General features: G+C 35.5%; 1 protein-coding gene and 1 pseudogene across 1 annotated transcript; one reads left to right on the top strand and one right to left on the bottom strand.

The window, feature by feature from the left end:
- The first annotated feature begins 11541 nt into the window (after positions 1–11541).
- LOC149203883 (GDSL esterase/lipase At2g42990-like) lies at positions 11542–13241 on the top strand. The gene is made up of 5 exons (XM_089402017.1): positions 11542–11809; positions 11891–12021; positions 12125–12439; positions 12679–12949; positions 13048–13241. The coding sequence occupies exons 1-5, from the start codon at positions 11542–11544 to the stop codon at positions 13239–13241; spliced, it is 1179 nt and encodes a 392-aa protein (XP_089258143.1).
- Positions 13242–36070: 22829 nt separating this feature from the next.
- On the bottom strand, positions 36071–42216 carry LOC149203882 (xylan glycosyltransferase MUCI21 pseudogene; annotated as a pseudogene).
- Between the last annotated feature and the right edge of the window lie 29873 nt (positions 42217–72089).

Below are 72089 nucleotides of genomic sequence, written 5' to 3'. Positions count from 1 at the left end.
ATTAAAACATCTTTAAGGTTTGGACATTCTATTGTTGTGATCATGGATGGTTATTATTTCTTTAGTTTTTGAAGAACTACCTAAATGTTTATGTGTGTGACTATTTAAGTGGTTTTTTATTTTGCGCTTGGGACAATTGTGCATGTAAATTCTCATACAATTAATGACTTAAATGTAAACTCAAATATGCAACAAGGATTAATAATGTTTCAAATGAAATAATGAGAAAATAACATGATAGAATGGAAAGAGATGAAAATAAAAAGTAACATAAAAGTAAAATAACACATACATCATTCGTATGAAACTATATTTATCATAAAAGGTGTAACGAAATCATTCAACACCATGTGTTGATATGTTTCACCCTACAACAAATTTGTTAAACACCATGACTTAAAACCTTTAGATAATGTATATCTTGAAAGAAAATAAATCAAGTAATACTTGAAAAAGCTTATCAGTGATTGTGTCAATGGTTAAATTATTCACATATACCAAGATATAAATTATCAAAACATAAACAGTGGAAGAAACATCATAAATCAAAATTTCATATAAATGAGCCACATAGTCATAGTGATTAGGCCAACACAACATGTGCTTTAGACCAACTTAAACATAAGTTTCCTTCCTTAAAAGCCGACCTCATCGAAATGAAATTGAGGACTTTATATACAAGTTTTTAAGCAATTGTCTAGATAATTTCCATTTAATGATAAATTACATTGCATAATCCTAGAAATAAAAACTAGTTGCACTTTTTTTTTTTGAAAACTATTTGGAAACTTTAGTTTTCCCCTTTGGTATGATATTAGTTGACGATCCCTCCATAATGTGAGTGTTTTTGTTTTTTGGTCTTGGGAAGATTGTGAAATTTTCTTCTTCTTCCTCTGATCCTGCAATTTATTTTATCACAAACTATAATGGTGGGACTACTTCAGTATCCTTTGTGGTCAGGGCAAGGATCATATTTCGAGAAAAATCCCCCTTTAACTTCATAAATTTTTCCCAATTGGCTGGAAGTAACCATTGTTGTCTCTTGATCTTCGAATAAGTCACTCTAAGTTCACAAATGAGGTTATAAGGAGTAGGAGGTAACTACTAAATCATTTTTCCTAGAGGAGCTAACACTTAAAAATCTCTAAAGAGACAATTCACCACCAACTCTCTAAGAAAAATTTCTTCACCATTAGAGAGAATGTATCCATGACCTTCTTGATTTTTCTTGAGGGCATCCTTAAATTGTTTGTCTACTACAAGGCAAACAAAATTTTCCTAGAAAGATGGAAGTTTGAATCTTTGAATGTAACCCCATTCTTCTTTCAATTCAATGATAACCTTCCTAGCTTTGTAGACTTCATTATTCATTTCTTCCCTACCTTTCTTCTTCTCTTCAACTCATGAAGCTAACAAAATAGACTTATATGTGCTGGGAAAATGGACGACTTTAATGATTTCTTCATCTAATGAATTTAGGCAAGCAATTATCTGATTTAATTCCTTCAACCTCCCATCCACTATAAGAGTTATGTTCTTCATATCAATATTATCATTAGACATAATAACTCCAACACATTAGAGAAGGATGTTGACATAAGGCCTTATCCTATGGATTATTTCATTAATTATTTGCCATACTTTGTTTTTGACCTCAATAAGAATAGATCTCCCCAGTGTTATGCTTTTTATATTCTTATGCAAGGACTGTAATTATCCTTTATTTTCTTTGAACAATGACTGAACTCCTTCAATGAATTCATCTTTATGTTTGATTGCTTCAACCCAATTTTGATCAAGTTATTTCCTCTCTTGTTTTTGACTTTCTATTTGTTCCTCAAGTTCAGTGATTTTAATCTAAAAAATTTTTAGCTTATCTAGATCAACATTTTCGGTTGTGTCCTCTTGAAGATCATTATCAACAGTGATTTTATATTCATCTATTTTACTGAGATACTTTTTCTCTTTCTCATAAAACTCTCTAGCTTATTTATCCACTTTCTCTTTTAGATCTTTCAACTGAGCTTCCTTCATAGTTAGTGTTCTTTGCAACTTTTGCAATCTCTTTCCTTCATTTTCTTTACACCGGAATGTTTCAACCAAGTTTGACACTTCATAGTCAAGAAATTTTAAAGTTGCCTTTAGGTATTTGATATCTTTGTCCTTTGATTCCAACAAATTTTTGGTGGCAATTCCATCTTTTGGAAAACCAAACATACTAATTATTCTATCTCCAAATCTCTGATTTTATTTTATTTACTTTTCATAGCCACTTTGGCATTGCTTAATTGAGCTTCAACTCTTGTCAAAATAGTTTGTAATTTATTATTACTAGCCGTGGAATCTATAAATCTCCTAGCCAAAACTTCTCTTGTTTGTGCCATTCCACCATATCCATATTTGACATGTGTCTCAAATGAAGTTTAATACCAGTTCTAGAATTGATAATATTTGTTCTAGCTTTGAGGTTTGGCCAAAGAGAAGGTGTTTTTACTAAAATTAATAGTGGATATGAGTATGGAACATGCACTAAAATCCATTGCTTCTTATATAACTTCTTCTGCAACCTTTTCTCCTTGTGGAACCATCATCATTTCCTTAACTTTAGTCTTTGCAAACTTTTTTGTGTTTACACTAGTGGCAATGACCATTGCTAGACCTACATAATATTTGTGTTGCATTTCCCTTAACAAACACTATACTTGTTCTAATAATTCTTCACTAACCTTTTAGATAGTAACATCTTCATCTTATTATTTTTTCAGTTAACCACGTGATCTGGTTCATCATGATCCATTGTGATCCCCTTTCTTTTTAATGAAGATTGTTGATAGCTGGTGTCAGCAGAGAATGTCACTTTTGCAATATATGGTATTCGTTGAATGGCTGATATGGGTTTCTCTACTACATGAGACGAGTTGTTTTCAACTAAATCAATCTCCATTTGTGATGCCTCAATTAAGATTTCTTTGCCCACCTAGACACTTTCTTGTTTTCATTATTTTTAGACCACACATTTGTTTTAGCCAATTTTTCAATCTCAAGATTTGATATATGCGCATAAGATGATAGGCCTACTTTTATCCTCAATTAAGATATTATATGATATAGATGTTGAGCATAATGCTTAAAATAAAGCTATGTAATTGCTGACAAATTAGCCAGCAAATTTTGCGTTCTGAGTTATCAGAATTAGGGCAACAAATTTATAGATGTAGTCAGTGATCATTGAGCAAATTATTAGGGACATTAGATTACTCAGATAATGGATAATGAAATTAGAAATATGTGGGCTATATAATAATGTATCCATTGCTCCTATGAAGATATGAGATTCCAATGAGAGTTTAGCTCATGGATTGAGAAACATAATTCTCTTATTTTTGTTCATTAGTTTTGTTTATGTTTTCATATGCATGCTGTTGCTAGATTTAACATGGTACCAGAGCTAGGTTAAGAGAGTTGATTTATATGTAAAGTGTGTGTTGTTGACAGGAGGTTCCAAAAGTTTGTGAAAGCCATTTGCAAGAGTTTTCATAATTTTGTGAAGCCTGTGCAGATTCAAGTTATTGGTTGGAGTGCTCAATAGTTAGCAACAATGGCCAACAATATGAATATTTCTCAACTGCAAATACTAATGTTTAAAGGTGAGAACTTTGGTTTTTGGAGCATTAAGATCAAAACATTGTTTCTCTCACAAGATTTGTGGGATTTCGTAGAGAATGGATATAGAGAACCAGATGCTCACACACTTGCCTGTTGGACTCAATACCAAAGAAACTAGCTAAAGGAAAATTGTAAGAAAGATTCAAAGGCTCTCTTCCTAATCCAGCAAGCAGTGCATGATTCTATTTTTCCTAGACTAGTTGGAGTAACGGAATCAAAGGAGGCATGGGATGCTTTGTAGCAAGCATATCAAGGAAGTGATAAGGTAAAAATTGTTAAGTTGCATTCATTAAGAAGAGAATTTGAAACCTTGTGCATGCAAAACTTTGAATTTATTCAAGATTTTCTCACTAGAGTTATGGGTATAGTGAATGAAATTAGGTCTTATGGAGAAGATTTAAAAGATAAAAAAACTGTTGAGAAGATTTTAAGAAGTTTGCCTATAAAATTTGATGGGGTTGTTGTTGCTATTGAGGAGTCTAAGGATCTAACTCAGTTTTCTGTGAATGAGCTATTGGGGTCTCTTCAATATCATGGGCAAAGTATCAATAGATCTTCTGAAAAATCTATTGAGCAAGCTTTTCAAGCAAGAGTAAATATTTTCAAAGACAAAAGTGGTTCCTCTCATGAGGAACGCCAAAACACTTTTGGAAGAGGAAGAGGAAGAGGACAAACATACAGAGGAGGCAGAGGTTGAGGAAGATATTTTTCTGCATACAACAAAGGAAGAGGTAATGATGACAGTGATGGAGGTAAAAGATTTAATAAATCCCAAGTTTAGTGTTTTTATTGTAAAAGATTTGGCCATTATGAAAGAAATTGTTGGAAAAAACAAACACAACAAGTTAATTTTTCTGAAGAAAAAGAAGAGGTTGGCACTTTATTCTTGGCTTCTAATTCAACTAATAATGTTTCCAAAGAGGTGTGGCTTATGGATAGTGGTTGCAGCAATCACATGACAAGAAACAAAGATGGCTTTGTGGAGATAGATGAATCTACAAAATCTGATGTACTATTGGGAGATGACAAGCTAGTTGAAGCTAAAGGTAAGGGAACAATTGTTGTGAAGACAAAACAAGGAAAACCAAAGCACATTAATGATGTTTTATATGTTCCTGGTCTAGCACATAATTTTTTGAGTGTGGGGAAACTCCTTGAAAAGGGATATTTAATTGTTTTCAAGGACAAGCAATGCATAATCTATGATAAAAATGATCACAGTAAAATTATTGCTAAGACTAATATGTTGCAAAACAGAAATTTTGCTTTCAATATCCCTTGTGAAGCAAGTACAACATTAAATGTTGCTTATGACAATAGTTCCTGGCTATGGCACATAAGGTATGGACATTTGAATATGAAAGGCTTTAAATTGTTATATAACAACCAAATGGTCAAAGGGTTACCACTTATTAGTTCTAGTGATAAAGTCTGTGAAGGGTGTATTCTTGGTGAGAAACATAGAGATTCATTTCCAGTAGGAAAATCATGGAGAGCAAGTAAACCATTGGAACTAGTGCATGCAGATATATGTGGTCCTATGCAAACCTTATCTCTCAACAAAAATAAGTATTTCATTATTTTTGTGGATGATTTTAGTAGAAGAACATGGGTATATCTCATTAAAGAGAAATATGATGCATTTGTCATATTTCAACAATTAAAGCTCTTATGGAAAAGCAAAGTGGTTATTGTCTAAAAACATTACGCACAGATAGAGGGGGAGAATTCACTTATAATAAGTTTGATTCTTATTGTAAAATGAATGGCATTCAAAGGAAATTGACAACGAGTTATACTCCACAATAGAATGGCATTGCAGAACGTAAGAATAGAACAATTGTTGAGATGGATAGGAGCATGATGAAAGGTAAAAACCTTCCAAACATTTTTTGGGCTAAAGCTGTAGCTACATCTGTCTATCTACTTAACAGATGCCCAACAAGAAGTGTGCAAAATATTACCCCTTATGAAGGATGGTGTGGAAGAAAACCCAATATTTCTCATTTAAGAGTCTTCGGTTGCATTGCTTATGCTCATGTTCTTGCTGAAAAGAGAAGAAAGCTTGATGATAAAAGTGTGAAATGCACTTTTATTGGATATTTTGAGGAAACCAAAGGTTTTAGATTGTACAATCTAGAAAGTGAAAAATTAATGATTAGCCGTGATGTGTTATTTGATGAGAAAGAAGAATGGCAGTGGAATCGTGATGTGCAACAACACACTCCAAGTATTGTTGTACAAGAAGATGAATCTTTTGTTTCTGCAAATCCATCCAGTAATCAAAATACTTCAGAGGCCACATCCACTCCATCATCTTCTGCTACTTCAAGTCCTGTTTCAAGTCCAAGTCCTCCTCCAAAAAGGATAAAATCTTTAAATGAAATTTATGGTTATACTAATTTTTCTTTGATGTCTCAGATTGAAGCAAAACCAAGATGTTTTGAAGATGTAGTAAAAGAGTTAGTTTGGTGCAAAGTAATGGATGAAGAGATGGAAACAATTAAAAAGAATGCAACACGGGAGCTTGTGGATCCTCCTACTAAAAAAGTAGTCATTGGGGTGAAATGGCTGTATAAAACCAAGTATGCAGCTGATGGATCAATACAAAGGCACAAAGCAAGGTTAGTAGCAAAGGGATATGCTCAACAACCAGGTATTGACTACAATGAAACATATGCTCCTGTTGCAAGATTTGATACAATCAGAACTATTTTGGCATTGGAAGCACAATATAAATGGTTAGTTTATCAATTTGATGTTAAATCAGCCTTTCTAAATGGTGAGTTGAAAGAAGATGTATATGTTCACCAGCCCCAAGGATATGAAGAAGCAGAAAATGAACACAAAGTCTACAAACTGAAAAAAGGCTCTTTATGGGCTTAAACAAGTTCCAAGAGCATGGTACAACAGAATTGACACTTATTTTTTGAAAAAGGGGTTTAATAGAAGTGAAAATGAACACACATTAGTCAAATGGTAATGATATAATAATTGTGTGCTTATATGTAGATGACTTGATATACACATCTTCAAGTGATTTGTTAGTGGAAGAGTTCAGGGAGGCTATGATGACTGAATTTGAAATCACTGATTTGGGTTTGCTCCATTATTTTCTTGGCATAGAAGTGACACAGATGAATGATGAAATTTTATTTCATAAGAAAAATATGTTTCAAATCTTCTTAAAAAATGGAAAATGGGAAATTGTAAACCCATGAGCACACCCATGAATACAAATGAAAAATTTTATGTAGAAGATGGAGCTGAAAAGGTAGATGCTCAATCCTATAGGAGTCTGGTAGGAAGTCTTTTGTATCTTACTACCACTAGGCCTGATATTAATCATGCAGTAGGCTTGATTTCTAGATTCATGCAAAGTCCAAGTAAGATTCATTTTGGAGCAGCAAAAAGAATTTTGAGGTATGTTTGTGGAACAAGAAATTATGGAATTTGGTATACTTCATCAAATAATTTTGGGTTGGTTAGTTATACAGATAGTGACTGGGCTAGATCTTTTGATGATAGAAAAATCACTTCAGGTTATGTATTCATCCTTGGATCAGGGGTAGTATTATGGTGTTCAAAAAAGAAACCAACTATTTCATTGTCTTCTACAGAGGTAGAGTATATTGCAGCAACAACAAAAACATGTGAAGCAATTTGGTTGAAGAAAGTATTTTTAGATCTAAAACAAGAACCAAAATATGCCACAACTATTTATTGTGATAACTTGTCTACCATTGCCAGAACTAAAAATCCAGTGTTTCATAATCACACCAAACACATTGATATCAAATATCATTTCATAAGAGACTGTGTGGCAAAAGGAGAAATTCAAATAAAGTTTTGTACAACAAATGAATAGCTTGCAAATATATTTACCAAAGCACTACCTAAAGGGAAGTTCGAATACTTAAGGGATATGCTTGGAATCACCTCATTAAGCATTAAGGTGGAGTGTTGAGGATAATGCTTAAAATAAAGCTATGTAATTGCTAACAAATTAGCCAAAAAATTTTGTGTTCTGAGTTATGAGAATTAGGGTAGCAAATTTATAGATGTAGTCAGTGATCATTCAACAAATTATTAGGGATAGTAGATTAGTCAGATAATGGATAATGAAACTAAAAATATGTGGGCTATATAATAATGCATTTATTGCTCCTATGAAGATATGAGATTCCAATGAGAGTTTAGCTCATGGATTGAGAATCAAACTTCTCTTATTTTTGTTCAGTAGTTTTGTTTATGTTTCCATATGCATGCTCTTGCTAGATTTAACAATAGATCATACTTCAATGAAGGATATTTTTTCTAGACCATATGTCATCAAATCATTTTCAATAATTTCCAGTGCAAATCTAATTTAAATCATTAAAAGTGTGATTTCAAATGGCATTACGGTGGTTGATTTTTAATTCCTGGAAAGGAAATGAACTTTCATCAACATGAAATCTTTTCCTAGCTACTTCTAAGAAAAAAAGATGATCAATGAATTTAGGAAGACAATAAGTTTGTCCCTCAAAACCATATATTTTGATAATAGTGTAATCTTCAAACACATACCAATCACAATATTGTTTTCCTTTATCAGATTTAGAATTTTCCTGGAATATTTTGGCATTCTTTCAGGAATTTTTATAGCAATTTTGTTTGAAGATAAAAAGAGAAACAATTTTCATATCTCATATAACTTCCTGATGTTTTCCCTGGATATAATACTCGAAACCGTCTGTCGATTTCCATTGCATTTCCATGTATATATTTTATTCATGTCATTAATCTTGTGCTAATAAAATAATTAGGATTACAGAACAAGGCCAAATGCTTGAGGTACATAAAATATATGAATAGGTCTAAGATTTGAATAGTACTTAGTTGTAAATGTAAGTTTGAGCCAAATATCTTGGGAAATTAATCCTTATTTCCTTATGGTTTGTCATTATCTCTCTCAAACACAGGAAAGTAAATTCATCCATCGTACAATCACCAAGGCGCCCAAATACGATAGCTAGTCATGAGATCATGACCTGGAATAATGGTTTGAGTAACCTAGTAGGTAGTGGATATTCAAACTTTGATATTTAACTCAGGTTTTCAACAAGTATTTGCAGAAAGGTTATTTTTTCTTCTTCAGCCTAGGTTATGAAATCCTCACTTAGTTCTTTGTCACTAATGTTCTTCCTTGATGTAGGTAACTTCAACATTTTAGCTATAGTTTCGTCGGAAATTTCTAAGAAAGTACAATTATACATAGGATGGACAATAATGCGGGAATATGAGTCGTAATGATTGGCTAGAATCAAAATTATGTCACGGTTGAAATTTACTAGCAGTAAAATTGTGCTATTAAAACAAATATTTAATAGGTAATTATCTAAGCTACTAAGTTCAACATTAGGTTTTAATTTGGTTCTAACAGGGAATATATCACCATTAGGTACTTGGGTATCACTAATTTTGGCCAAAAATGTTAATAAAAACTTCACTTTGTTGTTTTCTAGCCATTTTCACCTCTGCAACTTCAATATGCTGCTATAATATGCAACAAGGAAACTTGAGGACTTACCCATTCCCAAAGAGGTCAATGGGAGATTGTCTCCAATCGTCTTGCATTCGGATTGTCTCTTACTTCATGGAGATAGGCCCCTGGTTTCCCAGGTCTATCCTATGAAATGTCTTCTCGATCTGGAGGACAAGTTTCCCATCAGACTGTTTGATGAGGCATCTCCTGTGGGAGGATGCGACTATGGAGCACACATTCGGATCAACCATTCGGAGGCCTTCAGCTTTTGTTGGTGTGCAGGTGCCGACAAATTCCAGGGTTGAATTCCAAATAAATGAATTGCAAATTCCCCAAAGCTCATAAAAAAGCATACAAAATAGTTCTTACTCATAGTTGAGAAAAATGGACATTGATTAAAGACCCACCTTTGTATAAGAATATCAATAGTCAAAGGGCTAGATTGTTTATTATTTGTTCTTTTTGTGAGTTATGTAAGCATCCTTAACGCCCTATTTATATATTTAAAGGTTTAAATGATAAGACTAATGTTATATGAATGGTTACCAATGACTACATGCCACAAAAGTTCTTCATCTAAATCTTTGAAATATTCGTTAAATTTATGAAAATTTTATAGACATTGGGTTTTGTTGTTAATAAAGCTTTGATTGATTAGTAAAGTAGGTGTGTTGTTATTCTCTACCAATGCTTCAATCCTTTGAAAAACATGTTTTCCTCTCATAAACTTTTTCCACATGTTAAGAAAAGAGGAGTTATAAAAATAGAACGGAGGAAACTGTGAGTTGACCCAAAAAAAAAAGCATTACATGTTTTGGTGATGAACACTACGAAGGATGTTCACCATTTGTCAGTGTTTAATCATGGAAAGAAATTAAAGAGAAATCTAAATCAAAGAAAATCTAAATGTAAATTCAATCCAGGAATTGCTAAACCACGCAATTGAAATAAAAAAACCAATCATAGTAAATTAAAATTGAAGCCACCCACGAATCCAAATTTCATATGCATGCTTTGAGCGACAAATTTGATATACAGGTATTGGGTCGAGGCCTACCGATGAGAATTAAACTGTAAGTTAGTATTGAACCGAGGCCTACCAATGACAATTAAACTGTATAGGTTACTATTAGTTAGTATTGAACCGAGGCCTACCAATGACAATTAAACTGTATAGGTTACTATTGAACTCAGGTTACGCTCGTTGTGTATTTAGAATGACTCTTACTCAACAACGTAGTGGCAACCAATTGAGTGAGCCTAGCTTGCATGTAGTCCAACAACTTAATGAAAGTCCAGGTGTGCAGTTGTAGGGGCAATTGAGAAACAATGGAGAGAACAATTCAGAGGAGGAAGACAACAATAACAAACGGATAAAGTGAAATTGAAAAGACTTAGTAGAAGACAAACTGTGGTTAAAGAAGAGAAAATGAAACAAGAGCAATGGTGAGAGACAAATTTAATCTTAAAAAAAAAGTGAAAAATACACAACATGATGATTTAATATAAATCTCAACCATTGCTCAAAATATTTGGTAAATGTTAAATCCCACCTATACAACTAATTATTTTTACAATTTTATAATAAAACTACCCTATAGGAAGTAACAGAATAAACGTAATCTAAACCGAATAAGAAGGGTAGCCCTTCATTTAATATATATTTGGCAAAACTTTAAACATGACCGTTTACTTTCCGCCTACCACTCTCTAAAAGGAAAAGGAGACGTTTGTTGCAATTACCCTACAGGTATCGGTGGAACCAATGTGTTCTTTCGTCTATTCTCCAACGCGTATCTTAACCAAATATGGAAAGTGGACCCCTTCATTTAAGATAATTTGGTAAAATTTTAAGGGTAATGAAAGCGTGCCTACTTTTCATCTGCCCAAATCTAAGAAGCCTTCATTTCAAACTATGGCTACTTTCTGACCCTTTATTTCAATTATTCATGAGTCGTCGTGGAACCACCGTGTTCGTTCCTACCCTGCACGCACGCTGAACACAACGATTTCCATCTCAAGAAAGCCCACCATACATTTGGTGGACGCTCTGTCGGAAGTTGGTTCTATTCTTTTGGACTATTGGAGATCCCACAAATTTTGGCCTGTGCAAAATCTACATCACATTGAATTGGTCCCACTTTTTCGGACCATTCGAATTGATTAGGCATGGCAAGTCTGATTATCGAGCCTGGCAGACTGCAGCTTTCGTCAATGATGGAAAGGGATTTCTTGTTATCAATGTTTGCTGCGCCCTATAAATTGAATTTCATTGGCAATTGATATCCATTCCATTCCCCACTTCACTCTTAGTGGTTTGCTTGCCGGTGTCTACTAAACCCACAACAATGGCATTGGCGTTTCTTGTCAAGTCATTCGCGCTCTTCCCTTGCTTTCTCCTCGTCTGCTGCATTTCTTTCATTGAGTCAAATGAAACAACACGCTCACCAGTGTTCCCGGCTCTCTTTGTTTTCGGGGATTCAACCGTGGACGCGGGCAACAACGACTATCTCGTAACAATGACGAAGAGCAACTTTCCTCCTTATGGGAGGGATTTCATCAACCACAGGTCCACCGGAAGGTTTTCCAATGGAAGACTGACAACGGATTTTATGGGTAAGTTCATGAATACCCAAATGTATTACATATGAATAGTGGTTTTTTACAATAAATATATTTTTGCTGGTACATGTACAGCTGCAGCATTGGGACTGAAAGAGACATTGCCGCCATATTTAGACCCTACCCTAACTTCCCAAGACATGGTAACCGGTGTAAGCTTTGCTTCAGGAGGATCTGGTTATGACAATCTCACGGCCGAGATCGCTGTATGTTCTAATTATCACCGTTATAATTTCTTTTTTGCTTACATGAATTGCAATAAGTTGAGGTATTTGATACTGAACAATATAATTCACCGATGTTTTGCAGTCTGCGTTGCCTTTATGGAAGCAAATACAGCACTTCAAGAATTACCGGAGGAGATTGGCAGATGTGGTTGGAGAAAAAAATGCATCAGACATTATAAGAAATGCTCTGTTCATGTGTAGCATGGGAACTAACGACTTTGTAGTCACTTACTTTACGCTGCAAATTCGAAAGGCACAGATGAACGTTGAGCAGTATCAGGACTTTCTACTTAAAGAAGTCAACAATTTCATCGAGGTAGGTGCTATTTTTCATGTACTTTGTGTGTTCTTCCGTTCATGCAAATCGACTAAACTATGTTCCGTTTTGAGCTACAGAGTTCTGTGGATAGAGTAAGAGTAAGTCCTGTCCTATCCATGGAGTCATGTATGGTAAAATGAGAACTAACTACAATGGCCAATTTATCATGGTCATAAATAGTTTATACTTTCACTCATCGCATCACGTGACAGGAGACATAGAGGGAGGGTATCCGCAAATTATCGTTAGTAAGATTCTCTCCAACATGTTCCAAGAGAAGTGATTAAAATGATGAATTTTGATGGATTCTGTAACAGGAGATATACAAAGAGGGTGCTCGCAAACTATTGTTCGCTGGACTTCCTCCAATGGGTTGCTTGCCTCTAGTCAGAACTCTAAATCTAAAGCAATTCATAAACAGAAGAATCGGGAAATGCTTAGAAGAAGAGAACGAGGTGGCCGTTGGTTACAATGAAAAACTAAAATCAGTTTTGGCGAGTTTGATGCATCCTCTTCTTGGTCTCAAGATTGTTTATAGGGATCTCTACCAAGTGGTATCTGATATAGTATACAATCCTCGAAAATACGGTATGTTCTGTCAGATTTTGCCCTTTCGCCATTTGTTAGTAAGTGATATCTTATTCGCTGGATATTGATATTACATAAATATATTGTGATGGTTACAGGGTTTGAGGTATCCGGAACAGGATGCTGTGGAACGGGACTGGTAGAGATGGGTCCTCTCTGTAATAAGAATACTCCCGTCACTTGCTCTGATGCCTCAAAATATGTATTCTGGGATGCCATTCATCCAACAGAAAAGGTTTATGAGATCGTTGCTGAACTTGCAATCGATCGAGATCTCCCACGCTTATTTTAAAAAGCCGTGGAATGTTAAATAATTTGAGGACCACATTAATATATATTGATCTGAACCGCCCTAGTTGATTGGTGCGGATTTTAAACCAAGCATATCTGATCAAGCTTACCAATCGACGAGTGCATTTAAAAGTACAAACAAATAATCATATGGTTAATCAAATCGAGTGAGTGACTTATTAATTAGTAATTAAAAAAATGAGATATTTATTAATTTATAAATTAGGTTTATTTTGGAATACGACCTCTCTCTATTTTATTTGTTTTGGTGGCAAGTGCAGTTGCGGCCAAGCCAAGCGTTTATTTGAGTCACCTCGACCAAAGATACACGGATGAGACCTATTATTATTTGTTTTGGTGGCAAGTGCAGTTGCGGCCAAGCCAAGCGTTTATTTGAGTCACCTCGACCAAAGATACACGGATGAGACCTAATATAGAATAAAAACTTAATAATACCAGGCGCCATATACTCAGAAGAGAAAGAGAGAGGGAGAGGAGGGAAGAAAATTATAATACCATGGACTACTATCATGGTTTATCAATAACATGTGCCATCGAGACTTTGGATTATTATATTATGGATCTAGGCTTTTAATTGTTACAATACCATGGGCCAATAGCATGCCTTATCAATACCACATGCCCAAAAACAATAACTTATTTCAAAATAAAAATATTTTACAAATATTTTATTTTAATTTGATTTTATAACATTTTTTAATTAAATCTAACAGCAAAAAGGTTATAATTACTTTTGAGGTATATCTAGACCCCCCATCCTTAAGACTACTGAAAATATTTTCATAGAGATTAAATGGATGTTTTAATAAATTAAAACATAAGAATACTTTTATATATACATATGTGAAATTTATATAATATAAATAATATTATTAAGAACCAGGATAGATGCATATTAACCAAGGATCCAAGTGATGAGAAAGAAAAGTGATTAACAATGATAGAGGAAAGATAGTGCATGATTCTTTTAATTTTTTTTATTATTCTATTTTCTTTAACATGATTGATCCAAAATATATGTTTAATATTTTACAACCAATTATGTTTTTTATTAATTTAGATACTTTCTTAAATACAATATAATGGGATCACATTTAAGAAAGAGAGTGAGATGGAAGGGGGAATAGAGTGTGGGAGAGAGACATAGAGGTGAGAGACAGAGTGAGAGAGAAATGAAGAGAGAGGAGTGGGAGAAAGGGAGGGAGAGAGATGGATTTGTTGGGGGAAAGAGAGGGAGTGACAACGGAAAGACGGAGATGGAATGAGGGAGATAGGAGACGACGGAAGAGAGAGAAAAGGAGGCAATAAACATAGGGAAAGAAGGGGAGGAGAGAGACAATGAGACATAGATATGGAGGGGGGAGAGAGGAGGAGAGAGGGAGGGAGATAGTGACAGAGTTGGAGGGTGGATAGAGAGTTTTTGTATGATGGGGGGAGAGACAGAGGGAGGTGGGAGAGAAGGGGAGAGAGAGGAAGGAAAAAGAGAGAGGACTTGAGAGAAAGGAGAGAGAGAGATGGAGTTGGAAGGGGAAGAAAGACATAGAGAGAGAAAGGTGGAGAGGGAGTGACAAGGGAGTGATGGAGAGTCCCAGAGAGAGAGAGAGAGAAAGAGAGAGAGAGAAGGGATAGAGAGAGAGGGAGGGAGAGAGAGAGAGATAGATATGGAGAGAGAGAGAGTGTATGTTTTGGGGGTGAGAAGGAGAGAAAAGGGGAGATAGAGATATATATGGGGCAGGGGACGAGCTAGAAGAGAGAGGCAAAGAGAGGGAGGGAGGAAGAGGGATAGATGGGAGATAGAGATATATATGAAGGGGGTAGAGAGAGAGAGAAGGGGAAGACATAGAGAGGGAAAGGAAGAGGGAGAGATAGATATATAGATATGGGGAGATAGAGAGAGAACGTGACATATCTTTAGGGGGTTGATATAGAGAGAGAGTGTGACATATCTTTAGGGGGTTGAGATAGAGAGACAAATAAGGAGAGATATAGGGAGGTATAAATATAGATAGCAGGGAGGGAGGAAAGAAGAGAAAGATAGAGAAATTTAGGGAGAGGCAGATAGAGTGAGACATAGGAGAGAGGGAGGGGAAGAGAGAGAAGGAGGGGGAGGGAGATAGACACAAAATGGAAGGTGGAGAGAGAGGGAACAAGAAAGAGTCTCACAGAGACAAATACAGACATAAAAGTTAGATCTAGAAAGTCATGAATATTTTAGATTTTCAATGTGGTTGTTGATTTCTAATCCTATTTGATCACATGCACTATATGCATTGATTTCAGTGTTGATGTCGATTTATAATTCTATTTAATACCTTACACTAGATGCATTGATTTCAATGTCGATGTTGATTTCTACTCCTATATGATTGCTTGCACAGGATGCGTTGGTTTTAGTAGATATTGATTTCTAATCAAATTTGATCACTTGCACTAGATGCATTGATTTCAGTTTAGATGTTGATTTATAATCATATTTAATACCTTACACTAGATGCATTGATTTCAGCGTAGATGTTGATTTCTACTCATAATTGATTGCTTGCATTAGATGCATTGGTTTCAGCGTAGATATTGATTTCTAATCCTATTTGATTGCTTTCACTAGATACATTGACTTCAATATAGATGTTGATTTCTAATCATATTTGATTGTTTGCACTAGATGCATTGATTTTAGTGTAGACGCTGATTTCTGATTTGATGCAACAAGATGTATGATGTACATTAATCTCAAAGTAATTAGATTAATAGTGTGCATTGATTTTATGTAAGCACATCTCTACCTCCATCTATATCTCTATCTCCCATTGTCTCTCCTTCTTTATCTCTCTCTCTCTCAACCCTTAAAATCTCTCCATATCTATCTATCTCTCTCCCTGCATCCCTTTCCCCTCCCTCTCTCTCCTTTCCCCTTCTCTCTCTCTAACATTTCTCTATCCATATCTATATCTCTTCCTTCCTCCCTTTCTTTGCCTCTCTCTTCTTCCCTCTCCCCCCATCTATATCTCTATCTCCCCTTGTCTCTCCTTCTCACCCACAAAACATACAGTCTCTCTCTCAGTGTAAGCACATAAAAATTATTCAACCATAAATACAATACTTGAACTTTCATCATAAATAAAATGTTGGCTTACCCAAAATGTTTGCTTCTTGAAACCATAAACTATCTATAATTGGGTACATTCTTATTATTCCCATTTTCCATCATTCAAAATTGTTGATTACTTTCCATTCAAACACGGTAATAGAAAATAACTACCATTAAAATTATTTGGGGTTTAACACTCCATATGTCACAATGATTGAATTTCCAGAAGACTACTATTAATATTGGAGAGAAACAGAGCCAAGGTATGTTGTTTACTACAGTAGCTCGAGTTAAATATTTGAATGATCTATGATTCCAACTACTCTTTTCATATGATCAATATGAGAAAATGGAAAAACTAATAGGTGTAACATTAGGAATAGTAGAAGAAAATAGTTTTAGATTGATTGCAATGAAGACTGTTTGTAATTGACTATATTCTTAGTATTCACATTTTCTATGTATCAAAATTGTTACATTGACACTTTGCACTCAAAATTTGTATTTCATCATTTTTCATCATTCAAGTTACTAACAATCTCTCTCATCTCAACAAACAGAGGTAACTAAGAAGATTTTAAATTAAATTGACCAAATTAATCTTAGACATATGTAGCATATTTAAAATGATCAAAATAATTAGATGTTTAACAAATTTTGTATGACTGCACACGACTAAAACTAGCCTAGATCCATCTTAACACCGGATCTATCAAACGCCGAGAGGGATCAAATCTCTCAAGGTGCAAACCTTTCCTCAAGTTTTTCACTCAAAAAATAGGTTTGCACCTAGAGATATTTGATCCCTCTTAGCGCTTGATAGATTCGGTGTTAAGATGGATCTAGGTTGGTTTTAAACAAAGCATATCTGATCAAGCTTACCGATCAACGAGTGAATTTAAAAGTAAAAACAAATAATCATATGGTTAATCAAATCGAGTGAGTGACTTGTTAATTAGTAATTAAAAAAATGAGATATTTATTAATCTATAAATTATGTTTATTTTGGAATACAACCTCTCTCTATTTTGGAAAAGGGTTTAAAAGTAGACACAAATAATTATATAATTATATGGTTGATCAAATCGAGTGACTTATTAATTAGTAAATAAAAAAATGAGATATTTATTAATTTATAAATTATGTTTATTTTGGAATACAATTTTAATTATTCACTTGTTTTTAATAATTATTAGGTAAGGTTTTTAATAATTATTAAGTAAATATCAAGATTTAAATATTGTAGAATATTTTTAGTGGTAGTTAGAAATAGAAAATTGAGATTTATGTGAAAAGTGTATTTGTTTTTTTAATTAAATTGATTAGTTACAAAAATGTTATGAAAATATGTCTTATGAATTTGAGTTATGGTTTTTGAAACATTTAGTAAACTATGATATTGGTTCAAACTTATTTATAAATTAAAAATCTTTATCTTGATTCATAGTATTGGTAAAATTCTTTATATATATATATATAAATTTGTATAATATTTTTTATTATAATAATATAGTTTAATTAATTTTATATATTTGGAAAATTTTGAAAATATAAGATAAAACAAGTATGTGTATTCATATTTACTAAGCATTTAATTATTTTAATAGCTATTTATTAAATCATTTAAGCTCAATTTGAGGAAGCCTAAACAAATGAAGCGTAAACATTAAGAAAGATTTAATAGTTCATGAGAAATAGTAATGCCAATCACGTGAATTCATGATAGATTGTTCTGCCAATGATGTGGATTAGCGACCATAAGATGATAACTTATGTAGTTTGTTAATTGCCATAGGTTGGGACAAAAAAGAACAATTTTATAGTTCAAGAATAAAGGGAATAGGGGAGGGACGCCATTACCTATGTGCCCTCCCGTCCATCTAAGATGTCGATGTGGAGACACATGTGATGTCGTATGATAGATGTCGAGTAACTCCTGCCACGTGTTGCGGTGGGTGCATTTAAGAAAACAAGTAATATGTCCTTTAGGGTTTCATTCCGCATGTTTTGTGGCATGTCTTCATTGTCCTGTGTTATTTCATTTGGGTATGGTATGTGGGCGATGTGCTCCACTAACAATGGCTCCTCTCGGCTCTAGTACTAGTTCACCTTTTCCACCATTCTAGAGCTGCTCACCAGGCGAGGTTGCTTGGAGTGGTTCGTTTCTCATTTAGGGTTTATGGTGTGGTTGCTTTACCATGCCTGACATTGTTGTTTCTAATGGTTCATTTCTCGTTTAAGGTTTAGGGTGTCGTTTCTTTACCTGTTTCAAGTGGGGTTTAACACTGCCGATGTTGTTGTTCATTTTGCACCGTCAGGGGTTTACGAATACCTTGGTTGTTCTTTCATCCTCACGACATGTTGTTTGGGAAGGAGCCAGTGGGAGATTATAATCAGTTTGATGGTCGAGATGCAGGTTTCGAGGTCCATGAAGGTAAATATGCAAATTCATGTGTTTTATTTCGAATTTGACATAATTTTTTGTAGGTTTTTTCACAAATGCTAATTTTTTCATGTGTTTGCATGTTTTGGTTACATGTAATTTGTGTGGCTATCACAGAAGAGGTATGGAAAGGTTTGGGGGACGTTTGGACATGGTGGTGGCTTCTTTGGCGCTCCGGTAGGATTCTAAATCCTATCAACCACTGTGTCTTTCAACACTTAAAATTTTTGTTGGGATTTTTGTAATTTAGGTGTTGTTGCACTGTTGTGTTTTTCCAAACTTGAATTTTCTAGGAAATTAGCTCTTGTTGCATGGTTTCTTCATTTTCTTCCTCTGTTATGATTTATGCTTACTCTACTATGATTTATGCTTTCTCTGTTACGATTTTTCTTGCTCTGTTATAATTTTTGAGAAACCCCCACCCAATCTGGTGATTCTAAGAGAAAGGTAGTTAATAGAAGTACCTCCTAAGGGCTAAATATAGTAAGTGTTCTAGGGAAGACAAGTCTAGCTCTAAAGGTGAGAAGTTGTATAGTAGTTCATTAAATGTAAGACAAGGGTAAAGAATTCCTTCTTCTATAACACTTAGAGTTAAAACATGTAATTGCACATAATGTTTGGGTTGGAACGAATGTACAGTTAAAATATGTTTGGGTTGGAATGAATTTACTTGTATATTGTTGTTTCATTCCTTTGTGGCATCTGGTGTGTGGAGAAATCTGGAATTTATGTCATTTTGGAAATGGTTTTGGTTCTGGTCAGATTTAGTCTGTTGTCTTCTTGAGTTTATATCAGATGGATCTAAGTTGTCCTTTTGTATCTTGCCATCTTGAGGAGCTTCTTTATTGCTCTGTCTCCATATTTGTTGATGTATGGAATGCTAGGTTCTTTGTGAATATGAAACTAATAGCTAAATACAGTAAGTGTTCTAGGGCTGACATGTCTAGCTCTGAAGGTGAGAAGTTGTATAGTAGTTCAGTAAATGTAAGGCAAGGGTAACAAATTCCTTCTTGTATAACACTTACAGTTAAAAGATGTAATTACACTTAATGTTTGGGTTGGAACGAATGTACAAATAAATATGTTTGGGGTAGAATGAATGTACTTGTGTATTGTTGTTTCATTCCTTTATGGCATCTGGTTTGTGGAGAAATTTGGATTTTATGTCATTTTGGAAATGGTTTTGGTTGTGGTCAGATTTAGTCTGTTGTCTTCTTGAGTTTATATCATATGGATCCAAGTTGTCTTTTTGTAACTTGCCATCTTGAGGAGCTTCTTTATTGCTCTATATCCATATTTGTTGATGTATGGAATGCTAGGTTCTGTGTGAATATGAAACTAATAGCTATGTAACTTTTTTATATTAATTAATTTCAAGTGCTACAGTTTATAAAAGGAGAAAAATCCACAAGTTGGTATAACCATTTCTCCCATATTATAAAAATTATTCCTAAAATGTTCAATGCCTATTTTAATTACATTACGAGGTTTTTGAGCTTGTTGGAGCAGATTCCTCTTTGTCAATTTTTTCATTTTCTCCATGATCATTGTAGTCATTAACTCTAATGGATTTTAATTTGTCCCAAAATTTGGTAACATATGTAGTGGCTAGTAGAAGGACCGCAATTTGTGCATTTTTTGGAATAGAGTCTGTGATAATATGTAGATATTTCACATTTGAACTTCTTAGATAGATACTTTAAATGCAATGGCTGCATTAATTTGTGAAATTCATTTTCCAATTCCTTGTTCTATAACACTTATAGTTAAAATATGTAATTGCACTTAATGTTTGGGTTAGAAGGAATTTACAGTTAAAAGATGTTTAGGTTGGAACGAATGTACTTGTGTATTGTTTTTTCATTCCTTTGTGGCATCTGGTTTGTGGAGAAATATGGATTTTATGTCATTTTGGAAATGGTTTTGGTTCTGGTTAGGTTTAGTCTGTTGTCTTCTTGAGTTTATATCAGATGGATCTAAGTTTTCCTTTTGTATCTTGCCATCTTGAGGAGCTTCTTTATTGATCTCTCTCCATATTTGTTGATGAATGGAATGCTAGGTTCTTTGAGAATATGAAACTAATAGCTATGTAACTTTTCTATATTAATGAATGTCAAGTGTTACAGTTTATAAAAAGAGAAAAACCCACAAGTTGGTATAGTCATTTCTACCATATTATTGAACTTATTCCTAAAAATTTTGATGCTTCTTTTAATTACATTACAAGTTTTTTGAGCTAGCTTGAGTGGATTCCTCTTTGTCAATTTTTTATTTTTCTCCATGATCATTGTAAGCAATAACTCTAAGGGATTTTAATTTATCCCAAAATTTGGTAACATATGCAGTGGCCAGTAGAAGGACTGCAATTTATGTATTGTTTGGAATAGAGTTTGCTATAATATGCAGAGATTTCACATTCGAACTTCTTAGACAAATACTTTAAAAGTAGTGACTGCATTAGTCTGTGAAATTCATTTTCGATTCCTTCTTCTATGACACTTACAATTAAAAGATGTAATTGCACTTAATGTTTGGGTTGCAACGAATGTACAGTTAAAATATGTTTGGGTTGGAATGAATGTACTTGTGTATTGTTGTTTCATTCCTTTGTGGCATCTAGTTTGTGGAGAAATCTAGATTTTATGTCATTTTGGAAATGGTTTTGGTTATGGTTATATTTAGTCTATTGTCTTCTTGAGTTTATATTAGATGGATCTAAGTTGTCCTATTGTATCTTGCCATCTTGAGGAAATTCTTTATTGCTTTGTCTCCATATTTGTTGATGTATGGAATGTTAGGTTCTTTGTGAATATGAAACTAATAGGTATGTAACTTTTCTATATTAATCAATTTCAAGTTCTATATTTTATAAAAAGAGAAAAATACACAAGTTGGTATAACCATTTCTCCCATATTATTGAACTTATTCCTAAAATGTTCAATGCTTCATTTAATTACATTACAAGTTTTTTGAGCTTGTTGGAGCGGATTCTTTTTTGTCAAATCTTAATTTTCTCCATGATCATTGTAGTCATTAACTCTAAGGGATTTCAATTTTTCCCAAATTTTAGAGTTGAAAAAATTTATAATTATATTTTCCCTATATCTTTTCTAAGTGTCCTTGCAATTTAATTTTAGTCTTCTGAAATTCAATTATAATTCCAACTTTTTGCATTATTTTCTCTTTAAAAATATCTAACTTATCATTTTTAATAGTAATTATTCTCTTAAAATTATCAACCTCAATCTCTTGAGGCTCAAATCTAACAATATCTTAGCTAACTCTTTAGATGGGTCTATTAGTATTGAAGGTTGAGAAGATGAATATCTTTTGCATATATGTTCAATTTTCTCCTTCCTTAGAACCTCAATCTATTGCTCATATAATTCAATATGATTAATCATTTCAAGAATCTACTATAGGAGTTGAACATTTTGTTTTTATATTGCTTGCAATTTAGGAGCTTGAACATGGGAATTATTTGGTATTTTTAGATTTTCGTTTAATTTTAGGATTTGAATGTCTTTGGTTTTGACCAAATCTTGTAGTGACTTCACATATTTAGGGTTAGCACCTAGATTAATTATCCATTATTCCAGCTCATCAATTCTTATTTATTTTGTTCTAGTGGCTAATTTTTTCGGCTTTAGCTATTTTTCAATTTTATTTTCCATGGTTTGTATTTTACTCATGCTTGGAGAAGTCTGTTTGTCTTCTAAGTTAACTTACAATGGATGAGGTTTCATATGTGGTGTGAGGTTAGGTACTTTTACTATTCACTATTTTATGGAATTTTCATATTAAAATAAGTGACTTGTTTAAGATTTCATTATTCACTTGTTTGTCATCATATTTACAACTCAGTTATAAATGTGTTGTAAATCATTTGGTGTGTAGAGGAATAATAGAAAATCCCATTTGCATTCTTAGGTTTTATTTGGATTGTTGATGCTTCAATGCACATGCACTCTGTTTGTCTTTTAAGTTAACTTACAATGGATGAGGTTTCATATGGGGTTTGAGGTTAGGTACTTTTACTGTTCACTGTTTTATGGAAATTTCATATTAAAATGAGTGACTTGTTCAAGATTTCATTATTCACTCGTTTTTCATCATATTTACAACTTAGTTATAAATGTGTTGTAAATCATTTGGTGCGTAGAGGAATAACATAAAATCCCATTTTCATTCTCAGGTAAGATTTCTACATTATAATAGACAATAGATGTTCCTTCTAAAATGAATTTTGGTTACAATGCCACAAACAATATGAAATAAAACCTAGGTTGTAAGCCAAAATATTTTTGTGACAAGAAAAATAGACAATGCATCCAAAATCCATATCATAATGTGGTTACAACCAAAAACATATGACACCCCTATTCTTTATGGCCTTGAGAATCTTAAGTGCCACAACTCCCTTAGTTACCTGCATGAGCCAAGTAGGTTGGCCTACCTAAAAAGCATTGATTAGAAAATGGTTGATTGTTGCCATATGATTTAGTCAAATTTTCACCTTCCAAACATGGCAAAATTGAGTACCCATACCTCACATTTGTACTACTAACCCCTGCATTAAGTGGAAGTGTATGATGAGCATACATAGAATTGACACCTCCTCTGATAGGAATAAGACAAGTGGGTAAACCCTAATTTTGATAGTGAAGCACTTGAATGTTTATGAGGTCTTGGAATAATAGTGTATTATCTGCAATATTGTCCAATGTGTTTGACATAATCCTGGTTTGATCAGCTGTGCTTGCATCATTGTCAACCATATTGATCATCCCTTGTTCCTTTTCAAGAATTTGTTGTGCCTTTCTTGATTCCTTTTCCTATCTTGCCATTGTTTTTGTTGGTCCTTCTCTTTCCTTGCTTGATCTCTTTCAAGCATTTCATCTTCTCAATGTTGTGCTGCAACAATCCTTGTTGTCTTCTTCTCCTTGGCTAGATCCTTCTTTTTCTGTTTTAATTCCTGAATTTCAAATTTCTTTTTTCAAACTCAACTAATAGGTTTGTATAGTATTCTGAGGTGAGTAACTATGAACTTTAGCCCAAATGAAGACTACCCAGGGTACTTTTCTTTTTTCATTGATACTCTCTCTACTCGTAGCTTTAGGAACCGACCAAGTTAATTCTCCACCCCTCCCACCTGCATGTCATTGCTTGGTACTTCCCTTTTAGTATCCAAGATAACTGATTGAACTATATTGTTATCTTCATTTGATGCCTCGTTATGCACTTCATCTTCTTCCATTGATCTATTGTCCACAAAAATATGAACAATTTCATTGTTCAATTATGCTGATTGTGAAGGCATGTTCATGCTTTGTTCATTGGTTGTTGAGACACTATGTTCGTTCAAATTGATCATGGCTTCTTTCAGCCATGATGATGGGGTTTCGTGGGTTGGGAATGTCAATTGGTCATTATCAACTTCATGTTTAACAATGTCATTAATAATATCAACAACATAAGTTTCATGTTCTTGAGTTGGTAAAACGACCTCCACGTTACTGTGAATTTGTCCATGATTATACTGTGTTTCACATACAGTTTCATTGTCATCACCATATAAGTGTCCTTGAGAGAGGGAAATCATATGACCCACTACAACCACATCATCATGTTCATCTACTTCTTGCACTTCAACATCTGTTTGGATATGCCCTTCTTCCTGACCATCCACATGAAACACATGGCTACAACCAATATCATGCATAAGAGCGTCATAATTCAGTGGCTAGATTCCTATCCTCATAAACCCAGGCTTGATATTTGATGGTGTCAGAGCCCTTTTAAACGCTTTACTTGTAACCTCTACTAGCTTGAACCTTTTCACCAAGATTCTTTGCCATCCATTTAGCACACTCTGACCTAAAATAGTTCTTGAAAGGGCCAAACAAACTAACATCAAGGGGTTGCAATCTGTGAGTGGTATGAGCGAGCAATGTTAACAGGTCGATGACCAAATTGTTTGCTTCCTCAATTGTTTGTACAACCATGTGGCTTCCATGGCCATGCAATTTCAATAGGTGTATGTTATTAGGTGAGAAACCACCTGGTACAGATGCAACAAAGTGACAATGCCAATTTAAGAAAAGTTCTTTAGTCATCCATGCATGCACCTGGTTCAGAGTTTTGTATATAGTTTTTCAGTTGATTTTTACCTTTGAATAGATAAAATCCTAGGATTGAAGTACCAATTTTATTGACAAGACATAAAATAGTTATCCACTCCCCACTCTTAGGAAAAAATTGTGGCACATTTCGACTCCCTCTCTTAGCAATTACCAGCATGCCAAAATTCCTTCCTTCTTGTAAACCTGTTTCATCACAGTTCCATATATAGTCTTCACCATAAGAATGTTTATCATAAGCACTATAAACAATGTCATAGAACTTACACACAACTGCAGGGTGCAAATTTAATGCTATGTCTCTATCAAGGCCCTCATTTGTATGCAATACAAGGTTCAGGTGCCTTTTTTTAAACCCAAACCACCATGATTTACCAGGAAACCCATCTTTGAATGGGTTTGGCCACCCTTAATAGATTTTAGCAACTGTGGATTTGAGTTGTATCAACTCTAGCCCATTTCTAAATTGGGCCATTTCTTTACACCACTCAAACACCTCAGCCTCCTCCTCTTCAGTCATAATCGTAAGACTCTACGATTTGTATGAGTCATCCCATTTATCCAATAATGTATTGATGAGGGAGGAATAGCATGTTTTTCATATATGCTTGAACTGAATATCCATTAAACTCTATGTCATCAATTGCAACTAAAATTTCTTCCTTTTTCCAACCTTTTATAACGCTGATAATTAGTTGAACTTGCCCCTTGGACTGTTGTTGATGGTGGCACTGTGGGTGATGGTGTGACAAAATCAGCTTTAGTCATATGGTTATCCTCAAAAATGTTTCTTGGGGCGTTGTTGACATTCACATCAATTGTCCTGTCCTCATCTGATGAAGGGTATCGAAGGTAGGCACCCCTTGTAACTCTCCTTCCACTTCTCCTTGTATGAGAAACATAACTGACTCTTTCTATAGATGCAACAACCTACAGAATTATTGCATGCATTTAGTTAAGAATATTTTAAAATTATGCTTTCATGCAAGCCAAAAATATTTATGCTTTATTACAGGCAATTATCACCATGTATGTTAGTATCCTTGAAAAATCAAATCTATAAAATGAATTTGTTGTATGTCTTCAAAATTATCAGTGATTTTTGTTTCGATAACTTGTTTTTACACTTAAAATACCATGACTGTATTTGTACTTGGAAAACTACTACTAGTTTCCAACTTATTTTGGGACTATGAGAAGACCCCTCTACTTATTGTTGACTGTAATGCTTCATAAACTTCTGCATTGCTTGTTTTCTTTGGCACTATCCTAGTTCCTTTTTTGGTTAAGATGTTGATCTGGTAGTTATTGTTGTTTGAATTAATTTTTTTACCCTCATGTTTGGCATTATTTTTATTCATAGTGACCATAGACATCCTAGGTTTGGATTGGGAATATATGGTAATTTTTCAAGTTGTTTAGCTGTTGAGGGTAGCCTTAGCTGTGTTCTTGGACCTAGTTATAAAGTGCATTGGCTTACAGTTGTTTCAATTAAATTTAATCCTTAAGTGTTGAAATTATAAAGTCTGACACTTTTGGAGACACTCACTGACATCCTAGGAATTTCAACTAATCAAAGTTATCTTTCTAGTTAAGATGATTTAGTTTAATTCATTTTTATAAACCGTTATTTGAATTAAGTTGTTTAGCATCATGTTTGTCAATATTGTTTAGTTTCATTAGGTTTATAAGTACCAAGATCTGAACAATATTTATATTTTTTCTTCGATACAACAAATCTAGATCCGACAATGCAAGTGCATCCACAAAAATGTTAACTTGCATAGATATATGAATTACATCATAAGATATATGTGAAAGGCTTTTTGACACTTTGATTCAAATGGGATCCCGTTCATAACTTATTTTGCTCCTCCATTACCTTCTTTCTGTATTTAGTTTATTTTTAGGTTGCATGACAAATGATTCAAAACTCCACCATTTTCATTCCTTTTGATATCATTATCATGTCTGCCTCTACTCACATATTTTCATGCTTTTAGTATTCAATTTTCCAAAAATATTGTTTGGGTTTCTACATTCTTATCATCTGAGGAGACCCATCTATTTATTGTTGACTGTAGTGCTCCATAAACTTCTGCATTTCTTGCTTTCCCTAGGTTTCCATCTTTTTTTGGTACTATGAGTAGACCCTTCTACTTATTGTTCACTTTAATGCTTCATAAACTTCTACATTGCTTTTTTTATTTGGGGCTATCCTTGAATTCACATTTGTGTTCTTTGGAAACTTAGAGATCTAATGTCAATATTGTTGTTATTCCTATATCTAGCACTCTTCAGACATGAAGGAAGCTCTAGGAGGAATTTCAACTATAAAAAGTGACACTTGGTTCCTTTTCTGGTTAAGATGTTGATCTAATAGTTATTGTTGTTTGAATTAATTTGTTTAGCCTCATGTTTGTCATTATTGTTATTCGTAGTGACCACAAACATCCTTGGTTTGGAGTGGGAAGACAAGATAATTTTGCAAGTTGTTTCATTGTTGAGGGTAGCCTTAGTTGTGTTCTTGGACCTAGTTACAAAGTGCATTGAATTACTTTTGTTTCAATGAAATTTAATCCTTAAATGTTGAAATCCGTAAAGTCTCCATTTAAAGTCTGACACTTTTGGAGACACTCACAGACATCCTAGGAATTTCAACTAAACAAAGTGATCTTTCTAGTTAAGATGTTGATCTGGTTTAGTTCTTTTTTATAAACTGTTATTTGAATTAAATTGTTTAGCCTCATCTTTGTCAACATTGCTTAGTTTCATTAATGGTCGTGGAATGGGATCAACTTTCAAAGAAAATGCAACAAGGGACATATTAGTAAAAGAATCCCTAGACAGATTCATGATTTAGGAGACCAAATTTAAATCGTCAAGAAACTAAAAGAATGATTAAAAAACCAAAAAATTATGAAGGAGCAGCAATACAGGCTACAGGAGCCTGAGGAGGAATCTGTATGATCTGGAAAAAAGGAGAATGGGAAATGATACTACAAAAAAAGGAACAACATTGGATCCAAACAGATCTAAAGCAAACAAGTACAAAGGAGCAGTACAGTTTCATCAATATATACGCACCAAATCATTACAGGGAAAAAGAGAAATGCTGGATCACTTTAAAGGAAACTCTAACTGAAATACAAAATGGGAAAATAATCCTTGGAGGGGACCTAAATCTGGTTAGAAATATAGAAGAGAAGTTTGGAGGGATATATCATGCAGATCCATCCAGGGATGCCTTGGAAACAATAATGGAGCAGCACAAATTAATTTCCCTCCAAGCAATGGGAAATATACTTGGAGCAATAAGAGAGTTGGAAAAAATAACATAAAGGAAAGGCTGGATAGAATATTGGTCCAAGAAAACATCGCATCAGGTTACAACTCGATAAAATCTAAAATTCTTCACACAACGGCATCCGATCACAAGCCAGTGGAAATTATATTGGGAAAAATGGAAAATCAAGGACCTCTTCCATTTAAATATAGCCCAATATGGGACAACAATGAAGACTTCAAGAACCAAATCACAGAAGCTTGGGCACCAAGAATTACAGGATCACCTCAATATGTTTGGGAAACAAAGCTAAAAAATTTGAGAATTAAGCTCAAGTTATGGGCAAGAGAGAATGAAATCCAAAAAAAAACAAAGCTGCAAATAAAAATGTACAGCATGCAAAAGGAAAAAGAAAACAAAGAGGAGGAAAAACAAGATTATTTAAAAGAGAAGGAGATATTTTGGGAAATATACAGGGAAAATAGAAAAGAGGAAGAAGAGGCAAGACTGAAATACATAAGCCTTTGGCTTAATGTAGGTGACAAAAATACATCCTTCTTCCACAACACAATCAAAATAAGAAGAGCAAGAAATCAGACAGATAAAATCCAAGTTGATGGGCAAGAGATAAAAGGAGTAGAGGAGTTGAAAAAAGCAGCTCATAATCATTTCAAAAACCTCCTCACAACCAGCGAAGATACAACAGATCATGAAAGCTTCCTTCAGCACACAAAAAATAAAAGAAAAGAAGAGCAAAATTTAGAAATAAACAAAGAGATCTCAGAAGAGGAAGTAGTTGCAGCCATATGGAGCCTCCATCCAGACAAGGCCCCAGGGCTAGATGGTTTCACAATAGCATTCTACAAGCAACATTGGAATATAATAAGAAATGATTTTCTAAGAATGGTGAGAAATGTTTAAAAAAAATAAAAAAATAGGAAGCAATACAAAATCCTCTTATCTGGCTCTAGTCCCAAAAGAACCCAATCCATCCACCTTTAATAGATTCTACCCTATTTCCCTCTGCAACTCCTCCTACAAGATTATTACTAAAATAATTGCCAATAGAATCAAGAAAGTGCTCTCGGAAATAATATTTGAAAATCAGGGAGGCTTTGTGCTTAGCAGGCAAATTATTGACAATGTAATTATTGTATAGAAAGCCATCCATACAAGCATGCAAAGTTAAGAGAAAAGGAATCATTATAAAATTAGATATCACAAATGCCTTTGATAGGTTCAGCCTTCCATATTTAATGGCAGCACTCAAAAAATTCGGATTCTCTCAAGACATAATAGAGGTCATCCAGGCCTGCATCTCGGCCCCATGGATTGCACCTCTTATAAATGGAAGACCAAGTGAATTCTTCCAGAGCTTTAGAGGTCTCAGACAAGGGTGCCCGCTTTCCCCTTTTCTCTATATTATAATGGCTGAAACTTTAAGCAGAGCCTTAGAAAAACAAAGGAGAGAAAGAATATTACAGGTCTCCATATAGCAAGAGGAGTAAAGAGCATAAACCACTCCCTTTTTGTGGATGACACCCTCTTACTGGGAGGGGCTTCAACAATAATTGCAAGAAGATTCAAAAAAGTTCTGGAAGACTTTCTTTAGGTCTCAGGGGGGCTCTTAAACAACTCAAAGTGCAGAATATATGGTTGGAACACTCCTTCCAGAACCATGCAAAGGATCTCACAAATTCTAGAAATCCCCACTCAGGAAAAATGGACCCATTTCTTCTATTTGGGGCTCCCTATCTCTAAAGAAAATATGAAGGCAGAATTATGGAGCAAACAGATTGAAAAAATGAAAAATAAAATTCAAAACTAGGGTATGATGTGGCTAAATATGGCAGGCAGGGTGATGTTGATAAAGGCATTACTCTCGAAACTTCCAATCTATCAGTATGTAATAATTTTGGCACCTGTAAATGCACACAAACAAATGGAGCTAATAATAAGTATTTTTTTATGTCAAGGAGGGAAACAAGAGAACAAAAAATTCAATTTGGTCAAGTGGGAGGAAGTAACATTACCATATGAACAAGGAGGCTTATCAATAAGACTACCTGGCTTAATGAATGTTGCTTTGGGAATGAAAATAATATGGAGAATGATAACAGGAAAGGAGAGCTGGTGGAAAAAAACACTCGTCACAAAATACATGGACAAATCTAGAATAAAGCTATTGAACGAAAATGTCCCCATAAGGCCATGCACAAAAGTATGGAAGCTTGTGAAAAAGACAATCCCACTATTCAGAAAGCATATCTATAAAATCCCAGGCAATGGGAAAACGGTCTCGATCTGGGAGGACAGAATTATGGGAAAAGAGCCTTTAAAGTTTCATTTGGAACTTGAAGGCATTCAAAATTGGATGACAGAAAGAGGCCTCAACACTCTTCACTCAATCTCTATTTGGGATCAACGAGAATGGCAAGAATGGAAAAATATAATAACCCCTCCAAATCTAAAAGGGAAATGGGATAGATTAAGGCAGCACCTCAAAGGAGCATCACCCTCAAGCACTGAGGAAGAAGATGAATTTGCTTGGGATCCAAGTGGAGGAGGATACACAGTCAAAACTGGTTATAAATCCCTACAAGATCATCCAAATCAACATGATTGGGGCCTTTGGAAAATAGTATGGAAAACTGAAAGTTTACCTAAAATCAAAATATTCATTTGGACCCTCCTAAAAGGCAAAATCCTAACCAGTGAAAATCTCCAAAAAAAAAGGCTTTCATGGTCCCTCCAAGTGTTCTATGTGCTTGAAGGAAGAAGAGACCATCCAACACTTATTCTAGGATTGCAAGATAGCTAAAGAGTGCTGAAATCAACTATCAAGTCCCCTTGAAATCAAATTAAACTTTGCAAAACCATTTTCAGAATTTTATCAAGCTTGGGAGAAGGCATACCCTTACTCAACAAAGAACAAGGTGACAATTTAGAGGTTTTGGAAATGCATCTCAGCAGTCCTGTGTTGGCAAATATGGTTGACAAGAAACAAAAGTATTTTCAAAAACCAGACCCCAAGAATAGGGAAAATTTTATCCAAAACTTGGGGCTTAACATCTGAAATCTTAAATGCAAAAGGGACTACAGCAATGGACTATAACATCCTACAACAAGAAGAGAAAGACTAGATCAGAAAAGCCATAACAAAAAACAATGGGCAAAAAGGATATAAAAACACCTTCAGCTCAGAGTTGGAAAATTAAGCTAAGGAAAGAAGAAAACTGGAAAAAAAACAAAAAATATATTGTCTCTTCTTTGATGGGGCATCAAAAAACAGTCCTGGGAAAGAAGGGACAGGAGGAATCATAATCGATCCTGATGGGAAAGAGATAGTCTCATATGAATGGGGTCTTGGAGAAACATCAAACAACAAAGCAGAAGCGTACAGTTTGCTAATGGGGTCAAGAATAATTAAAAAGAGATTTATTCAAGACCCAATCATAATAGGAGATTCAACTATTATTATAGAGGCAATGGCTAGAAATAAAAGCCCCAACAATGTAGCCATAAACAGAATATATAAGAGGATAAGAACTAATCTGGAAGGCTCAGGAGTGGTGACATTCAAACATGTTCTGAGAACACACAATCAACTGGCTGATGAATTTGCAAACCAAGCAGTCCAAAGAACAGAAGGAACCACACGGGAGAACGAAGAGATATACCACACCTCAGTTCCATAGACCAAACCGTATGTCATGAAGCAAGAATTTCTCTTTAAAAAAAAGAAGAGTGAAAACTCCCAAAACACTTTCAAAAGGACAACAGGAAATCAACAAGAAGATATCCCTGTAGGAGATATCAGACGGAATTCATGGGATATCAAGCAAAAAATCTGGGGGAAATCAGAATCATTATCCAGTCTGAAGATCAAGGACGATTGTGATCCTACTCCCATGAAGTGCGCAACTAAATGTCTCATCTTGGACAGGTACCGTAGCATCCCGTCTCCCTTAAAGTCTAAGTCGCCTTGCTCTATACTTTGATGTGTTAATATTAACCAAATCCATTTAACTCTTCCCCAGTCATTACACAGTGCTTTTGAAATCCCTCCTGCAAAATCGCCCCCTCTAAGCCTCCATCTGATCTCTTCCCTTTGCATCCTTCATCAGACTAATCCACATCAGGAGGCTAACATCAGTTCTCAAACAAGGAGGCACACGGAAAGTTTATCATATCAACACCTCCTTCGCTCACTCTCTCACCGTTACGCTCCCTTCAATCCTTTAATCACAGTTAGCAGCAGGCTTGTCATAGGCTTGCCAATCCATAGGTTTCATAATCCCTCTCGCTCCTCCCTCCAAGCATACCTAAGCTCCCTTCCCTTTAATTCTCTTTTAGTTATCCTCCACTCTGTTTCCTACTACTCGCCACAGGAAGAACAGTATACATCAACTACAACAGTCACTATAATCTCGGACTTCAACAGAACAACACACAGCAAAGGCAGCAAAAGGAACACTCCAGGTAACAGAAGTCACAGGAATATCAACAGCAAAAGGAACAACAAACATTTCAAAAATTCAGAGAAGGAAGTGAATAAGATGGAATTCAATCCAATAGAAAAAGCTGCAAGGAATGACGGATGTGCAACATGTAAGGCAAATAAATTTATGATCAGCAGATTCCAAGATGCTCTGCAAGACATTAAGTTGGAAATGAAAATGGAGTTTAGTTATCAAAAGAGAAGCATGGAAAGCCAGAAAGTGGAGATATTGGCACTCAAGAACAAATGCATGCACTTAGAGGAAGCAGTGGCATATATCAAATCCACCACCATGAGCCAAGAAGGAGAAAACTTTGTCCATCAAGGCAAGAAGCAATAGTCCTCCCAGGAACAGTGAGTGCATAAACCATGAAAAACAACAAGCAACAAAATTTTATGTAAATTTATATTACTTGCAGACCAGTATGTAAGGCAGTACACCAGGATAGATATAGGAATTTATAGAATTTTGGATTTTAAGCATAGGAGTAGGGATTGCGTTCCCAATACACTCTTACTGCTTGAATATTATTATCACCGAATGTAATAGGAGCATGCTCCATCTTATCTTTTTTGGTAATATAACCACTATCTGAACTTGTCAAAAAAAAAAATATTGTTTAGTTTCATTAGGTCTGTAAGTACCAATATTTGAACAATATTTATATTTTTTCTTCGAGAGAAGAACTCCAGATCTAACAATGCAAGAGCATCCACAAGAATGCCAACTTACATAGATATATGAATTACATGATAAGATATATATATATATATATATATATATATATATATATATATATATATATATATCCTTTTTGACACTTTGATTCAAATGGGATCCTGTTCATAACTTATTTTTCTCCTCCATTACCTTCTTCTTAGAGTTAGTTTTTTTAGGTTGCATGACAAATGATTCAATGTTGCACCATTTTCATTCCTTTTCTTATCATTATCATGCTTGTCTCTACTCAAATATTTGCATGCTTTTAGTATTGAATTTTACTAAAAGATCGTTTGGTTTTCTACATTCTTGTCATTTGAGCCGTTTCATCCCTTTTGATATCGTTATCATGTCTGCCTCTGCTCACATATTTTCATGCTTTTAGTATTGAATTTTCCCAAAAGATTGTTTGGGTTTCTATATTCTTGTCATCTAAGAAGACCCATCTATTTATTGTTCAATGTAATGCTTTATAAACTTCTACATTGCTTATTTTATTTGGGGCTATCCTTGAATTCTCATTTGGGTTCTTTGGCAACTTAGAGACCTAATGTCAATACCATTGTTATTCCTATAACTAACACTCTTCAGACATGAAGGAAGCTCTAGAAGTAATTTCAACTATAAAAAGTGTCACATGGTTCCTTGTTTGACTAAGATGTTGATCTGGTTTGTCTATCACACGTTGATTTTTGGACTTATTTTTGTTCAAGAAATTTTTTAATGAAATGTTTATTTTCAATCATAGAAGAAATGAATGCCTCTCGTTTGAGAATTAGAATATGTAGTTGTCAGTTCAATTTAAAGTTTATCTCCACGAGTTCTGTTCTTTTTCATCTGTAACTATCCATACTAGCCAATACTCTTCATTATGGTTGTGTCATATATATATATATATATATATATATATATATATATATATATATATATATATATCAAGAAAATAAAACTGTAAGAAAACTGAAATAAAAAATGAGAGAAATGAAAATAAAACTATAAGAAGAATATGTTGTAATTGAAATAACTAACCTGAATATACTATCAAATGTTCTGTAATGGTTTGTCTCCATGGCTGGTGAGTAGTTTGAATGTTAAACATGCAACTTAAGTAGTGGTTGAACTTCTATTATAGTTTTTTGCACTTGAATTTAATTGGTGGAAAGAATAGACTTGGATTGCAATGGCTTCATTTTGAATGTGTGATCTGGATTGATTTGGATGTGATCCAATGGCTGGGAATTTTTTTTTTGTTGATCCATGTGATTTGATCTATTTTAATGGGAAATAGAATGGGCTGGGTGTCATTTATTGATGTTATTAGGTTGGGTGTCATTTATTGAAAACAATGGGTTTAAATGCTGAGCAACACAACAATTATCGCTAACATACATTCACTTTTATTATGTTCAGGTATGGATATTAATTTGGGATACATAGCTTCAGTTCTGATGAGTGGGGGTTGAAGTGACTGCTACTTTGTACTTCTGGAATAGACCATTTTGGAAGGATTTATGGTTTTATCTGTTTTCTAGTTGGGTCAATATGATTTGTACTCTTAAGTATTAAGATACTATTTATGGACAAATGTGGATCCACTCAATGTTTTGAGAAATTTTGGACATAAATTAAAACATATTTGCACTTAATGTTATTTATTTTTGTTTAAATACTGGTTGCACATTTCTCAATTTCTGGTGGTTTGGTGGGACCAGTACTATATCACTTACTGGTCCGTACACAACATTAGACATCTCTCCCCTATTTTTACGCCGTAAGGAATTTCCATGTGAAATGAACTCCCATCCATGTCACATTGTCTCATCGTGGGCCATTAGATCGATTGTTAAACGATGAAAAAATATTCAGTGATTGGATCACTAGTGAAGAATGTTTTAGGCAGTTGAGAATATTAAGCTTGGAAGGATCCTCCTGCCAGTGCCTTTAAGATTTTTTCAGGCCTTAATATAGTTGTACTTCCATGAATTTGAAATGGTTAAGATATTAATGCCTAATTCTAGACGGTTAAGCCATTAATGCCTGATTCTAAGTGCACGATAAGCCTCCTATAGGATGGTGAAATTTTGTCTACATCATTCAGTCCATTATTAGTAGCACACTCCATCTCACCTCATTCGAACTTGCCCAAGAACCATTGTGCAACAAACTCCCCTATGATATACATGGTCAGAGAAGTCATTCAAACTTGCCCAATAAACTCTCTACAACAGAGTTTCCTATGACATACAGGGTTAGAGCAGCCATCGAAGAGAAAAGGAGGAGGAGGTGGAGGAGGGATTTGCATACCTTCCAGAAACCTGCAACATTTTCCAGCCTCCCGACCACTGGGATGTTCAACGTCTTTCTCATAATGCTTTCCATTGATCAATTTCCAAGGCTACTGATTATTAACACAAATAGTAATTAATATTTGTAACTCTACGTGTAGGAAGTTGATGTCAGTATACTCTGTAATGTATATTTATTTCTTATTGAAACAATTCTCGTCCTCACCATAGCAACTAATGAATCTAATTCATGCGTTAATAGTGTGTGTGAAGTACAAGTTGTTAGCACACATAAATTAGATTACACAATAAACATGTTCGACTATGTAAAATATCTTCAATTTTTATGCAAATTTCCCGTGTTTTCTCCATTGTGTGAGCAAAAGAGAATAGGCATACGCACTAACAAGGTACCATTTAAAATGTTTAAATGAAACCCTTACGTTTTGCCCATCCAGATACACATTTTTCATCTCCCACCATCCCTTTCTGTTTATGGAGTCTGGGTCTCTAAAAACAGGATCATTCCTCTCATATCTACTATACAGAGAGCTTTCCTCTGGAACAATTTTGTACTATATATATTCCAGTTCCAATTTCATCGCTGGCTAAATAAGTAGTAGCAACCTAGTCTGTACCCAAAGGCACTATTTGTATAAACACAGAATCAGGCTTCATCTACAAAAAGTGTGTCATGGCAGCGTTGTTGACACCTAGCATAACATTGCATGAATTAAAAGCTCAGAACAACTTTGCCATCGTTATAGCTCATTTGGGATTTAACACTTCCACTTGGAAACCTATTTTCTGAGCTAATCTCATTATTTCTTTCTAGTTCAGCATCACTCTTGATTTCTTCCTAGATATTATTACCAATTTGGGCTTTAATCCATGAAGAGGAACATTAGAGGTTTCATTAATCAAATTTGGCAATCTATTGGGAGCATACGTCTTGATGAGAAGTGACTGAATGCCTCTAATTGTCTTACCTTCCTTCATGAGCGATGGATCCACACTCAACTCACCATGGGCTCTCTTATCCTTCCTGAAATAAAAAACATGGTACTTTCTCAGCTGCTTCACACAATCTTGGTATTTCATCATCCACCACTCATGGTATTCGAGAATGATGAAAACAAATTCCCCTTGCAAATGTTGTGAAGTTAAATAGAGAGGCAATAAACCATCGTTGAACTCATGGTAAACATTTCCTATGTATCCTCTAGTGGAGAAAAACCAGTGCAGGCATCGAGTGCTGTGCTTGGCAGGAATTTCATAGTTGTTCGTGCCCATTCTCATCGGTCGAACTCACTATTTTAAGAGGGACATCGTTAATTGTGCTCATGATACTTCTCACCCATTTGCATGTATATGGCCTGATTTTCTCCTCTCTAGTAATTTGATTATTATAAGAGTAAAGGATAACAGAGGAATATTGAGAGTGGGTACGCACATCCCCTCTCAGATAACATATGTATGTGCGAACGTGTGAATGATCGTAGCACAAAATCTATCTCGTATTTCCCAAAGTTTTATTTCCTTCTCCTACAACTCACAAAATCAAAGTGCAATCAATATGCCCAAATCAGTTCATCATCATATTTAACTTTCCTCTGCAGTCATCTCAGGTAGTAAATGGGTAGTCAGTTAGTTTTACGTCGACAAGTGCAGATCATCCCACACTGTTGGGTTGTGTTTTCAATTTTTGCATGAAGACTCTTTTTAAGTGCGCGACGACTAGAAAATATAGATACTTGTAATATCCCTAACCCAGAATATTCCTCAAACCCCAGAAAAACCTCCAACCAAATATGTGCAAATGATATAATAACCCAAAAGTGATAAAATAACAGTGGAACAACATATAATAATGTAAACCGGAAATATAAGCAGATACACAAGAAATGCAGCGAGAAATGCTAAGCCATTTTATTATATTGAGCAATAAATGAGTACAAGAGGTGATTAGACAGATGGCACCTGAACTTGCACAAGGAAAGTGAAGAAATACTCTTAGAATGACAAGAATGGCCTCTCTGCATGGATGCTGCTAGAAAAAAAAATGATGATTTGGGGTTGCTCCCCTCCTCAGAAAAAGTTGAAACTCTGGATTCGGGCCCTACTCAAGAAACCCAGAAAAACCCAAAAAGCTTTCCTGGAATGGCCTCACACTGATCTGCGTCCCAGCTGCTGGAAAATTGTCGTGCTATTGCTGCTACTGGAAATTGAATGAGGATTTGGGGCTGCTCCCCAACTCAGAAAAGGCTGAAACTCTGGAATCAGACTCTACTCAAAAGACCCAGAAAAAGCCAGAAAGCTTTTCTGAAATGGCTGACGCCCGAAAATCACCCCCTTGGGGTTCTATGCAGTTCCTCAAAGACGCTCATGAAACTGCTGCTGAAATGCTGATGAAGCTGCTGTTGAAATGCTGATGAAACTGTTGCTGAAATGTTGATGAAACTACTACTGGAATGCCAATGGAAATACCTTACCCGAGCAGGCACTCGAAGTCGCCCGGTGCTAAGGGTGAGATCTCCGAATGGAGACACTCAATGCACTAAATAGTGTTGTAGACTAGCTAAACAACCAGCGTGCTCTAAGTCAAAATGAGGGAGCTCCTCTCTCCTTTATAGTATTGGCCCTTCTCCAAAACCCTAAAGCCCAAGCCACCTATCCAACTGGACAGTTCCAAGTGTCTGCGTGGGCCCCCATCTCCGCGTGGTCCTTTGGCCTTCCCCCCCTTGACTCCTCTTAAGTCACAACATTGTGCTACCTAGGAAGTGACTTTAATTTAAAGGTGAGTTATGTCCCCCTTCACCTTTTTATTTAAAATTAACTATAATAGGCAAAATAGAGCAAAATCGAATATTCCAATTAGCCATAGCTAATTAGGAATATTACAGTCTCCCCCAGAAAAATTTTGCTTGTCCTCAAGCAACTGAAGTGATGGATGCTGTAACATGTTCCCACTCTCCCAAGTGGCATCCTCATCCGGTAAATTCTTCCACCTCACCAAGAATTCTCCGCTTGTTTGGCTCCACAGCTGCCTCTCCCTGGTATCAATAATAGCCTCTGGCTGTAACACCAAATGCCCCTCATCATCCGTGGGCGGTAGCTCATTTGTCACTGTCACATGTTGCCCCAATGCCTTCTTCAGGCATGATACATGGAAAATGTTATGAATCTTGCTGCCTTGGGGTAGCTCCAACTCATATGCTATCTGTCCAATCTTGCATATCACCCTGTATGGCCCGTAAAAGCGGGGCTTGAGCTTTCTAGCCCCCTTCTTCTTCAGTGACGACTGCCGGTATGGATGTAATCGTAGATAGACCAAGTCTCCTACCTCAAACTGTCTATCCACCCGACCCCTGTCAGCATACAGCTTTTGCTGGTTCTATGCTGTAGCCATGTTATCCTTGAGAGCTCGGAGAATATCCTGACTCTCTTGGATCCAAATCTTGGCTCTCGAAGCCTTGCTAGCACCAAACATCACGTCAGCAAAAGATAAAATATGATATCCATACAAAGCATAGAATGATGACATGCCGATGGACATGTGATGTGTAGTGTTGTAGCAGTACTCCCCCAGATGCAGCCACTTCAGCCATTCCCTTTGCTGCCCATTAACATAGGTATGCAAGTAGCCCTCCAGCCACTTGTTAACTATCTCTGTCTGTCCGTCTGTCTGTGGGTGGTAACTGTTACTCGGTGTCAACTCTGTCCCCACTAGCCGAAAAAGCTCCTGCCAAAACCCGCCCAAGAAACAGCTGTCCCTGTCACTGATGATGGTCTTAGGAAGACCATGTAGCCTGAAAACCTCTCTAAAGAACAGCTCGGCCACCTATGCTGCTGTGTAGTGTGCAGATATGGCAAAGAAATGGGCATACTTCGTCAGTCGGTCAACGATGACAAAGATACAATCCTTGCCCTGTACCATGGGTAACCCTGTGATGAAGTCCATCGGAATGCTCTCCCATTTCCCCTTCGGAATGGGAAGAGGCTGCAATAAACCAGTGGGATGGGTCATCTCCCCCTTGTTCCTCTCACAAATGTCGCACTCCCGGATATGTTGGAGTATGTCCTCCTTAAGGCCCTTCCACGAGAACCTCTCCCTGATGACCCTGTAAGTTTTGGTAAACCCCTGATGTCCTGCCAATGGTGAGTCATGTGACGCTTGAAGTATCTTCTTCTTGAGCTCAGTCAAGAAGATCTGGTCCCTGTAGTAGATGATCTCATTAATCACCCTGCACCTGTCATCCGCCACCTGCCCGTCCAAAATCTGACATGCAAACCTGTCCTTAGAGTACTCTACTAAAAGTCGAGCCCTCCAGTCTATGTCCAAGCTCATAAGAGACAATGTGGCTGGTCTACATGAAAGGGCATTTGCAACCACGTTGTTCTTGCCCTTGACATACTCAATGTCAAAGTCATATGCTTGGATCTTGCTGATCCACTTCTGTTGCCTCTCCTGTAATTTCTTCTGCTCCAAAAAGAACCTGAGGCTGTTGTGATCAGTCCTCACCCCGAACCTGTTACCCACCAGATACTGCTGGTACTTAGCCAATGCATGCATGATGGCCAACATCTCTTGGATAGCCCGCTCAATCTCATCTTGATAGGCCTTGGGGTGCCTATAGGGGGTGGTGATCACTGCCTGGATGCCCTGCTCAAGCTCAATAGTGTGTTCAAACCCCCGATCCGGTGGCTTTCCTGGTGGAATTTCTCCAAACACTATGGCATATCGATCAAGGATGGACTGGATCTCTGGATGTATCGTCTGCCCTGTAGTTCCTACCTATGATGCACGCAGCTCTACTACCCACTCTATGTCTCCCTTTCGGAAGACTGCCTCGATCCGATGAGTCGAAATAGTCTGAGGTGGATATGTGTATTGTCCCCGTATCTTCTCATGCCTCCCTGTCTTCTCATCATCCCACTCCATCTCTAGGGTCTTCTAATCCGTCGTGACCTTCCCTAGAGTAATAAGCCACTGAGCACCCAGTATCATGTTGGTGTTTGGAATATCGACCACGAAAAAGTGGTAAGTCAATGTGTAGGTGCCCATCGTCACTGAAAGCTCTGGAACATAACGCGCACACGTCATGGTCTGATCTCCTGGGACCAATACTAAAAACCCATCGAAGCTCTCTGTCTGTATACCTCTCTGCTCAACCATCTGGGCATCGATGAAGTTGTGGGTCGCCCCACTGTCAACCAAAATTGATACTCTCTGGCCACGTACTGTCCCTCATACGCGTAGTGTCAGATATTTGGGAACTCCTCACAATGTTGCAAGGGCCCCTCCACTGGGTGAAAAATATGCACCACCTACTGGTGGTGGTGGTGGTGGCAAAGGACCCTGTACGACATGGCTATCTCCTGCCTCCACGTCTTCCTTTTCATCCTCCTCTCCACTGCTCTCAGAGAAGACCTCAATAAAATGTGCTTTACCAGCAGCACATCTATGTCCTGGTGCCCATGGCTCCTGACAAGTGAAACATAATCGCTTCTTCTTCAGCTCCCTCTTGGCATCACCATCAAGCTATACTCGTCCTGGATTCCCCTTTGGAGGTGGAATCCTCACATCCTTCCCCTTAGACTTAAAAGTTTGTCTTTGGGGGTAAGGTGTCCGGGTCTTGGGTAAGACATCCTGTAAGTCCCGGGTCGTGCTGATAGCGTCCTGGAGCGTAGCTGGTCTAGTGGATCGGACTAGACCCTGAAGTGGCTCTGCTAACCCCTCAACATACATATAGACCCTTCGTGCCGTGGAGAGGTCTGGCACCATCATGGAGACCCTCAAGAAATATGCAATGTAGGTCTCTGGGCTCCCTGTCTGTTTGAGCCTCATTAGCTCAACGAAATGTTGCTCTGGATCCCTCCGGTCAAATAGATCCATCAGTCTCTTGGTAAACTCGACATATGGCGTCACTGTGGAGTGCCCCAATGTAACCATCCCATGAAACCACCAATCTTGGGCCTTGCCATCCAAATGCAATGTTTCCACCTTGATGGCCTCTGCCTCCGACATTTGGTTAAGCTAGAAATAAATGTCTAGCTTCTCCACCGAAGACTTTGCCGAAATGTTTGATGAGCCATCAAACATAGGCAAGTGGAATCCGCTCGCTGCACGGTGGGTGTCTCCATCATGGTAATGCCGGTACCCTCTGTGATGATCGCCGGGTCTGCTATCCCGCTAGAGCTAAACAAAATTTCTGAATGAGAGGGCTTCCTTGAACTCGTGCCCATAGGCCTGGTACTATGCAAAATAATCACCCATATGCCCTGGCTCTGCCTCCTGCTGGGTTGCGGCCCCCGTGTCTGCTACTAAGAAGGTGGGTATGGTAGAGCGTGTAGGGGCATGTGAGGCCCCCTGTTGCACAGTATCACGCTGCTCTGGCAAGTGATGGGATGCACCTGATCCATCACCAATATGAAAAAATTGTGGGCTCTCCTGCTGTCTGGCTTCTACTGTCGTGAATCTCTGCCCCATCACCTCAATCTGCTTCGACAGATCCTGCACTGATTTGAGGAGCATATCCGCAAATCTCTTCCCGTCCTCGTCTGCCATCTGCTCTGCGTCCACTATTGGCTCTCTCTGTTTTGCATCTACCATAGGTTCCTGTTGTTCTGCGTCTACCATAGGTTCCTATTGTTCTACATCTACCACAGGAACACAATCTCCCTCTCCGTAGATATTCTCCAACCTATGCCCAGTGTCTCTGTATCTCTGACCTCTGTAACAGATATAGAGTTTTTCCCCCGGTGTCATAGATTGCTAGCTCCATAGGCTGAGCCAAATCTATGCTCTGATACCACTGTAATATCCCTAACCCGAAATATTCCTCAAACCCCAGCAAAATCTCCAACCAAATATGTGCAAATGATATAATAACCCAGAAATGATAAAATAACAGTAGAACAACATATAATAACGTAAACCAGAAATATAAGCAGATACACAAGAAATGCAATGAGAAATGCTAAGCCATTTTATTATACTGAGCAATAAATAAGTACAAGAGGTGATTAGATAGATGGCACCTCGACTTGCATAAGGCAAGTGAAGAAATACTCTCAGAATTACAAGAATGGCCTCTCTGCGTGGATCCTGCTGTTGTGCTGCTGCTACTGGTAGAAAACAAATGATGATTTGGGGTTGCTCCCCTCCTCGGAAAAAGCTGAAACTCTGGATTCAGGCCTTACTTAAGAAACCCAGAAAAATCTAGAAAGCTTTCCTGGAATGGACTCACACTGATCTGCGTCCCAGCTGCAAGAAAACTGTCGTGCTATTGCTGCTACTGGAAATCAAATGAGGATTTGGGGCTTCTCCCCTCCTCAGAAAAGGTTGAAACTCTGGAATCAGACTCTACTCAAAAGACCCAGAAAAACCCAGAAAGATTTTCTAAAATGGCTGACCCCCGACAATCACCCCCTTGCGGTTTTGCGCAATTCCTCAAAGACGCTGATGAAAGTACTGCTGAAATGTTGATGAAAGTACTGCTAAAATTCTGATGAAACTACTGCTGGAATGCCAATGGAAATACCTTGCCCGAGCAGGCACTCGAAGTACCCCGGGGCTAAGGGTGAGATCTCCGAACGGAGACACTCAATGCACTAAACAGTGTTGCAGACTAGCTAAACAGCCAGCGTGCTCTAAGTCGAAATGACTATCACAAATGCTCATAACCAGAATGATCCAAATGAGGGAGCTCCTCTCTCCTTTATAGCATTGGCCCTTCTCCAAAACCCTAAAGCCCAAGCCACCTATCCAACTGTGCAGTTCCAAGTGTCTGCGTGGGCCCCCATCTCTGCATGGTCCTTTGGCCTTCCCCCCCTTGGCTCCTCTTAAGTCACAACATCGTGCTACCTAGGAAGTGATTTTATTCTAAAGGTGAGTTATGTCCCCCTTCACCTTTTTATTTAAAATTAACTATAATAGGCAAAATAGAGCAAAATCGAATATTCTAATTAGCCATAGCTAACTAGGAATATTACAATACTCTATCTATGTAACTAAATAAACAAGAGAGTCACTTCAACCACTATGAAATTGTGGGTTTCCTTATGGAGGAGCTTATGGTTTTATACATCTATAGGCTCTCGTCTCATTTCATTTGGTTCCCACCACTTATATCATAGCTAGATGTGTTCCCTTTTATGTAATAAAGGACTGAATGAACGAGCAAATTCATTTTGTTTCATTTCATGGTAGATATTAAACTCATTCCAAATTATTATTTTGTAAATAATTTTTAAATATTCAAACAATAATTTATATTTATCACATACTAATATAAATATTGCACTTGATTATATATATATATATATATATATATAGTCTAGATCTAGTAACCACCATTAGTTTCAACGAGTTAGTAATCCACATATTTATGGTCCAACACCACTACCAACCCTCAACCAAACTAACACTATCATTTTGAGGGGAAGGGGTTAGCTAACCTAAGCACATGGTCTTGGTATTGGTGGGATTCCCAAGATGTTTCCCTGGATTGAATATTCATTAGCTACGGGGATTAGTTGGGTTAGGCCGGGCTATAGAAGTTTTATGACCTCAATGATAATTTAAATTTTACATTTAGTATTTGGATTTTTGAATTTGAGGAAATATAATTAATAATTTTGAGTAATATTGTATTTTTCATCAAATAATATATTTTGAAATGTAAAATTATGACCCTCACCTTGTTAGGACCATTAACCCTGGTTCTCTAAAAAATCTTTGGGAGACTGCCGAAATGTGTTTGGAAGAGTAGCCCATCGACAGGCCTGCCATGGGAGATCTTTTATGGAACTTGGAATATGCATTGCAACTCCAGGAGGCAACCATGCAAAATGATCCATATGAGAGTGGTACAAATCATCTCGTAGATGTTCCTTTGCGCTACCTGAAGCCTGAGCCTTTTGGTCCAAGTTTAGTGTGACTTCAAGTCTTGTACGAAATTTCTCAATTTATAGGTTTTGTTATGAGGGTGTGGAATTTTGGAGTTCTCGACATCCCAAAGAGGGATAATTGTGAGAATTTAACTCTCGTTTGGAAAGTTTTCTTCTTTAGCGGATATGACACATAGTGGATCCATACCTTGGCACAACAATTCCTTACCTCAAGATGTTTGCACAGGATTCATGGCAAAGTGAACACACAACACTAGTGGCTTTGGTTAGGTAAGAGAGCTACAAATATATAGAAGAGATTGAGGGAACATGCATTTTTTCCTTTGTGTTGTCGAGAGTCTGATACTTTTGATACTATCTTTATTGGTAGAGGTGTTGGTGGACGTCATTGATGATTTAGAAGATGCAACCACAAGTGTTGTGTTCTCACAATTGGAGAATCCTTGTGGGAGGTGATCATAGAACAATTTAAATTTGGAATGCAACTAAATGGATGCATATTACTACACTACTTTGTAGTTTGTTCCATGAATGCAAGTGCCCTATCCTATCTATTGGTTACATCAAACACTAGAACCAAACTTTATGCTACAAAGTTCAAGCTTTCAAGGGAGCTATATCCATTCTATTTTATATTTCATATTTTTTCCTTTGTTTACTTTGTGTTTCAATCTTATATTATTTCACATTTTGAATGTTTATTTTTGAATGATTTATTTTAAATTTCAAGCATGCCAAACATATTGTAGCTTGCCTTGGGAAACTGTAAAATATACCATGTCTATGTTGCATTTCACTTTTGGACTTTATATGCTCTTTTTTCCTTTTTATGAATTATCCATTAGGTGGAAATCAAAATTTGATGATATTTGTGGCACTTTAGTTTTGTTTTTGGGTATTCACAGTATGGGTTAAATTTTGACCCCATTTCCAAGGTATCTAATTACAACTATCACACTTAGACTCATCTTCCAAGCTTTAAACTTTCTAAAGATACAATCATTGATATTACATGTCCTTGTTGATGATGTTTAACATTTAAGAGTGTAAATATTTTCCTCTGTTTATTTATTCAATCTTTCTGATCAATGGAAGGGTGCAAGATTGGTGGAAGCTCCATTGAAAATAACTGTGGAACTATTAGTTTTATTTGTTGCTTTGACCCTGTTTTCTAGAAGCTTCCTTGGTTTCTCTCTACACAAATCTTAGTGTGTTAGTAAGAGAGACAAAATGCAAGCTCTTGTTTGGAGTTAATATATGGAGTTTTGAGTGTTATACATTTATGCTTTTCGATTCATATATTCAATTAGCTACGTGTTCATTGATCTCGCATACAAACAATATTTTTTAGAGTTCATGGAATTTCCATAGGGCTAATATTGTAATCTTGATTCATGGAATATAAGTATTTCCAACCATGGTCTACTAAACCTGCATGGCCACATGCAAACTGGACACCAACAAAGGTGACATGGTTGGGTTTTATGGAAGAGTGTTGCATTTGTTCAAATAGTTGAAGGGCTTCCTTGCCAAATCTATGAATAACATATCCTACAATAATAGAAGTACAAGAGACAACATCTTGTTTAGACATTTTATTGAACATTTTATGTGCATCACCATCTGCAAAAACAGCCCCACAGCTTTATCAAGGTACCCTTTACGTGCATATCCACCAAGTATTGCAATCCATGAAACCATGTCCCATTCATGCATTTGAAGAAAACATTTCATGGCCTCAACTACATTCTCCTCCTTTACATGCTTTGATATCATAACATTTCAAGATAGTACATTTCGTTCAGGCATTCTGTCAAACACTTGTTGTGCATTGTTTATGCAACCACATTTAGCATACATATTTACAAGAGCACTCCCCACAATGCCTTACACTGCAGTCCACTGGCAATTATGTCATGGTGAACTCCTTTGTCACTCTCCAGATCTATCAAATTAGCACATGCTGAGAGAACACTAGTGAATGTAAAATGGTTAGGTTGGTACCTTTTCTTTGCATATCACAGTGAAAGGCTAGTGCCTCTTTGTAAAATCACCGCCTCACATAATCGGACACCATTGCAGATGATGACACCATATTTAGTTTAGACATTTATTTAGGTAGGCAGTGCCCCTATCTCCCATTTTCCTATAGAGTACTTTGGTAACATATTCTTTCTTCTATGACATTGGTTCCTATGCTATTGCCTTACGACGTTTCCTTTGCAATCTCTAGTGCAATTGCTAATTATATTAATGTTGAAAGAATAAGAAAATGAGATGAGCGAAGTGTTTCTCACGATTAATTCTCATCTTAATGTTGAAAGAATAAAAAGATGGGTTGGGCGAAGTGATTATTGAATTAATGATTATTTTGGAACTTAAGAGAATGAAATGGGATGGGTTTAAAGCTTTAATTGTTTGAAAATTTTATTTTAAATTGGGTAATACATTTTGGATGATATTGTCATGTTTAAGATGAAAGAATCAGAGGATGGGATGGGGGAAGTGCTTATTGCGTTAATGATTTTTTTGAAACTTAAGAGAATGGAATGGGCTGGGTTATGGCTGGGTTTAACGCTTTACTTATTTGGAAATTTTCTTTTCAATTAGGTAATAGATTTTCATGGGATTGTAATGTTTTGTTTTTAAATTGTATTTTTATTTGTAAATTTGGGATTAATTAATTTTTAGATGGTATAAATTTTAACAATTTTAAATTATAATTAAAAACATAACTTTAAAAATATTGATTAAAACTTTGATTAAAAAGTAGTTAAAAGGAATCTAATCATAAAATTTCTAATTTTCATTAACATGAGATTTGTAATCCTAAAAATGTTTCAAAATTTCTAAAATTTTTGTTTTAAATTTAATTATAATTATATTAAAAATCAAAATTTTGTATTTGTATTTGTGAGGAAAATTTTATTCATAAAATTTTGTTAATAAAATGGATTAAATCTAAGATGAATAAAAAGATCAAATTTTTTGATATGCAATTTTTTTTTTTGTAAAAAATTTGAAAAATGGTATACCCTCAAAAAAATTAATTACTAGAAAGATTAAGTTTTTTAATGGGTAAAGTTTTTCACTCTAAAAGATCTTTGCATATCAAGATATTTCATCAATTTCTACTCATATTTTATATATATAGAGATCATGCATAATTTTTCATTGTTTAAATCATTCAAATACAAGGTTTTGTATGAGGAAGATTTGTAGTTCCTCCAATATTTTTGATAAGAAGTTATGTAATATTTAAAAAAAATATTAATAACAAAAATAATTCAATGTGTGTATATGTAGGGGCATGTATTAACATTTTAGATAAAGTATTTCAATGTGAACTATATATATATATATATATATATATATATATATATAAAACTAGTGAAAATAAAATAATGTATTAGGTTAAAATATTTATTAGAGTTTTTCATAGATCTATCTTAACTCCAGATCTACTAAGAGGCAATCAAATTTATCGAATTGCATACATTTCCTCAAGTTTTGCACTCAAAAAGATGTTAAGATGGATCCATGCTAATGATAATAATATATGAAAGATTGTTTAGTGTGTAATAATTCTAATTTGGTATAACAACTCCATCCAAGTTTTGCACTCAAAAAGATGTTAATCCAGATCCATGCCGATGATAATAATATATGAAAAATAATTTAGTGTATTTAATAATTCTAATTTAGTATAACAACTCGATCTATATTCTAGATCTACCAAGAGAGATCAAATCATTTAGTGTATATATATATATATATATATATATATATATATATATTAGTTATTAATATTTTTTTTTAAATGTTACATGTCTCTTCCATATTAAATATTGAAAAAATTATAAATATTCTCGTATCTTAAAAAAAACTTATTAATAAACTAATATTTGAACAACAGTGTTGCTGCAACCCTAGCCACGCCCGACTGATCCCTCCCTCCTTCGCGCGATCTTCTCCTTTATGGAGCTCGAAGGTGGCCCTGCGGCCCCTCCTCCCTCGCCTCCGGAGCTCGAAGCCTTCAGATCCCTACTAGTAGCTGCAGGGAAACATCAGACCTCTAGCTCTCAGCAAAAGTTTGTTAAAAAACGGGATAGCATTCCCACAGTGACCTTGCCTGTGGAGGAAACCTGCAGAACAACGTTGAACCTAGCAGAAAGAGGCCTCATTGGCCAGTTTACAGGGCTATGACCATCCCCGAAAGCAGTAGAAGAATGGGTCAAACGAAACTGGATACCACTGGTTAATGAAGGAATAAAAAGTCATTTTGTAGGCAAAGGGTTCTTCGTTTTCGTGTTTGATAATGTAGACGACAGAAGCCTGATCTTTAAAAATGGGCCATACTTCATGGGTCCCCAAGGCCTCTACTTGAACAAATGGTCTCCAGACTTCGACCCAGCACAGGATGTGCCCACAGCTGTACCTGTTTGGGTGCGTCTCCCGCACCTTCCCCTTCATTGTTGGAGTCAGAACTTGCTACAATCCATCGACAATGCCCTAGGAAGATACATAGATCAGGCACCGAGGAAGGATCAATACTCTTGCGCTCGCATCTATGTAGAGGTCGATCTGGAAGTCGGGCTACCTGAAGCAATCAAACTATCGGTGGCGGACTAGACACACATCCAAGAGCTCGACTATGAACAGCTACCCTTCAAGTGTCGACACTGTCACGAATACGGGCACTTCGCAAGATACTGCAAAAAGAGAAATGAGGAGGTATCAGAGAAAGAAAAGGGCGAACAATGGAAACAAGCAAAGAAAACAACAAGTAACAGGCAGAACAACAAAAATAAAGCTAAAGAGACAGAGAATAAAGCAGGGCAAGAAAGTGCAAGCAATCAAAACACTGGAAGCAGAGAAACCATTAGCATCGTGGAGGACAAAAATCCCTTTGAATCTCTCAAGCCACCTCCAGATCCTCCAGAGACAGAGCGAGAAGATCTACCTCAGCTGAACAATAATGACACTTTAGAGCCAGGTAATAATCTAAACCTAACCCCAAGTAATACTTCCTCTCCTTCTTATGCTGATATAATCAAACAAAAGAAGAAAAACACAGAAAACATGGGCTCATCAGATGATGAAACCTTTGAAAGGCCAACAAAAAAAGTTGGAAGAAGAACAAACAGGGAAACCAGGGAAGAAGAGTCAGAAAGGCAAAAAACCCTTGGCAGTCAAGCTACCATTGAGATGACACTTGGGAGGAATACCAGACCTAGGGTCCCCAAGGGAGGAGGGCCTACCCCAACAAGTGGTAAATGATGCAGCTGGTCTCTTGGAACTGCAGGGGTTTGGGGAATCCCACTAAGGCAGAGGCCATTAAAGATCTATTGAAAATGGAACCCACAGACATCCTCATGCTCTAAGAGACAAAGGTAGAAGGGGAGATCCTTCTAAATACCAGTAACACAAAATGGAAATTCTATACTGGAAAGGTTGTCAGCGCCAGAGGCACGATTGGAGGAATACGTACATTCTGGTAAAAAAACTCCTTCTCTTTAGAAAGATCCTTCGAGACCCAGCATTGGATATTTACTGAATTGCGCCACACAACAAGCAATCTCAACCTAGCTTTGTTTAATATGTATGTTCCTGTACACTATGAGGAAAAGAAAGAGTGCTAGAAGACACTCTCAGATTTTCTAGACCATACTAATCCCAGGAACATAATTATAGGAGGTGACCTGAACATAATTCTAGACTCTAAAGAGAAGAGAGGAGGGATCTACTCAAGAGACCCTTTTCTCACCACAGTGGAGAATCTGATACTACAGTGGGACTTAGTAGACTTTAAGCTGGTTAAAGGAAAATACACTTGGATCAACAACATAACAGGAGAAAATCACATAGCAGCAAGGCTAGACATATTCCTCATCAGTAGATCTATAATGATGGGGAAAAGAATAGTCATCAACAAGATTCTTCCAAAACTCACCTCGGATCACAAACCAATTCTCCTCTGCCTGAAAGATGAAGAAGACCTAGGTCCCCTCCCCTTTCGCTTCTGTCCACTCTTGGCAGAAAGAGAAGGGTTCTTTGAAACAGTTCAAACAACTTGGAGAATAGGTGTTTTAGGCTCCCCAAGCTATGTGTGGGAGAAAAAAATGAAAAATGCAAAGAAGGCCCTAAAAGAATGGATAAAGAAACCTATGAATACCCCCACCAGCCAGAGGAAAGAGGCTGTCATTTAGCTGGAAGAAATGCAATTTGAATTGGAAGAGAAAGATATTTACCCCATGGATTTAGACAAAGAAAAATCTGCACAAAGGAAAACATATTGCTCATTCAGAAGCGAGGAAGAGTATTGGTGCTTAAAGTCCTGCAGTTTGTGGCTTAAAGCTGGGGATAGAAACACCACATATTTCCATAGACAGTACAGGGCTCGACTTTCCTGAAATCATATAGTAGAAATCACCACATCTAATAGACAGGTATGCAAAGGATTTGCCCAAATCAAGGAAGCTGCAGTGAAACATTTCCAGACTCTCCTTACTGCAGAAAAGGATGGGAGTGAGGAAGATATATCAGAGTTCCTCGCAAACATACCAAAGCTAGTCAGCACAGAGGATAATGAAAATCTTATGAGCTCAGTCACAGAAGAAGAGATTTCTAATATTGTCTGGTCCATGGAGCCAGACAAAGCGCCAGGACCTGATGGATTTTCAATCCACTTTTACAGAATCTGTTGGGAGCTAATCAAACCTGATCTCCTCAGAATGATACGTGGATTTATGAGGAAGGCAAAGATTGGGGGCGGAATAAACTCAACCTTCCTCGCTTTAATACCCAAGGAAACAAACCCAGGATCATTGGACAGATACAGGCCGATCTCACTGTGCAATTTGTCCTACAAGATAGTGGCCAAACTTCTAGCGAACAGAATCAAGCCTCTCCTGCAAAAGCTCATTTCTCCAGCCCAAGGGGGATTTGTGAAAGGAAGACATATCCTGGACAACGTCATCCAAGTCCAAGAAACCTTGCACTCGAGCCACTCACGCAAAGAACAAGGTATGCTTATAAAACTGGATATGTGTAATTATGCTTTTGATAGAGTTAACTGCTCTTTTCTGTACAGGGTCCTTTCATCCTTTGGATTTAACCAGGACTTAATAAATTTAATCAAAGCTTGCCTAGAGAAGATCTGGATAGCTCCAATGGTAAATGGGAGACCAACAGATTTCTTTTTAGCCACCAGGGGATTCAGGCAGGGCTGCCCCCTTTCACCATTTCTTTACATCCTGATGGCAAATTCCCTGAGCAGAAAACTGATCTTGGAAAAACAAAATGGAAACATCCCTGGGATTAGAATCGTGAAAGAAATTTCCCCGGTGAATCACGCGTTGTTCGCTGACGATTCGTTGTTGCTTGGCGGTGCATCTCCAAGAATTTCAAACTCCTTCGGAACCATCCTTAAAAAATATTGCAGTATCTATGGAGCGTAGTGAAAGGAAAAGCATTGTCTACGGATGGAATACAGAGCAACATGCTATGGACAGGATTGCCAGCGATCTGGGCTTCAACTGATATGCAGATTGGGACAAATTCAAATATTTGGGTCTTCCAATAACGATGGGATCCAACAGAAACCAATTGTGGGAGGAGGTGATATCGAAATTTAAAAAAAAGATCGCAGTGTGGGGGGCTATTGGCTTACCATAGGAGGTAAACTCACGCTCATTAGATCGGTTCTCTCGGCACTGCCAACGTTTCAGGCCTCCTTAATGATGGCCCCAAAGCAAATCTCAGACCAAATCTCCAGTCTCATGCGTAATTTCCTGTGGAATGGAGGGCGAGGAAATGGTAATAGATTTCATTTAATAAAATGGGAAACAGTGAAAAGACCAGTGGAGGAAGGCGACCTTCAAATCCGAGACCCCCTGCAAGCAAACTTAGTGTTGGGTTGTAAATTACTGTGGCAATTTCTTGCTGAGCCCAATCACCCAGTCAGCCAGATATTAAAGTTTAAATACCTCAAACAACAGTCAATTAAATCCTTCATCCCGGAGAAAGCCCCAAAAGGAACGCAGGCTTGGAAGCTATGCAGCAAAGGCATCGAATTTTTCAGATCTCACCTGTATAGAATTCCCGGGAACGGCAAAAACACTCTGCTATGGAAAGACAGAGTCATGGGTCATCCCCCTCTGACAGAAAACAATGAAATATCAGAGATAAGAATTTGGTTACAATCAAAAGGAATTTGGAAAATTGAAGACATCTCTGGCTGGGATAGCAAAGGAGAGTGGTAGCGCTGGAATTTTCCTAAAGCACCAGCGCATCTAATCCCCCAGCTAAATGCCCTTAAAGAGACAATTTCATACTTTGCTCCAGTACATAAAGAAGAAGAAGATACCCGGGGATGGGGAAAGACGGGGGTGTACACAGCAAGACAAGGATATTTACAGATGCAAAGCAAAAAGGATTCGCCACATCCGAAATCAGTGTGGAAGCAGGTTTGGGACAACTTTAGCATCCCCAAGATCAATTTCTTCTTTTGGACACTGTTCCATAACAAAATCATGACTGGAGAAAACCTGTGTAAAAGGAACATAGCAGGTCCCCATCGATGTGCTCTATGCAAAAACGCACTGGAAACCTCAGATCATATGTTTATCAATTGTGAGTATGCGAAGAAGACCTAGTCTATCTTTTTGACCGAACTGAATGTGAGACCCACAGCTCATTGTTCGATTGCAGATATGTTCTCCTCTTGGAAGGCCAGTTATTCTCACAATATCGCTGACAAATCTCTATGGTATAAGGTATGGATTGCTGCCCCAAAATATGTATGCTGGAAGCTATGGCTAGCCCGGAACGAAATCATCTTCAACCAAAATGAAATACCTGCAGAAAAAGTGGCAGAACAGGCAAAGAAACTCCTTTTAGAAACTCTGAACTACTCTTCAGTCAAAGATGATAACTCCCTCCGAACAGAGGAAAGGGCATGGCTGGATGACTTCTCTTGCAAGACCAGACCTTCAGCAATCACTCGGCCAACCCATAAGGAAAGATGGCAGATTCGAGAATCCGTGGACAGATTTCAGCAGTGGTGGAAATCCCAGGGCAAGTGCACTATCTTCTTCGATGGTGCCTCAAAAGGCAATCCAGGTAGATCAGGAGCAGGAGGGGTAATCTTCTATCCGAACGGGGAAAAAGATGATTTCAGTTGGGGACTCGGAATGAAAACCAACAATCAGGCTGAAGCACTCAGTCTTTTAAAAGCTTGCCAATTAGCCAGAAAAGAAAGCCCAAGCGAAATCCTTATTTTTGGAGATTCAGAATTGTTGATAAAGTCATTAATAAGCAAGAAACGGCTCAAGGATCCAGTGTTAAACAAACAGCTCTCAAGAGTGAGCAGAATCCTGAAGGACTTCTCCTCGGTGCAAACATTCCACATACTCAGAGATCTAAACAAGGAAGCAGACAGATTGGCAAACATAGGATGCACTCTACAAAATGAAATGATCAGCATAAATGCAGGTGCTTTGAAAACGACAATTATTCCCTAATCGGAATAGGAGCTCATGTAAAATCTACGAATTGTAATGGTTGATTAGGCTTTGCCCAACCCAAATTTATCAATAAAACACAATCACTTAAAAACAAAAAAACCTTATTAATAAAATAAATATTATTAAATGCAACATAGTGTGTATGTAAATTACTTATATATAAGTAACAAAAGTAAAACAAAAATTGTGAAATATAATAATATTTTTATTGGTTGACAATCCAATCGACATATTCAATATTCTTTTACACAAACAGCGAAAAAAATTATGACCATCAAGCAAATAATAGATCGTTATGCCAATCACGTGGATTAGCAACCATACGATGGTAACGTGCGTACTTTGTTAATTCTCATACGATGGTACTTTCTTAATTCTAATAAGAGGGGACATCATAGAACGACGTTATAGTTCAAGAATGAAGAGAACATTTTTATACTAACGTTAAAAGAATTTCTTATTTTTATTTTGTTAAATTATTACAATAAAATTTTTAATTTTGGTTCACATGATATATATTTTTATATGGGAAAACTTATTATAATTTAGTAGTCAAATTAACATAAGATTTTAAATCGTAAAAAAATTTCATTATTTTTCATATTTTTGTTTTAAATTTAATTATAATTATATTAAAAATCAAAATTCTGTTTTTGTAAAGAAAATTATACTAATAAAATGATCAAATTTATCATGAACAATATATAAAAAAATTTCATATGTCAATCCCTTTTTGAGTGAAAAACTTGAATTACAAGCCACATTACATAGTTGAATTGGTAGTAAGCCTATGTTGTGTAACCCAAGACCCAAGTCTGAGCCCCGACAATTGATAGGCCACAAAGCTATTTTTTATTTCTTCCCATATGTTTCATTATGTCAAACAGATAACAAGTCAGTTCAAAATGAAAGATACATGGAAAGAACATCCATAAAATCTTCTTCGAACTGCCCTGAATTTTGCCTGTAATGTCTCCAAAATTTGCCCCTTCTTCAGAATTGTCAGCGAGTGCCTTAGTCCCCAACTAAGTCCCTGGTAGTTTTGTAATGTTTCGTAGGGGTCCCCAAGTCCCTCGAATTTTACAATGTTGGGTATGAGTCCGCATGCAACATAGGATAAATGTAAATTTTTCCACGAAATTATGAAAGTCCTTAAAGGTTTTCCTAGAAATGTGTGTATGATTCCCCATGCAACCCAGTTGTCAATTTGACAAACACCTATTTCCATTGCCAAAGCCTCAAGAACCATATTAAATACTGCATCCTTAACCGATTTGTCAATTTTACCAACACCTTTTTCCATTGTCAAAGCCTGAAGCATGATATTAAAGACTGCATCGTTATGGTTAAGTTGCAAACTCTAATCCCTAAACCTCAAGTTCTTTAGAAGCCCTCTCTCATTTTAAAGCTAGCCAAGATGAAAGGGAAAATGTGTGTCAAAAGGGATCCAAAGCTAGCAAGAAGCCTCAAACCCAAGCGACTCTTCAGCCAATTGCCTCCATGTTAGGCAATAAAGGGCTCTCCTAGTATACCATCATTGCACTTGAATTTGCAGATTCTGTCCCTTAGAGAAGTCAAATCCACAATGATGCTAAAAGATAGAGCTCAAATCCACAATGATGCTGAAAGGAATGCTCCATATCTACCCAACCTACTAAATCAACACACGGAAAAAACAAGGAAGTTGAAGCGCATCCAAAGAAAACTAAGATAATACGCGAAGTTTATCCATTGATTATAGCATGGGTATCCAATTCATTTTGAGAATTTAATGAGGAACAATTTCATATGGATATTAAAATGAAACCACGGTAGGAGAAAGGTATTTATATATATGCACATTTTCATACATCCTAGCCCACAAGGAAGGGAACGGTGGGCATATAACGAAGCAATTTCACCAAAGGAAAGCTCTGACAATACTCCAAGGGATGACTTAAGTGAATGAAATTTCACAAAAAGAACATCTGCAAAGACTTGGATTGATGATTTAATGAACGAAAATGAAGAAGCAGAGTATATATGGTAAGAGTCAACCTAAAAGTTTAACAAGTATCTATGTGAAGACTAGAACTTATTATTAAATGCAGGAAAATTTACCACAAAAATTCCCTGCTGAGACTAACCAAGTTACAAGGCCTGAAGATTTTCCTCATATTGTATCTAAGAATTTAACAAAGAGGTCTTTATGGTCTGATTACATCTGGATTCCTTTTTTTGATTAAATAGTTTCATGGCAGAATGATCTCATTATTCACTGGAAACAAAATAATAAATGGTGATATCATAGTCACCTCTAAGCCTCATTATTTTCAGGATTACATTGAAAGATATGTCCATAATGTTCTGAGTATGATTTATGGGCTTTTATAAATTCATCCAATGAAGCAATTAAGTGCAATGTATTTCAAATCAAAATCATGACAACTAATATGGATCAGAAGTAACATGTGTCAAACAGAAACTCCACTCCATGATTTACTTGCTTTTTTCTATATTACTTACAAAATCTATGCTTATGCAAAATATATAAATAACAGTAAGATGGTAAAAGTAATATTGTGAGATATTATCCCTTCCCTTTCAGTAATAGAAAGGAGAAAAATCGAGAGGCATGGATATGCTTTCAAGTGGTATTATCCTAGTATGTATTACACCCAATATTATCAACCCCTAGATATTAGTCACCATATTACTCCTGACTGCAAATGTCCAAGAGCATCTTCCTGCTACCAATAATCTTGGTGAAGAAGTCATCAATAAAGATATTGAAAGAGTGTTCCAATTGTTGAATTTTTTCAATCAATCTCTATAGGTTTTCAGGATAGTTGTTATCACTCCAATGGGATCCCATGGACCTTAGATATTGTTGGCTCCAATGCTTCCACATCAAGGATTATTTTTTTTCAACGTCATATAAAACAATGCAAGCCTACTATACACAATAGTGTTAATAAAAGACCTTACATGATCTATCTCAATATCCACTCCACATTGCAGGCAGGATGGAGAGGAAAAAGCGGAAGACCTAAAACATAGATTATGCACATAAATTGAATTCTCATTGAAAACATACACCAACCCCCAAACCAGCAACATGAGAAGCAATGAGCTTATATTCTTCATCAAACACATATCCCTTTCATTGCATACACGATCCCTCTGAGACCATTGGACCCATTCACTTTAGAAAATTGGCTTGGAAAGCCTTATCATCAAATTGCAAAAATGGTTTCCCACGTGCTTCAATCTTGGTTTCTATCAACATTTTGTTCTCTTCTTCGAAGTTGATGGCCTCAAACTCCCTAATACAATCCTCATCATGTGCCTACATTGTTAGCATTCAATGGATAGAAACATCCTGACATGTTATGGAAGAACCTTTCAACTACATAGGGGTAATAACACCACGTCGCTTTCACCAATCCATCAAGCCACGGTTGATATAATCTCACTGTTGACATAGTCTCGGTCTCTTGATAAATAAAAGAACTGAAATTCATATTTTTTTCTCATGAAAAAAATGACATATACAAGAGTCACATTTATCATCTTATTTTGAGTTTGATAGTCATTACACAACACACAACACAAACAAGACATGATAAAAGTTCATAATGTGTAGAAATTGTGAAGATTTTGGGACCAAATTGTCATTCATGGTTCCATTCAATGAATATTTAAAATAGTGTTTATTTGTTATTTAGACCGCGGATTCAACGAATTTGAAAACTATGCTTACTGGTTTTGTGATTTGAAGTAAAATAAGGACGGTAATTTCAGAGATTGCATTAAAAATTTCCCCATTTATAGGCTACTAAAACTATGGTCACTTGTGTGACAGTTCAACCATTTCACTGCGGTCCCATAGAGTTCATTTTCAATTTTCTTAGCAACATCTACTAAGAAAAAGGATGGAGTAGCTAGCCTAGAAAAAATAGTATGGGGCTTGCATGAATTCTCCCTTTCTATGATCTGTGATTTATGTATTATTGGAAAAAATCCAATGTCCAGCTCCTGATTACAATGAACTTATTCCAATGGGGATGGAATTTTTTTTCTAAAGAACAATGCAAGTTTGGTAGGAATGCTATACAGTGAAATCATAATTTTTTTATAGAAGATTGACAAATATTGTTGGCAAACTTCCAATGTCCAACACTTGATTCCAATGCCCTTATTCTAGTGGGGGACGATAAAAAATAAAGAAAAAAACAACAATCTAAACAATAGGACTGACTACTTTTAAGGTAAGTTTTGGTTTGTTTAAATCAATGCTTTTGTTCTTGTTACATATGATCACCCAAAAATGTGGAGCCTAACAGACTCCAAGGAACTACTAGGTTAAAACTAATGCCTAACTCCATCTAATTGTGGGTTATTTTCTATGTTTGAAACTAAGTATTCGATATACGTTTCTCTTATTTATTTTCTAGGAAAGTTGCATCATCATAGGTCCTACTATGGTGTCTTTGATCCTATTTTGTTGGCACCTTAGCAATTATAGAGTTAATTTAGAAAATTAATTGCTTAGATAACATTTACCTTGAGTGGTTGATTAGCATATATTGCATGCTGGAACTATTAAGCATCGCTATATAATCATACGGAGGATCTCTAAAATTGGTCATTTTAATTTGGAATTATCTACAATCGGTAACTTTGTTGAGGAATAAGAAGAAATTAGCTTTGTATGGTATTTGAAGTGGCTTCAACATTTGTTCCGTAAGAATAGCAATACAACTTCTTAAATAGAATGGAATCTTTCTTCTTGGGTGAGAAAGGCAAGTCTTCCTTTCCCATGCTTGGCTGCAGCTCCATATCCCCCAAAAAAAAATGTGGGAGGGATGAGCAAGTTATGCATTGTTATGCCCAGAAAGTGCAGAGGGAAGTTCTCAAAACTATTGTGGGTTTGCTTCATTCTTTGGAGAGAGCAACAATCACATGCAGGAACTTAGAAAAACATCCCTCTAGGCCACTTGTCATCTTTCTATGTGGTTGGATTATGTGTTCAACCATTCAATCAGGCTAAGGTAGTTGAATGAAGCAAGCATTTGGAGCCTAATTCTTGAAGCTAATAAAAAAAAATTAAGGTTGAACAGTGATGCCCTAACCAAACACCCACTAGGGCACAAACGATGGGTTTATTTTGAATCCTCTTACGTACATTTGGAAGGTAGATTTGTGAGAACGCTTGGCACATTTTTAAGGTTAATTTCTCATATTTAACATAGAGCAGCTAGAGGGAGTTTCAATTTGTTGCGTTCTGTGAAATCTGTCAGCTGTAGAGATTGGTCTATGTTGCGTAATGTTTGAATGTTCACACTATCGTCTTAGTAAGAGAATTATTATTTCTTGGTATGTTGATGATTGGTTTTCACTATTGATATTGAAGATTTTAATAAAATTTTAATGGGCTAGCACTAAGCTTTGCATTTTAGGGCAAGGCAAGGTCAACATGGTTATTACTTTTAATGCTTATACATGTTCTCTCGAATTGTCATTGGTTGTGACCTGAATATACGAGCTTAACAATTTTTGCAAATATTGCCTCCAACTATACTCTCTTAGGTCTCTTAAGTTGTCTTGATTTTATGATTTTAACCCATAGGAAAGAGTAATTGGTTAGCTTCCTCAATTTTGTAGTTTAGTTGGTTATGGGTGAAAATATGCAATTTTTGTATGGATTATTATTTCATTTGAAGTTTTTGCATCAATTTTTTTGGCAGTTTCAATTTCACTTTTAAGTTTTGTTCATTATTTCATAGCCTTTCAAGATGTTATACTTCTAATGGTACCCTTTCATGGAAAATGAATATTGTTTTAGAAGATCAGAGTCATGGATCTTATTTATCTCTCATTGTAAATGTAATTTAATCATTTAACATAGAAAACAAGTGGATCTCATAGATTCTGCCACAAAACCACAGATTTTTGGCAATGGAGGAGGAGCCATTTCTAAACTTTTGTACGTGGTTTTAGATATTAGGAATACAAATATATGAACTTACAAATATGAGGCAACTTCTGTGAGTTGGCAATGTCTAAGCTTTCAACTATCCCTTGGTATGAGTGAATTATGTATACTGTCCCTTGGTATGAGTGAATTATATATGCACAGTTTAAGCTTATCCAAGACAAATAGTCCAGCACCAATCTGCATCCTTTCTTGAGGCTACTGTAGAAGATTTGTTCTACAAAACTACCTCATACTTACAGATTGTGGTTCAAGTGTTAACAATGAGCACTAAAGTTATTTTAGTTAGAGTGAGTAATGATAGGACATACATCCTTGTATAGAAATTGCAATGAGATTCTTCTTAAAGGTGACTTAATTGTATCACATTGATTTTGACATGAAAACATCAGTAAAATAATATAAGTTGTTGCAGCTGGTACACCTATTAAGGAGCAGTAATGTTGTTTTTGCTGAGCCTAACAAGGATTATCAAATAAACTATTTATTGGTCCCCATGGTACACATTATCAAGATCTTGTTTGTTCCCTTAACTGTAAGTGAAAAAAAAATTAGATTCATAGTACAGGGTACCATTAATCATGTGAGCCATTAATCATTAAGTGCAAAGTGTGGATTATCAAGCATGTATTCTAGCTGAAAAAATTAATAGAAGTAGGAAGTCCAATTGGCCAATTTTCTTTGCCAACTGTACATATTTCAAAAGCACATGTATTACTTTGTTTAGGTTCCAAAGACCTTCTAGGGAAAATTAATAAGCATTGAGTCATTCATTAAATTTAGGTGATTTGCAGAAGCACAAATGAAGCTTCTATCAAATGGTTTAAATGAAGCAATATTAATTCAATAATTAATAAAAAATATAGTCTTAGGCACCCTAAATCAATTTTAGTTTATACAACTTTAGAATTTCATTTCTGCTACATCTTTGCATCTTATTTAGATTTTCCCATTCCCATGTCGCGATTGTTCTTCAATTTATGCCTTACGATGTTTCCTTTGCAACATGTGGTGCAAATGCTAGTTTAAAATGTTACATGCCAACTCCATATTGGACATTGAAAGAATTATAAATCTATGCATACCTTAAATTAGAAAGAGCCTATTAATGGAAAAATTATTTTTATATGTGGCCTATTGAATATATATATAAAAAGAAAAAGTCAAACAAAAATTGTTAAATATGACACTACGCCTCACAACCAAATCTTCAATATTTTTGTACACAAACTTCGAGTAAAAAAGTCATGCAACCATCAAAAGAATAATATAATGAATTCAACATATTGTTATGCCAATCACGTGGATTAGCGACCATATGATGATAACATGCATACTTTGTCAAGAATGAAGAGAATATTTTTATATTAGCATTTTCACCAAAAGAGTGCAAAGACATGTCAATAGAAGTGTAGATAAATGTAGAGTGATGCAGAGGTAGCAGATAGGAAACAAGGATGTGAACATAGAAGACATGAGGAATTAGGAGGCTCAAATATTCGTAAAGTAGAATTTTCGAGGTGGTTAAACTTAGATTATAGAATCTACAAAATATAATAATGCTATCACCAAACTCATAACTAAACTAGAAGCAATCTTCAAAGAGACATTAAGTATGCTGGAAAAAGCATAAGTTTAAATTAGGATGTTTAGTTATAAAATTAAAGAGGTATATTAATGAAATTATAATTATATTTTGCTAAAAATGAATTTATAATGAGAGTAATATATTAGTAGAAATGTAATTACAATCACAAGAGATAATACATTCTTTGTAATTTTAATAGTTGAGATTTGTAAAATGATTATGGTAAATTATATAATAATATAGAAGAGAAATAAATTTCATTGTTAAATCTATAAAAAAGTATATATTCAAATATATAATATTCACAAATTCACCATCCGCAAAACCCAAAAATTAGATTTAATCAGTGCCTTTCCATTCCGTCCGATCTGAGGCCCTGCATATGGATTGATAAAAGGATAAAATATAAACATTCAAGAAGGGATTAAATACATATAACTTTAACCTCCACTTTATAAGCAATTCATGTGCTATATGAATTATACGAATTTTGATGTTAAGAGAAAAAACAATTTTTTTTAACAACCAATAAAAGTTACCTTGAATTTTAATTTTTGCGTAATAAACATTTGTAAGTGTAATAAACACCAAGTTACCTACATATAAACTACCCACCCATTTTGATTGCAAACTTAAACTATACGATCTATATTTGCAATATATACTATACTACCCAATTCCTGCACCTAAAAATGACTATGCTCAACGTATTTTCCACATCGAACCAGCATCGGTGACACCTGCTTCCTATCACACATAGCTTGTGTCGGTCTACAATATTAATGTAATGTCGTAATGTACTACGACACTGGGGCATGTATGAATGATTCATGTTATGAATGTCAATCAACATATCTTCGAACATACTTTTATATGAGGCTTTTATATATATATATATAGTGTCAGTGACGTGTGTCATACGTTTCGATTTAAAAAACTCATGCAAGGATGAACGTGTCAATTTAAAAAACTCATGCAAAGGATGAACGTGTCAATTTAAAAAACTCATGCAGGATAGGGCGCTGACCAAGGTATCTATAATGATCTGGCATTCTGGACAATTGAGATCCCATCAAACTTTTGGGCGGTGGAGATTTGGCGGGTGGCAGTTAGGGTAATGACTAACCACAACGCGCTTGTCTTCTATCAGCTCTAACAAGTCGAAGTGAAAAGGTATTTAGTAGTCATATCACAAATATCAGAGTTCTTGATTGAAGTCTCACTCGATTCACTCTTTAAGCATATCATGCTCGATTAAAAGATCGAGCCGCCTTTTTGTTGTTCTTGTTATTGATCGGACATGTTTCCTACCTAACCAACTATAAGCCCGGGCTACAAACAAAAAGATGCGAAGTCCCGCGAGAACTGTTTTTTAAGGGGTTGCTCTTAGCTGCCTACCAAAGCCCTCTTTCCTTTAGCGTGTCTAGTATCTAAGCTCGATGATGGAATCTCACCTCTTCCCGCTCAATCCATTCATGTCAATCTCAATGCCACAACAAAATACAATAAAACCTCCAAGGTCACACCAAAGGCACATCTGACTAAGTTTAAGTGACTTTTATAAGCACACACGCACATGAGCATGGTACATAGGTATCAAGAATGGTTATAATGTAATAGGTATTTAGTAGATAGATTTTTTTACATATGACTCGATGATTTTATGTATAATGTTATGGAAAAAAAAATCATAGCTTGCTAGTAGGTAGCTTTCATGTTTTTGAGATTTCCTTATAAAAGGACGTGTAATGTTAGCATCATAGTAAGATTTCCTTATAAAACAGGGTTAATTTGTACTAGGCTCATGAAATTACTAACCTCATACATAACTCTCTTAGGAGAAACCAATAGTATCTCTGCTCCATTGCCATATCTTTTGTCGTTTTCCATTGATGGGGCGGCGTTAATAAGTTGGCTATCAATGCAGAGGTTTGGGTAGCTGCAGGCTTGTATGAGTGGCAGAGTGGGTCAAGGGGCCATGGAGCCTTGAAGAGGATGCAACACTGCACAAGCTGGTGGAGAAATATAGGCCACAGAACTGGTCTCATATTAGTAGAGGAACTCTGTGGTCTCAGATTAGTAGAGAAATTACGGGATGCTTGGGGAAATCTTGCCGGCTACGGTGGTGCAACCAAATGAGCTTCCAGGTGGAGCACCGCCATTTTAGTCCACATGAAGATGCCACCATCATACAATCCTGTGTGTGCCATGGAAAAAAGTGGGCTACGATTGTATGCCTCCTCCCTGGTCTCACCGACAACACTATCAACAACCACTGGAACTTGACCCTATGACGTTGCTATCATGATGAGAAAGACCAGAGAAATGGGCTAGCTATGAACTTGGAGTCAACAGTTGAGGACAAAGAACTGATGACTCTGATGACACTTGCCATTGCCACGGAAAATTCCAACGACCTTAGTGTTCACATTGGTTGCAGACAATGTTATTAAACAGAGCAACAATGGTTGCAACGCTAATGAAAATCAGGGATATTTTGAGGTCGAGTCCTATAGGCTTAAATATGATGGAGAGAATACATCAACACGGTGATACTGTTTATTTGAGACACCTGTTGAGGAAAAAAAATCTCAACACTGTCACCAACAACAACCTCACAATATAATGCCTATTAGCATAATTAAGGGTGAAATAATAAGAGAATGGGATGGGCGAAGTTCTTATTGCATTTTTTTGAACTTATGCGGATAGGAAAAGTTTTTATCGCTTCAATTTTTTGGAATTTACTTTTCTTAAAATTAGGAAACATAATTTCGATGAGATTGTAATGTTTTCTTTCTAAATTTTGTTTTTAGTTGTAAATTTGGATTTAATTAATTTTTAGATATTTAGTTTATGTAAAATTATGATTTTTACAAAAATTTTGGTTAGATCTTGACGAAAAATGATTAATTATTTTATTAAAAACAGTTACAAATATCACCTTGTTAAATTAATACAATAAGATCTTTAATTTTCATTAATATGAGTTTTCTATTGTTCAAAACATTTAATTATATCTAACATTTTTGTTTTAAATTTAATTATAAATATATCAAAAATTTAAATTCCACTTCTGTAATTCCACCTAAATTATCTATTTCTCAAAATAATCCATTAAAACATACTACCAATAGAGAACCATCTCAACCAAAAAATTACCATTTGCATAAATCTTTCCATATAGAAACTACTTTTTGAGTGAAAACTTGAAAAAATGTTTACACTACAAAAGAATATATATATATATATATATATATATATATATATATATATCATGAGAGGGATTAATTATTTTGTGTTGCAAATACTTTTTCAAGTTTTTAACTCTAAAAAGGGATTTCCATATGAAAATATTTGATCCATTTCTAGGAATAGTAAATTTGTGGTGTATATATATATATATATATATATATATATATATATATATATATATATATCCCATGGGTAATGCAAAAGTTAATACAAGGTTTTGTATGAGGAAGATTTGTAACTCCTCCAACAATAAAAATAATTCAGTGTGTGTCTATGTATACAGTTATGAGTACAAGGGGAATGTATTAACATTTTAATGTGAATCATAAATAAATTATTTTCTATATATTATATAAAACTGGTGAAAACAAAAAATGTCTTCAGATAAAACATTTTATTAGTGTTTTGCTCAAAATCAACATAGATCTATCTTAACTCCAGAGCTACTAAGAAGCCAAAGGAATCAAATTTATCATACTGCAAATCTTCCCTCAAGTTTTGCACTCAAAAAGAGGTTTGCATCTTGAGAGATTTGATGTGTGTCAATGTTTGGTAGATTCCGAGTAAGACAAATCTATGTTGATGATAATAGTATAAGGAAAATGGTTTAGTGTGTGTAAAAATTCTAGCTGGTACGAGAGCTCCATCTATACTTTGGATTTACCAAACGCTAGCAGAGATCAAATAATTTAGCGTGTGCGATATCTCTCTCTCTCTCTCTCTCTCTATCTCGATATATATATCGATATATATATATATATATATATTTATATATATATATATATATATATATATATATAATTATATAAAGAATTTAGTGTCTGCCATCTCGTAGATTCCACTCTACACTAGACAAAGAAGTTGAATGAGCAAGAAGTAAAAATGAAGGAAGCAAGTGATCCTGGTAGCTGTTTGAATGTTATAGCTAAATCTATGATTTTTTGGCAGATATACACTAAATAATGTAAGAATCCTTGAATGAATGAGCAAGAAGTTGGTGAAAAAATAGAAATGGAAGCAAGTGATCCGGTGGTATAGTCATGTTTGAATGTTATATTTTTTTGCTAAATACTATGAAGTTTTTTGGCAGATATATAGAATAAATAATGTAAGAATCCTTGAATGGGAAAAACCAAGCAGAACTAGAATGTTTAGCGAACAATACTGGTCAACTGTTGAACAAGAATGATCTTCAAATCAATATAATCTAAACATTTCTTTAAAGAAAGTTAAATTACATATTACATGTCAACTCCATATTAAGAATCTAATAAATTACATATCTCCCTCACAAAACGGGAAAACAATTAAGGAATTATTTTATTTAAATTACTTTATTTTCTCTATATAAGGTTGATATACAATTATGCTATTTAATATGTAATTGGGATATGTAATTTATGGTGGACACTAATTTTTTATCATGAATAATTTTTTTCTTTTAAATATTACATTCCAATTGAACATATAATGAATTACACATCATATAATATGAATAATTTTATTTTTACATGCCATCCCCGGGTGTAGCTCAGTTGGCCATCACAATGAAATTAAAGACTTGTGAGTAAGAGATGGAAGGTTCAATGCTCTCGAACCTAACTCGACCTAGGAGAGGAGGAGAGCTAGTAGGAGGTTTATGTGACAACAACTCCCTCATATTAGGCTCTAGACCATGTATGGATGCAACAATACCTTGAAATTCACATTAGACATCTATATTATGTAGAATACATACCTTAAATTGACCTTTAAATATACTTAAAAAATGATCAAAATGTTGAAATGTTTTAACCATAAAAATATATTTATTTTTATTTCTTTATATAACATATACATATATGCATAAATGACATTGAAATATTTTATTTATGGAGTACATTGTCCATATTAAAGTGTTTTTTTTGTTACTAATATATTTTTAAATACATGTCAATATTAGTTAACCTTGAATAGTGAAATATTTTATGGATGTCCACATTGAATATTTTTATTATTATTAATATTTTTTAAATGTTAAATATCCATTTTATATTAAAAATTAAATGAACTACAAGTCTTCATTTTATTAGGAACTTTTTACTTTTTATTGTTTCTTCCGTGTCGAAATTGGAAAACACACACACACACACACACACATGCACATATATATTGAAATATATCACTTAAGATGGATATTTAAACAATTTATTTCAGATTTATATTGAAATATTTAGGAGGAAAATTAATCCTTCTCACTCTGCAATACATATAAAATATTTAAACATTAATTCTTATGCATAAATTTCTAACCCACCAAGGAAAAATTGGAAGTCTTTAGGTAACATATTTTGTTTTTGTCATGGACTACATAATAGGATTAAGCACTTTATTTGAGAAGGGATGGAATTAGTTACAAACTCAAAGACTGTTATAAATTTGTTTAATGAGATTATGATATATCACATGCACACATTGTACCTAATCCTTGATGATATCATACAATTAATACATGCTTTTGATTGGATTTCATGTTTCCATATTTACAGGGAAGGAAAATCCATTGCAGACATACTATCTAATGTAGGATGTATGAAGATTTTGGGAACTTGAAAGATTTCAAAGTAGATAGATGAAAATGTTTCAAAATATTATCACAGACCTTTCATAGAGGATCTATAGATGGAAATATAATTGGAATAGCTACAAATCTACCTATTTTTAGTCTCCCTAATGAAATTCCCGGGTGACTAGGAGGATATGTATGTAATGCTTCTTTTATTAAACACACAAATTGGAAACCAATTCAATTGTATATTATTAAGAATGGTATAAAACATTATGGACATAGTACATATAAATACAACAAGAAAATTGTTCATTCAATTTCCAGGTTTTCTTGGACTCTAATAACTAATCACCATAACACACACTAACCAAAATATGGGAGAAACTAAGGTCTCCACCAGTGATGGTTTAAGGATTATCATAAACTATGGAACTATCATAACAATTCCTCAAATAAACCAACTTTACAATTATGAAATCAATTCCTAGAACAATTCTTATTCTTACATTTTTTGCTAGTGGAAGTGCTCCTTAACAAATATCAACATGCCAAAAACATGCAATCATGCTAATAGAGTATAACTATCATGCAACATAAATCAAAACAACTATGTCTACAATTCTAAATCTAATTTATAAACTAGGAATCTAGGCTTGCAATACAACTTTGATTATATTTGTCTCAGGCTCGCTTGACAAATATTCGAACCTGTAGTAGACCATCAATTACGTCAATTCCCCTCTTATCATGTAGAGGGTGAGAAGATTAATTACTCTTCACTGCAATGTTGGTCAATAATCTAGAACATACCCTGTGGCATGCCCTGTAAATTTTCTTGGTAGTTTTAGACCAATCCCAAGAAGCAATCCATCCAAAATTAGTTTTCTCTCTTACAATGGTCTTATGCTTGAAACATTTGTTTGAATAATGATTCTTCTTTCCACAATGTTCACAAGTATGAATATTATAACAGTGATCTTCCTCATGTCAAATTCTGTCACAATATTGGCATTTAACAGTTTATTGTCGGACAACATCATGCAAAAATCGAACACTATGAAATTGTATAACCATGGAAAAATCAAGAAAATGAAAAAGTACATATTTATCATATCCCACACCAGTTCTGTTTTTGGTGTGCATTATTTCTTCCAATGGTCTAATGAACGTCTTGGGAACTGTAGGTTTCACATTTGTATGCAAATGACCCTTACATAGCCTTGCCTTGTTGGAGAACTAAACATGACTTTCAGTTGCATCTAAATTTGCTCCTAAAATGGTTTGATCCATATCTTACTGCAAATTGGAATCCAGGGTGTCATTCTGAACAAAAACCGGTTAAGAATCACAATTATTCTTCTAAAGTTCATCTTGTTGTAACTTCGACTTAAACTCCAAGACTCAATTTTGCTTTGTGCATTTTGTAAACATGTTGAAATGTTGGATAATATGTCTTTGCTGATTGGATTGCGTCATGAACAATATATGGTATTAGAGCATTCAAAAACTATAATACATTACTAATTTTAGTCATTTTGTAATAGATCAAACTCATAAGGGTGTTTAGTTCAACCCAAAATGCACCTGCTTACAGCATCAATAAGAAAATATTATTGCAAATTATTGATATTTTTGACATTGTCAAACAAAGAAAACCAAAGTAATGTAAGAAAAAATCTAGTCTGATGTTGAATACTAATTGAACAAGCAAACTATATGATGTTATCTTCTTGCTGCCTAACAAGTGCAGTGAGTATCACAACCTCCAAAATTTTCTTCCTCTTATAAAAAATAAATTACCAAGCACAAGGATTTGAACTTGTGACCTCTAATATACCAATTATAACTATATGAGATTTTCTGACCCCAATGTCCTTTTATTTGCTTGATTTTATATCCATAAATTCTATAGTTTAAACTTCAACAAAATGAAAACCAAAGCTTGACAAAAAAAAAAACCTGATGTCAACTTCTTGTGCATCACGATGAAGTAATGATCATTTTTTTCTCAACAAGAACAAAAATTTGATATCTATACAAAATTACTTCACTCAATCAATGGTTGTGTAAGAGTTAACTCCATTACCAATTCTCCGAAACTCCATTACGAATTCCACCTTCATGGTAACTCTCTTCTTACTCATGACATATATTGAAAGAGATAATGGGCATCTTTATTTTTTATTTTTCTTCTCTAAAAATGAAGCCACTCCTTTCCACACAAGAGAAATGTAACTCACGGGTTACTGCATGGACCGACTAAATATATCAGTGAATCAACAATACATGAAAATGACAGAGTATCTTAGACAACTGTATCGACTCGTTTTCATGGTCATATATTGGGGAGGTGAAACACCACACTTCTGTAGCTTCATAGCTTCACTTCACCAGTGCTCTATAAATTAGTGTTCTATCATACACAACACCAGGACTTACAGCTTGTAAAGCTTCACATGCAGCATCAAAACACAATACTTCAACACATTTTTCGATCTTCTTTCACTGAAATCAAACCTCCATTGTTTATTTCAATGGAAGTCATGCGTCCACAAGGTTTTTAGGCCAATAATGTCTCCTCTCTCGCTATCCACTTTTGTAAGTTTACTTAAGCCTTGACCTCCAAGAGTGGTCGGTTTGTGGTCTGAGACATTTCTTATTCGAAAGGAGGTCTCCGGACTCACTTACACAAATTTGTCAATTCCAATCTCTAAATTGGCACCGTCCAAATAACACAAGAAGGAAACTGACCGGAACCAAAAAAATGCAAGAAACTTACATATGTTTGTTGATAGAAAATCCATTTTTTTTTCTTCTAGATCAAATTATGGGTCTTTCCCATACCAATTATTTCATATTGATGGTCCTGGACATTTCTTGGCAATGAATTTCAAATGGAAGTGAAAAATGAGCAAACAACAACGACAAATTTTGTGTAGCATCGAACACACACTGACGGAATATTTCCTTCGTCTGTCTGAATCAGCAAATAAATTCACTTTGGAGGTGAGGACTCACGATGCTCCAAAATATATGTCAATTTGTAATGTAAAACTTCTTAGAAGTCGGAAACAAAGCATATGAGCAGTGATTACATTCTTCACACTAATTCTAGTTGGTCGAGTCTAAGGTTGTTCTACACTAGAACTGGGCCTTTGAGTTAATCGTTTCATGATGTCAATCCATTATTTCATCAATCATTCATTAGTCTCTCTTATAAGAAAGTTAGAATTACTTTATTTTTTTTATAAAAGACTGTGATACTTCATTTTTTGGTGTGGGTTCAATCCCAATAACTTTCACAATCCTATGATTGAAAATCAACAAAACAACTACACCTTTGCATAAACACAAACTTGTGCATCCTTCGATGGCTAAATTAAAAATGATTTACATCTAGACTTATAAAGAAATGAAATATTATTAGGAGAATATTCTTAGTAATATCAAAATACAAATTTTTGTAATTCTCCTCAGTTGCTAACAACCACAATGATCAGGTTCTTGACAATCCAACAAATACAAAAATAAAAGTTGTCATTACAATCAAATCAAACATGAATAAGAGTACCAAATTCTAAGAAAGAAGTTGAGGATAATTCCCAGAATGACCACAAAAGTAGTGGCTCAAGTTATTCTATAGGCGGATAAACCTCTACTTTGATACCACTGTTAAACACACAAATTGGAAACCAATTAAACTGTATAGTATTAAGAATGGTATAAAGAATGATGTACATATTATATATAAATATAACAAGAAAATTGTTGATTCAGTTTCCAGGTTTCTTGGACTTTAATAACTAAAGAAGGAAAGTATCCATGACATTGAAATAATTAGCAGTAAACTAGCCACCAAGAGGATGAGTTGGTATCTAAAGAGACCGCCATATGCTCCAAGGAAGAATACAGAACAAAAAACTCCTACCACTATTGAAACCCTTGTTTCTTCATAAGAACCAGTAGGAGAAAAAGAAAGCACATAATAACTAGAAGATATCGCCCCTGTTGTCACATAGGAACCAAAAAAGGACATAACATTTGAAAAAATTGGGACAGGTGACCTTACCGCTCCACAAGAACTAGAAAGGAGTTCTCTTGGGGAAGGATTCACTTCTATATTGGATTCATATTCAAATGATGAGGCTACGAATGTAGAAATTTTGAATAATTTAACACATATTCAATGGAGATTATCCTGATCATGTACTAATGTGGAAAACATACACAATACATAAGCTCCTCTACGTTGATCAAGAATATAGCAGCATCAATAACAATAAAACATCAAGAGCATTCACACATTAACACAGTATGTATCACGGGGAAAGCATCTCGCTAAAAACCCCACACTATCTGTATATTAATGATTGAGTCATGTAACATTACACAGCATAATACTTCTCACAAGTATCTCCACCTCTGTTACACACAATACAGCTCAGATCTGATCTCCAAATCTCTTCCACTGCTTGCCTGCCTCCACTGCTCAATACCTGCTCAAGAACTGATGAGAATAGCTTCTCAAACTCGTTTTTCACCTGCAAAATAGTCA

The sequence above is a fragment of the Pinus tabuliformis genome, chromosome 2_1, assembly GCF_031772625.1.
Source record: "Pinus tabuliformis cultivar Carrire ecotype Pingquan chromosome 2_1, CPIR1, whole genome shotgun sequence".
Classification (NCBI taxonomy): Eukaryota; Viridiplantae; Streptophyta; class Pinopsida; order Pinales; family Pinaceae; genus Pinus; species Pinus tabuliformis.
Note: the sequence above shows the minus strand (reverse complement) of the source record. Positions and strands in the feature narration are given on the sequence as shown.

Coding starts and splice junctions, on each gene's coding strand:
- LOC149203883 (XM_089402017.1), top strand. CDS start 11,542: ATGGCATTGGCGTTTCTTGTCAAGTCATTCGCGCTCTTCCCTTGCTTT. Junction 12,440..12,678: donor GTTCCGTTTTGAGCTACAGA/GTTCTGTGGATA, acceptor ATTCTGTAACAG/GAGATATACAAAGAGGGTGC. Junction 12,950..13,047: donor ATACAATCCTCGAAAATACG/GTATGTTCTGTC, acceptor TGATGGTTACAG/GGTTTGAGGTATCCGGAACA.